General features: G+C 40.0%; 1 long non-coding RNA gene across 1 annotated transcript; it reads right to left on the minus strand.

Moving 5' to 3' along the window:
* Nucleotides 1–6,121: 6,121 nt before the first annotated feature.
* Nucleotides 6,122–47,956, minus strand: LOC118613336. Its single transcript, XR_004955378.1, has 3 exons — nt 47,302–47,956; nt 12,854–13,313; nt 6,122–8,729 (listed from the first exon to the last, which is right to left on the minus strand). It is a non-coding gene; the product is annotated as an uncharacterized LOC118613336 (long non-coding RNA).
* Between the last annotated feature and the right edge of the window lie 10,626 nt (nt 47,957–58,582).

Genomic DNA, 58,582 nt, shown 5'->3' on the forward strand with positions numbered 1-58,582 from the left:
AGGAAAGCTTGTCCCAAGATTAGAGTGTGTGTGTGTGTATATTACATCACACATTTATAGACACATACACCCATAGTCAACTCCCAATTTGTCTACTTATCTACTTAACAAACATTTATTAAACACCCACTATGTACTAAGTACTATACTCTGTTCAGGGAAAGCAAATATGAAAGACACGGACCCAGACCTCCGGGAGCTTGCAGTTTGAAGAGAAATATGATCTACAACCAGGATGCTGTTGGGACGCCAGGGCAGCTCCACTAGGAACCAGACATTTTAACCATCTGCTGAGCCATTATCTGTAGGGGGTCCCAAGGTGCAGGTTTGTACACATTCTTGCTCACTCACATTCACACATGAAAAAAGAAAAAAAAAACAAAAACAAAATCTCATATGTAGAATAATGAATATGATATAAGATAATCTTAGTTAATACATTTGCAGGTAAATAGTTATTAACTAAGGTTATCTTATATCATATTCATTATTCTACATACAGAGCTGCTTATCACTTGCAGATTTCTGCCAGTTGACAAGTCCTTCATTAAAAGCTGTCAGGAATATAAATCTTAGAGGTGTAACATATGGCATGGTGACTATAATAAATAATACTGTATTGTATAGTTGAAAGTTGCTAAGGGAGTAGACCTTAAAGGTTCTCGTCGCAAGAAAAAAATTATTGTGGTGATCATTTCACAAAATATACAAATCTTGAATCATTCTATTGTATACCTGAAACTAATATAACACATGTCAATTGTATTTCAATTTTTAAAAAGTTCTCAGGGGTTTAGGGGGAAAAAGTCAAACTAAAAGTACCTCCTGCCCTGCCTTAATTGCCTAGACATTGTATATACTTTGTATCTATATAATCTTTCTTTCTGTTTCTTGCTTTCACTTTGTTCCATCCAAGCACACTAGCCATGGGCTGTCTTTCAAGTCTGCTGTATTTCATCCTGATGCATTTATTTGTGATAGTAACTGTCAGTTATTGAGTGCCTGTTTTGTACCAGCCATTGTGACAGGCATTTTATGCCAAATATCTCTAATCCTCATAGCAATCCCATAAGACAGGAGTCAGCAGTCTCAATTTATAGATATGAAAACTGAGAACCAGGGGTCAAGGTACTTGATCAGGCTTACTAAGTGTCAAAACCAAGATATCAAGGTAAGAATCACATAAGTGAAAATAGTAAAAGATAAAATGCTATACGAATGTATAGTATTCATATAATTATTACTTATCAAACATAAATTTTTGGGTAGAATGAAGGAAAGTTTTTAATCTACCTATTTCAGACTGAAATTGAAAGGAAACAGTGTTTATTGAAAAGACCTTACAATTTAAGTTCGATGGGTTCCAAATAAACTAGTAGTATTGACCGGGTTAGTAAACTACACATTTTTTGATGGAGTAGTCTGTCTTTTTCCTGATGTAGTAAAATCATATTTAAACAAGTGGCTTGGAGAGTTTTTTTTTTTACTCTTGAAAGTTTATCTGTACACAAGGTTCACAGTCACCATTATTGCCAAGAGAAAAAAGATAACCCAGCGTCCTCTTCAGGTTACATCTGCAGAAGCATTGTTAATTTTGTGAAATTTCTTTTTTTTTTCTTTTTTGGTTCAATCACAACTGAGAAGGCACTAAAACAGAGTATAGTGTTTAAAAATGTGAAGAGAAAGTCAGGAGGGACAGTTTTCTTTTCAGTAATGGCCATGACTTTGCTCTGCTATCCACTGTCATCAGGATTGCTCGATGACCCATGTGTTGACATTAAGGCACTGCTGGCTGACAGCAGCAGAGTGCAGAAGGGAGTTTCACCTTGGAGGTGCTTACCGTATCTCTGTCTTCCCCTCCAGACATTGAACTTCTGCACCTGGCCTTCGTTATATAACTATTCATGTAGCCCAGCAGTCCTAGACAGATGCGTTTGAAGCAAATTCACTCTCAAATTACAATTGATAATATTGCCCAAGCAAGCTAATTAAAGACTTTGTAAACAGAATCTTAATTTACATTTGTCCAGAAGGAACTGAGGGAGTTTGCTTCCCTGCCCTCAGGGAAGACATAAATCAACAAGTTGAAAAAGGGAGGCAGATCATGTTTTAGGGTCACACTTTATATCTTTCTGATATGACTTCTTCCCAATATAGGGGAGGTTTGATGGGCTGCAAAATGGCACTAATTTCCAGTTTTTTCGTTCCTCAGACCTTGAGTCAGGTCATACCATTTTAAAAGGGTATTCCTAGAACAGGAAACATAACTACAGAAAGATTTTGCACTGTAAATGCTAGTGATTTTTCCATCACGGGCGGTTCGAAGTTAGCTGTACTTGCCATCAGCATGATAATAAAATGCTGTAGAGAAGTGGCTCAGTGGCTGGCATTTCACCAGAGTTATCAATCTTTCTAATGTCTGCTTAAAGCTCTTTAGCCGCTACCCACCACCCCAGAAGATAGAGCACGCATTCCTCCCTGGGCCCGGGATGTGGCCGCGGCTGCCGCTCCATTCTTCTCTCAGGTTTCCCTGTGCTTCATGAGCCCTGGGGGACCCATCCGTTCCTGGAGCCTGCCTCAGCCTCCTCCTGCACTGGAAGTTGCCTTAACTAACGAGTGCTGTCAGTGCCAAGTGCCTGCTGCTCCGGGAGCACACAGCAAACATTGGCTCTTCACCCACTGTTACTGGTCTGCTGTGGTCCCTCCTGAGGATGCAGCCTCAGGACGGCAGAGTGCGTCTGTCTCGTTCATTCATTCTGTAACCCAGACCTCCCACAATGAGGAGAATTGGGGTGCATCAATCATGGGAGCTCATTAAATCTTTGTTGAATAAAAGAATCTATACCCATTTGCTGAATAAGGGAATGGGGTGTTACCGTTGAATGGGTACAGAGTTTCCGTCTGGAATGATGAAGAACTTCTGGAGATGGGTGGGCGTGATGCTTGTACAACAATGTGAACGTTTTTAGTACCACTGAATTCCACACATAAAAATGGTTAAATGGAAATTTTATATTACGCGTATTTTGCCATAATAAAAAATTTGTTGAACAAATGCATAAACAGTTTAGTATTTTGAATCAGGCTCTATCCAACTCTACTATTTCAATTCAGTAGATATTCACAGAGTGACTACTCTGGGTCAGACACACATATGAACTCTTGGACTTATGTAATAGTCTATAAAATATAAAATACCCTCAACTCAATGTTCAATCGCAATCACCCTTTGCATATAAAACGTGTTTTAACTAGATAAATAGGTCTTATTTATCTTTATATCCTAAGCCGCTAGCACTTATGTGCTCAATTAATGTTTGCTCAATTGAAATAAGACATTGACAATAATATAGTGTTTGTTTAGGGCTTTTCTCATTACAGAATGCTTCCACAAACCTTACCTCATATTATCACAGAGTCTCCCTCACACTCACCCTTTCTTCTTTCCTTCATAACAGCCATCTCTTCCTGACTTCCTGTTGTCAGAATCGACACGACTTCCTTCATTTCTTTAACCTCATTTTACCAACTATTTTCAACTGTTTGTTTCTAGCTCTTATTCCCACATGTCTAAGCACATGCTGCCATTTTATACCTTTTATACTTTGACAACATCCAGGTCCCACGGAAGAGTTACACTTGACTCTGAGTTGGAAGATGACTGGGGACAGGCCAGCTTAGCAAATGATAGTTGGGGCTACATGCCCTAGAATCCTGAGCACCCATCACCTGTCATGAAACCTTCTGGCATCCTTGACAGTAAGGATTACACATCTCACTTCAAAAGGGGACCACACACCATTTGTTCACTACCTGTAGTTTGAGGGTTGATATTGTTTTCTTGTTTCTTCCTCTACTTTCCACTGAAGAAATGTCAGTCTTTTTATAATGTGAGGGAGTAGATAAGAAGGTACTGTACAATAAAATAATTGGAGGCATTATAAAGAGAGGCAAACATCAAAAGTAGAAGGCTAATCAGAGGATAAAGAATGTTCCGTTTTCAAGGCCTAGCGTCGCACAGTGTTACCAGTGGGAGCAAAAGCTGCTGTAAGTCCTGGCTTTCAATGGCAGACAAAATGGAAAGAAGTAGAGAGGCGACATTAGTTGAGTTAGAAGCTCGCGATCTCATTTGACTTTCGTATATCTGAGGCCTTTGACCTGGAGGCAGAGTTTTCACTCTAATACTCCCAGCAGATGCAACACAGCAGAGTGGGTAAAAGCATGAATGTGCCAGGCTGCTAGAGATGAACCCTTTTCCCTTTACTTACTAGTTATATGAACTGAGGCAAGTTTTCTACCTTTTCCATGCTTCAGTTTCCTCATCTATAAAATAAGAATAATAAGAGCTATTCATAGAGTCTTAATGAGCACTAGATAAATTAATACTCGCGAAGCACTTAAAACAATGCCAGGCTTGTATTGTGTATCATATCAATGTTTGATAAGGAAATAAAATTACAAATATAGTTGATTCACATCTTAACACCCGATAGTTTGCAAAACAATTTCCATGTACATCACCTCATCGAATTCTCACAACTCAGGAGTAGCTGTTATTACCTGCATTTTATGGATGGGGAAATAAGATTTCCTAAGTGTTTTGTTAAGTTAATGGCTTTGAGACAAAATTGATCAAAAAGAAAAATGAGCCTTTGACATCTTTTATTTCTTACCCTTTTTCCAACAGAAAGAATCAACTCTCTCTCTTTTCTTATTTCCACAGTAAACAAAATGGTGGTTCATCACTGAATCATTATGTTTACTATGGTAATAAGTAGAATAACTATCATTTTGCATGTGTGTATTTATGATATGTGGCATAGAGCATTCTAGAAACATTTCTCTATTGGTAAGTCCTTTGTTGTTAGGGGAACAATATTACTTTCATACATATTAGTCATGATGGTGTATATTACGTTTATGCTCTAACTCCTTGGTTGAAATTCAGGCCATCGGCCTGGCCTGTAAAGGGAAGCTCATTGACAACTCTGGGTTGAATGACTCTTCCCCTTCTTCTGCCAATACACACCTCATATCTGGGGTTACATAAGAAGCTTGTTTTCTGCTCTGCAGTTATTGGCATTTCCTATTTTAAATAGGATACTGTGCATACGCAAAGGTTCTCAGGGAAGCAGGATAGAAAGATTACTTTTCTCCTCAGACCCTGGGAGCTCGCAGGCTACATGCAGAGTAGTGTTAAATATACTGTCTTAGGAGCTCGGACCCGGACTGCCTGGTGTTGATTTAGCTGTGTGGCTTTAGACAAGACTCTCAGTCTCTCTTCCTTTCCTTATTCACAACACAGAGATAATGGCAGTATCCACCGTATCAGTAGAGAGATTACATGAGTTAATGAATGTTAAGCATTTAGAACAGGCACTGCTCATGGCAAACATCCAGCAAACGTTGGCTATTAGCATTATGTTCTATTTTGCTCAACACTCTCATCATCTCTTGTCTAAGTCAAGGGCTTTCAAACACTTTGCCCATGACCTTCAGTAAGAAATACATTTCATATCACAATCCAGTACACTAATATGTAAAAAACTAAATTGAAGTTTTACAAAACACTAATACTTAGTAAATGCATTATACCCTATTAATTTATATTTCCCTTTAAAGAAAAATTCACTCATGGGTTGGTTTGAAAAACTCTGCTCTTTGATACCTGTGATAAGCAGAATAACGTCTCCCTAACACGTTCACAGTCTAATTCTTGGAACCTGTGAATATGTTACCCTAGATGGCAAAAAGAACCTTCCAGACATGATTAAGGTTACAGACTTTGAGGTAATAAAATTATATCAAATTATCCAGGTGGATCCAAGTCTAATCACACGAGTCCTTAAAAAGTGGAGAACCGTCTCTGGCTGTGGTCAGAGAAAGAGACGTGACGATGAGAGTCAGAGATGCAGAGCGAGAAGGACTCAGTCTGCCACTGCTGGCTTTGAACGTGGAGGAAGATAACCACAAGCCAGAGAAGGCTGGTATCCTCTATGGTATCCTCTAGAAGCTGGAAAAGGCAAGGAAATAGATGCTTCCTTAGAAGCAAATGCAGCCCTGCAACACCTGGATTTAAGCCAACCGAGACCCACGTCAGCCTTCTGACCTCCAGCACTGTAAGGTGATAAAGTCATGTGAAGAGACTAGATTCGTGACAATTTGTTAATAGCAGCAGCAGGAATCAAACACACGACCTAAGCCAGAAAGCTGGACTGCGTCTGTGGCAACGCTCTCCTCCTGGCCCCACGCATTTCAATAAGTCGCCTGTTCCATCCGCTTATAACTTTGAGGATCTCTGGAATAATTCATGCGCTTTCCCAATTTTCATGGCCACTGTGCTCACTCAGGGCCCATTGATCTCTCTTAGATATAAAACCTCCTAATCGTTTTCCCTACTTTTGGGCCCGACCTGTCCCACATGCCCTTCCTTCGCGCTTTCAGAGTTAACTTCTTAAACTAGCAAGATGATTACCCCCTGGCACTTCTGATGCCTCATCATACTTACAGAATGAAATTCGAGGTCTTTGGAGGGATATTCAAAGCTCTTCTGATGACCCAGTTCAAATCTATAAGGATACATTTCTGCGTTGCAACGTTCCCTATTCTGGCCCCTCAGAATATCCTACTTTTAAAGTTATTTTACCATTTCACTTTATTATAGTCGGTTGGTTTTTTTTTTTAATTTTTGCCTTAAAAAATTGCTTCTTGGGAGCCAAAGAAGGCACAAAGCAGCAGCCTTGCCTGCCAGTCAGCCAGCTCCCCCTGCATGCCAACTAGGACCTCGGGTTTGTCATTTCTATTATGGCTCTCCAATTACAGCGTGTTTTATTTTTTAATTAGGGCATAAGTAGCATAGAAAACTCTCTTTTCCATGCTTGGGAAAAATAAACAAATTCTCCAGGCAGCATATTCTTTATTTGCATCTTTTATTTTAACAAGCCTCATAAAAATTTGTATCAACCTATGCATTTGAGGGGTCCTGTTGGACCTAACATCAAAATGTGAGTGACAGAGAAATGTATGGTGTTTCCTTCCTACCTCTGCAGCCAGGAGTCTCAGGTACGTCTTTGCAGTCCCACAGGTGAGCAGGAAGGTCATTTCTTCAATGAAAACCGAAGTCCTCAGTCTTGACCCTGCCCCCAGGGCTTCTCTGGTACTGTACCTGTTTCTCCAAATCCCATATGTTTAGCCAATGAAGTCTGATCTTACACACAATTAAATTTCACCACAGCCAGAGGAAATTTCAGGTTACAAATTCCATACTGTTATAAAACAGTATATTAGTCTGTTCGAGCTGCCATAACAAAATATCACAGACCAGGTGGTTTAAACCAGCGGTCCCCAATATTTTTGACATCAGGGACCAGTGCTCCTACGAGAATCTAATGTCTGATGATCTGAGGTGGAGCTGAGGTGGTGATGCTGGCTCTGGGGAGCGGCTACAAATACAGATGAAGTTTTGCTCACTGGCCCACCGCTCACCAAGTGCCGTGTGGCCTGGTTCCTAACAAGTCACAGGCCGGTCCTGGTCCATGTCCCAGAGGTTGGGGACCCCTGGCTTAAACAACAGAAATATAGTTTCTTACAGTTTTGGAGGCTCCAGATAGACTGGCTTCTTCTGAGGCCCCTCTCCTCGGCTTGCAGGCGGCCGCCTTCTCACTGTGTCCTCATGGGGTCTTTATCTGTGCACACATATCCCTGGTGTATCTCTGGGTATCCGAACTTTCTCTTCTTAGAAGGACACCACTCTAAGGAGTTATTTTAACTTAATTATGTCTTTAAAGTCCCTATCTCTAAATACAGTCACATTCTAAGGTACTGGGTGGTAGGATTTCAACATACGAGTTTGGGGGGGGGGGCGGCGGGGGTTGGTGCACAGCACAGCCCACAATGAACAGTAAGAATACGAGCACCTGACACTCAGCCTTGCTCGGACTCACTGCTCTGACAGATCCCTCCCAGGTGTCCCTCAGACCCCTGCCGTGGTCCTTCTGCTCAGCATGCTTGGGACTACCTTCCCATCTCATTTACAGCTGGGCTCTGAACTGCAATCCATATTTGCTCTCTAGAGAAATCACATTTCTTTTGTGTGTGGAAAGACCTACGTTCTTTGGTTATAACCGTTCACGCGTCACCGAGTCAGCTTGTCCGGCACTCCTTCATACGCCCTGTTTTCTTTCCCTTCTTTCTGACATTTCTCCTTGGATTCTTTGGAAAACTAGCCTAAACCTTTGTATGAGCAATGGAATATAATTTCTAAGATATCATGTTCCACATTTGCCTGCCATTTTTTCTCTACGCCCTTGTTTTAAGAGCAGGTTTTAGAGTTTTAGAATCTACTCTGCTGTATGCAGTTACTTAAATCCCACTCACCTCCACACGGCTTGACTCCAGAGTCCCAGAAACATTGTCTTTCCGATTAGAAATTCATAAAAGATCACTTTCAATGAAGTAAGCAGCACCGACTTCCAGGAAACATTTCAAGCATATAACTTGGGGGCCCCTCCTCTTCTTCCTCCTGCTTTGATTTATGGCTTATGTTGTTGTTGTTGTTGTTGTTGTCGTTGTTGTTGTCCTTGCGTGTGGCATTCTTGCTTCATAGACCAAGGTCGAACTTAACCAATACACTCTGTCACTGAGGAGCAACGTCTCAGTGCTTCGCCGTGGTCCGTGAGCAGCAGTAACTCCCTAGAAGGAGTGAGTCGGTGGCCTGGTGACGCAATGTCCTAGCGATGGGAGCAGATTTAGGGACAAAGAATTCATGTCTTGAGCAATCACAGGCCCGAATTCAACGTTTTGTCTTGAGAAATTTGGTGGTCTGTGCAGGTGGATGTCTAGAGCACAGACTAGGATAGCATTGCCAATCCAGGCAGAACCTTATTTAAATTTAAAAGACTTTTGTTCTTCTTTTGTGGGTAATTGCGCATGTGTTTTAAGTGGGCATTAAAAAGTCAAAGCACAAGGCAGAATCGCCCCAAAGGACACTAAGTGAAACTTCATTTCCAGGGTCTACCACCTGGAAAACCAAATGCAGTTCTCAGGTGCCCGAAGCATCATCTTAATCAACGTCAGCGTCTTTGCTTTCATCTTTCTTAGTTGAGACAAGATCATTTGCATTCAAAGTTCATATTCATATTCAGGCTAAGAGGGAAGGTGTAAATGTTAAAGTTGGGGAGCCAGCCCATTTGGTAACTGTTTTAATTGAGATAGGCTGCGGTCATTAATATAAATGACGATGACTCTCCTTGGTTACCTGGTTAGCAAGAAAGAGCTCTGACCTAAGAGCAAAGCATCTGGTTCACATTCTAGACCTATCTCAAGCATTCTCTTTGCCTCTCTGAGAACATTTCCCCCATTCGCTAAAGGATAATAAGAGTATTCATAATACTTAAATTGTATTTTTATAAAATATCACAGATGTATTGTTTTAATAGTCAATACTATAAGGCTTATTACACACACACACACACACACACACACACACACACACACACAACCCCAGCAATTCCCTGCTTATGATGGATTATATTTTCCAAAGATGGCCACATCAATATCTCCCCTCCCACAATGCTCTTCTTCTAAGGAGACTGTGACACTCTTCCCATGGAATGAGGGTGTCTATGCTTCCTCTCCTCTAACCTGGGTGGCCCGTGTGACTGCTTAGACTGATAGAGTAGCATGGCAGAAGTGATGATATGTTAGTCAAGGTTCTCCAGAGGAACATACATGTATCTCTCTCTCTCTCTCTGTATGTGTGTGTGTGTGTGTGTGTGTGTGTGCGTGCGCTTGTGTGTTTATGTAGGGAGAGAGAGAGATTTATTATAAGGTATTGGCTCATCCAACTATGGAGTCTGAGAAGTCTCACATCAGCCCTCCACAAACTGGAGATCCAGAAAGGCTGATGGTGTGAGTGCAGTTTGAAAGCCTGAGAATCAGAAACACGGAGGGCAGAAGATTGATCTCTTGGCTCACGCAGTCAGACGGAGAACAAATGCATCCTTCCTCTGCCTTTTGGTTCTATTCCGTCCCTCCATGAACTGGATGATGCCTGCCCACATTGAGAAGGGCAATCTACTTTACATAGCTTACTGAAGCAAATGCATAATCTCTTCTAGAAATCCCTTCACAGACACATGCAGAAATAATGTTTGGCCAGGTATCTGGACATTCTGTGATCTAGTCAAATTGACCCAGAACATCTTGTTCTCTTGGGACACTCGCCTCTGGAACCTTGAGCTGCCATATTAGTCCAAGTGGTTTAATGTCACCGTGCTACAAAAAAGCTCAGATTAACCGACCTGGAGAGACCTGACAGAGAAGCCCTGAGGCTGCATGAAGAGGGAGAGGGGACATGGCTGGCCAAGTCCCGGAAGCTCCCGTCCCCCTCACTGTCTCGGCTCCATCTCCACTTCCTGCTTCCGGGAGCATCAGCTTGAAACGCCTTTATCCAAAACTGCTCCGCAGAGCCCCTTCCTGAAATCCTCACCCACAGAAATCGTGAGAGGTAGTGCATAAAGTGGTTCTTATTGTTTAAAGCCATCAAGTTGTGGAGCGATTTGTTACACAGCAAGAGTGACCAGAACATTTCCTAACCCTTCTCGTCTGTCAGCATCGCTCTTCTGAGAACGACCTCTTTCTGTTCATTTAGCCGTTTCCTCTCACTGTTTATAACTCCTTAAGAATTAACATGCTTATACTGCTCCCCATCTCAGATGCATTACAATCTGACTTCCTGTTTTCGAAGACGAAGGCACCATACACTTGTGACCCCACCTGTTGAGCCATTTTAAGCATAATCATTACGTTCATTTTCCTACACTGCTTAATTTCTCACTCGTTATTTCACATGCCATTATCACTACTTTGTTCCACATTCTCCAACTGCATAAGATTTTCTACACGTCAAGCAGGCTACCTATCGGCGGCTTTTGCCCCTGAACGTCTGGCCCGTGTTCCTGCAGGCGCTGGAACTTCAAGGGCAGCTTCTGTGCTGGGGCTTCCTGCTGCCTCTCTCCGGTGATGGATTCCTTTTTCCCTGACTCTGGCGTCCTATGTTTTTTTTGGGTCATTCCCTCATTTTGGTGGAGCACATCCTCTAGTGGCTTCCTAAGGAAGGATGTTCAGGAAGTGAAAGTGTCGAGCTCTTGCATGGCCGAAAATGTCTTTATTCTGCATTCTCACTTGGCTAATTGTTGGGGGAGGCAGAGAATTCTACTTTGAAAAAACACCTTTTCTCGAGATATCGAAGGCATCGTTCCAGTGTCTTTCAGTATCCAATGCTATTCCTGAGAATTCTACTGACATTCTGATTCCAGAATCTTTATTGTGAGACTTTTCTTTTTGTTATTGTTCTATAGAAACTTTCGGTATTTTCTCTTTATCTTTGGTGTTCTGAAATGTTATGAAAATATGACTAAGTGTAAACCTTTTTTTTTCATTCCTTGTTGTGGACAGGCCCTTTGACTCTAGAGGCCTGCTCTCCTGTTTTGGGAAATCCATGACTTCTTTGATAATTTTCTCCTCTCTATATTCTATTTCTTAAATTCTTATTAGTTGGCCATTGGACTTCCTGGATTAATCCTTTAGTTAAAAATCTTTTGTCTTCTCTTATCACTCCATCTTTCTGCATTATAGAAAATTTCTTCATTTAAAAAAATTTTCTATCATTTTCTCTTACCTCTCTGATCAGTTTCAGAATACCAATCAGTTTCAGAAGGCCGTTTCCCATTTCCTGCATTGCCTTTGTTTTCTGCATTTTTTCCCTCTATTTGTTTATTTTAGTTCCTGTCTTTCATGTGGGAATCTTCACTCAAATGCCCAGTAATTGTTGCATAACCATCCACATTAAATAAATAGTGACGCGCTAAAAAGCTGCAAGAAAACATGACTAAAGCTTGGTAATGTCAAACTTTGCTGTAGGGTGACAGGGACAACCTTATCTGGCCAGAAATTCAGTATTTTAGCTGAACAGCTTCTCCATGGAAGAGTCATTCTTCTACCTGAGGACGGGAGGTGGGCATGGAGTAGGGATGCGCTTTTGCGTAACCCCCTCTTGCCTTCAGCCCGGCGCCTCCCTCCTCCCTCCCAGTATGTCAGCTCTTCCTGAGTCTGGACCTCTGCACTTCAGTTTCTCCAGAAATCAACCTCTGGACTCCTGGGACCGGGGTGGGATAGGGTAAGGAGTAGGAGTTTTCACCTGGCAACACGAAGGAGTGGAGGGGACATAATGGCAAATCTTACGCAGACTTTGGACCAGTTTTTCGGTTCCCAGCCCCGCTCTGCGGTGCTGGCCTCTCACGGCCCGGAGCCTTTCTGGGTTCAGCTGAGCACATCGAAAACCTCCCCTGACCTGGTGCTGCTGCCCCCGTTCTGTGTGAGCCACTCCACGCCTCATCCAATTTCCATACTCACAAAATGCGTTGCTACCGCTCAGTCAGAGTTATAGTCTCTTCTGTTCTCTTTGACTCTATAACTTTGTGCAGTTTTCATTTCTTTTCTGTCATTTAGTAGAGCTTTAGGAGGCAGTGGGGATGAACGCAGTGTTGACTGTGCCATGTTTCACCGACAATCTCTCTACTTACTTTGTAGAGTACCAGACAGGGCGATCTATGCAAAAGTGCTTTGCAAACTCTAAAATGTCACACAAATGTGACTTATTATCACTTGGTTCCTAAGACACCTTGATCGATTTTTCTGTCGTGACTCTTCTCGCTCCTTTTGACAAAATGAGCACTTTAGCAATGGTGGCCATCCATCTAGCAGTAATCCTTAAAATCTTAAGGTGAAAATAAAGCATTCCCAATTATATATGTTATACAAAATGAGTTGCAAGTAAGTACTAGTTTGTTACCTGAAGGAACTGCATCATTCTTGGTGTTCTGGCAAAAGTCTTTTAGACTCAGCCGAAGGCATCTGCTCCCAGATGTCCTGAGCCCACACTAGGTCCACAGGTAGGTGGCCTGCTTCTCTTTGTCCATCCTGGGCCCCTGTGCACAGACTTCTCATAGCTCTTCCTATTCTACTGAAATTGCTTGTTTCCTTGTTTGTTTCAGGCCCCCGGGTGTGGATGGTGTCTCATTCATCTCTTTCCCTCCAGCACCTACACAGTGCCTGGTATACAGTGGTTCCTGTTTGATGAAGTGAGACACTGCAGACAGTTGCCTGCATTCAAATATGATTTAATCTTTGGGGGAAATATTTCCAAAGGGGGTGGCTGGATATAAGGAAAACGAAGATCAGAAATTCTTCCACCCTTGGAGAGGCAAAGAGAAAATTGTGGATCTGTCTGACAGAGACTGCTCCATCTTTTCCTGCAACGGGAAAAGAAAAATAGAGAAATAAAACTCCAGGGCTGGCAGCAGCAGACAGCTCAGACACAAAGCGGGAGGCAGCGTGGATCCTGGCAGCTCTGGTGTTCCATGAAAAACACCTGCTCTCCTGGCAGTCCGGAAAGAAAGACCCAGAATAGCACAGGCACACCCACTCACAAAAACACAGGAACTCCCCTGTACTGTAGGCACGACTAGAAAGTCGAGGGAGGCCTGCTGAAACAGACTTGAGAAATTTACAGAACACAGTTAAATAGACTTGAATTTCCCCTGCAATGGGAAGAAAATGAAATTCAACACCTCCCTTTCTCAGAGGCAGCTAGGCCTGGTCAGCACGCACTGCACGAGGTAGGTATGGCCGGCTTGCAGGAAGTGGATAAGGACGCAAGTTACTCAGGGAGGACTAGCCGCATGTGACGCACGGGGCCAGAAGCCACCGAGACGGGCTCTCTTAGCCACACGGTGATGAAAACAGCTGAGAAATATGCCACCTCTCTGCTGGGGACAGCTCACAGTGAGCACTGCACTCTGAGTTCTAGGGGAATGGGACGAAATTTGGAGAGGATAGTATTAGTGGAAATGAGAGCTATACTCAAAAGAAGCAAGCAAGGGGGCCCACAAATAAGGCGACGAGGGGACAGGGGCAAAACCTGGACCGTGAAGTCATTAACCAACCTGAATGACTCTCCTGTATCTTCCACAATAGTGTCCAAAATGGTCCCTTCAGAAGTTCCTTAAGAAAAGGGTTCTGTGATCACCAAAGTTTGGGGAATGCAGCGGATGGCAAACGATGGACATTGTTTCACAATGAACATTAGCATTTGGAAGGCCCTGAGAGGTTCTTCACAAAAGGAAAAATGAGAAAAACCAAAAACGACTTTACTTGATTTAACCCAGGTTTTCCCAAACACTTCCCTTCAAACGAGGCCTATTACTATGCAATAGTGCTAGCATTCCGGCAGCCACAGAACGGGGGCTGCTGGTCTACCCAGGCCTGCCCACCTGAATCTCGTCTTCAGTAATAACATGCCTTTCAGAATTTTATAATGAAAGATAGGTTTGCTTATAAACATTAGCTGTGAAGTTTTCAATCTCCTTTTCCCAAATAACATGTCAGAGTGAGAAATTCACCAAGTTTCTTAAATTCTGTTTCGTTTTTCCAATTAGCTTTATCAAAACTTATTTATTTATTCATTTTTAGAGCAGTTTGGGTTCACAACAAAACTGAGCAGAAAGTACAGAGAGTTCCCATTTCCGTCCTGTCCTGTCACAGGCTCGGCCTCCCTCATTCACATCCCCCACTCGCCAGAGCGGGACTGTTTGTTACAATTGACACACGTTGACACGTCGTTATCACCCAAGTCCGTAGTTCACACCGGGATTCACTCTTGGTGTGGTACAGTCTACGGGTTTAGAAAATTTTAGAACTCGTTTTAGAATAATGACACGTATCCGCCATTACGGCACCATACGGAGTAGTTTCACTGACCTAAAAATCCTTTCCCCTCCGCCTATTTGTCCCTCTCTCCCCACTAACCTTGACGATCACTGATTTTTTTTGTACTGTCTCCATGGTTTTGCTTTATACCAGAATGTCATATCGTTAGAGTACTTATAATGCTTTGCTGTCGTTATATGTTATCGCGTGTTGATGTAAAAGGACATTGAAAAGGGGTAAGGGGCAAGAAACAGTACCCTTCCCTTCGCCAGCAGATCACTGGCTTGTTCTCTACCAGATAACAGGGTTGGTTGGCACAATTGACATTTTGGACAGATAATTCTTTGTTGTGGGAGGCTGTCCTATGTGTTGTAGAACATTTAGCAGCATTCCTGACCTCTACCCACTAAATTCCAGTAAAATCACCCTCCCCAGGTTGCGATGACCAAAATGTCTCAGATATTGCCTAATGTCCCCGGGTGGGCAAAATCACCCTGAGTAGAACCCCTGGTCTAAAGGGGACAATCACACTTCGGAAAAATTTAAAAGTATTTTGTATCTGATTATTTACCATTGGTAAGCATTGGGTCACGTAAAATGTTTGGTAAGGAGACTCAAGACTAGGTATAAAAACAAAAGAGTTATGAAGATTCCTCAAAAAATTAAAAATAGAACTACCATATGATCTAGTAATCCCACTTTGAGGCACTTAACCTAAGAAAATGAAAACACTAACTTGAAAAGACATCTGTACCCCCATGTCCACTGCAGCATTATTTATAACAGCCAAGACATGAAAACAACCGAAGTGTCCGATGATGGATGAATGAATAAAGAAGGTAGAGAAGATGAATGGATAATAAAATGGAATATTGTTCAGCCATAAAAAAGAATGAAATCCTGCCATTTACAACATAGATGGACCTTACACTAAGTGAAATAAATCAAACGGAGAAAGACAAATACTGTATGATCTCACTTACATGTAAAATCTGAAACGAAAACAAAACAAAACAACCCCTGTTCCTCCCCCTGCTCATTGATACAGAATAGAATTGGTGGTTGACAAAGGTGGGGGGTAGGAGGTGGGTGAAATGGATGAAAGTGGTCAAAAGTTATAAAGCACGTAGGTCCTGGGGATGTAATGTACAGCATGATGAAATGGTCAATGATACTCCATCACGTATTCGAAAGTTGCTAAGAGTAGCTCTTAAAAGTCCTCATCAAAGGAAAAACATTTTTCTGTATATAGTGATGGATGTGACTTAAATGTATTGTAGTGATCATTTTGCAATATATACAAATATTAAATCATGGTATTGTAAACCTGAAACTAATATAACTAATATGTCAATTCTACCTCAATAAAAAGTAAAATAAAATAAAATAAAATAAAATAAAATAAAATAAAATAAAATAAAATAAAATCATGGAGACCAAAGAGTTGCTTCAGGAGCCTACAGCATGGCCACTTCACATAACAAACTGTCCTTGGCCAGGACAGTACACTAGCAAGTTGGGTTATAAGATCAAAGAAGAATAAAGAGGTTGTTTCTTCCTGGAGCTGTTAAAGGAAAATGCTCAAACCCTCCTTTTTAGGTTGTTTGCATGTCTTCTCTTAATGTGAAAACAGCTGAGTTCTGTTCAAGTGTTTTTTTAAATGTCCACGGGGGGAAATTTTCGCCTTCTATAAGAATTAAAAGCCAATTCTTGGCATAACCAGCTTGTACTGTAAAATCGATCTGATAAAATTCTAATTTTAAAAAATCTATTCAGAATTTAGAGTGAAATAATAAACTGTGGTCAAGGATGTAAGACCATATACTAAAAGCTGGGTAAACTTCCCAAAAGGTGCTTTTGGGAACAAGCAGACTTTTACCATGTCGTTCATCTTTATTCATAAATTTTTTTACATTACCAATTATTTTCTCAGGATAAATTTCCAGAAAGAGAACTACTAAGTTAAAGAGTTTGAACTTTTTTAAAAAAAACTAAAGGCATATTTTGTCCAGTTTCGTTCCACTGTGTCAAGCTTTCCTCCCACACTTACTATTCATGTGAGTTTTCCTCCGTATCCATCCTTACTTATTTCTCCATCAGTTCTTTCATTTGCCTGATTTCCTATATTTCTTACCACTTCCCAATGGGCAACTACATCACTTGATCTCCATGTCTCATCACTCTCTTGATTGATTTGTCCACTGAGTAAATATTTACGAAGCCCCTACCAGGTGCTAGAAACTGTGCTTGGCAAAGTGAATTAAACAACTAACCAAATAATAACAGAATGCGATGAGCACTCTGAAGGACATTCACAACATGCTAGAACATAATAACAGTGAGAAGAATAAACTTTCTCTTTCCTAGACAGGTTGTTAGGAAAGTCCTTTCTGAGAAGATGAATCCTGAAGGATGCGAAGGAACCAATTGGTCGGTAAGCACGTGAAAAGTTGCTCCACACCACCAGTCATTAGGGTAATGCAAATCAAAACCACCATAGGAAACCACTTCATAGCCACTAAGATAGTGATAACGAAATAAACGTGGTCAGGGGAGTGGATAACGAGTGTTGGCAAGGATTTAGAGAAACTGGAAACCTCGTTCGCTGTGGGGATACAAAATGATACAGCCGCATGGAAAACTGTCATTTCCTCACAAAGTTAAATCTAGAGTTACCATATGACCCAGTAATCTGACTCTTAGGGATATACCAAAAAGAACCAAAAACACATATTGATGCAAAATTTTGCATGAATGTTCATAGCAGCGTTATCCATAATCACTGAAAAGTAAAAGCAACTCAAATGTTCATCAAGTGATGAACGGGTAAACAAAATGTGATATCTCCATATGGTGAAATAGTATGCAGCCATAAAAAGGGCCGAAGCGCTGATTCATGCTGCAACATGCGTGAACCTTGAAAACACCATGCTAAGTGAAAGAAGCCAGATGAAAAAGGCCACATATTGTGATTCCATTTATATTGAAACGGTCAGAAGAGGCAAATCCAGAAAGACAGAAGGTAGATTAGTGGTTCGTCATAGGTGGATGGAGGAGCAAATTGGAAGTGACTACTTTTAATGGGCATGAGGTTTTTTTGGAGGGTGGTGATGTAATTATTCTGGAATTAGTGGTGATAGTTTTACAACATTGTTAATATGCTTAAAAACACTGAATTGTATACTGTAAGACAGTTAAAATGGTGAATTTTATGTTATGTGACCTATTTTTATTGAGGTGAAATTCATATAACAGGAAATTAACTATTTTAAAGTGTACCATCCAGTGACATTTGGTACATTTACAAGGAATAGAAAGGAAGAAGACGCTCAAGTGTGATCAGCGGAAAGAATGTCAGTCTTCCTGTTGCCATTTTACTCACTTTTAAGAAGAACCTTCCTAAGAAAGGTATATGAAAGATTACCGAAAGGATCTTCATTGTGCTTCAGCTTCATTTTGAGGTAAAAATTGTGAAGCTGCAGTATCGGTCCATTGGGAATGACTTTTAGATACCAAGAATGAAATGATGTTTTAGATACCAGAAGTGCAGGCAGACTCAGCATCGATCAGAAATAGCACAGGAAGTCCAGAGGGTCGAGGAACTTCGTCATCACCGCTGAGCTGAGCCTGGGCAGTGTAAGAGAGGGAAGCGAACGGAAGGAATGGGGGAGCCTATCACAGAATTCACAGAGGCACGTGCTTTGAGGCTGATCCTGCTTTTAAAGTTTCCTAATAAGCTCCACATTCCAATACCACATTTTCCATTATGGTCTATGACGTCAATTTCTTTGTACTCAGAGACCATCTCTGTGGTATAGGCTGATGATCGACTCTTTGCTCAAATTGGGAGAAACACAAAGGAAGATGAGGTTGTTTATTCATCCTTCTAGCCATCCCTGAAATGATCTAGGCAGGAAAGCAACAACGATGCACGAGGCTAGCTAGGTTGATGGCTAGGGAGACAAGTCGCAGCAGCAGCATCTTTGTGGAAATTCAATCTGACCACCAGGCAGAAAGACATTAAAAGCAACTCTTGTATGAGGTTGACACAGAGGCCTCCACTATGAATTATTCGCAAAGATCATTCTCTAGGAGAGAAAAAGAAACCTGACAAGATTTTATATTTGTGTCAAACTCTTCTAATACTTGAAGGGTAATTTGGGGGAATTTGCATACTTCTGGGTGGTTAACCTCTGTCCCACGCAATACATAGATATACTTTTCAGGTTGAATAGGGTCTTAATTTTCAATTGTGTGTTTTTAAAATGCAAAATTAGTCCAGTACTTTGAGTGAATAACAGATCTGAAGAAACTATGCCATCTGCAATGTTCTGCCTTAAATGTATACTGTAGTTAGTATTAACGGCTCCAGTTACAACCTGCAAAGAAGGAGAAAACACATGCTACCATTTAGCAATTATTTTGCTATGGTGGTTCTTGTGTATTTGTTTGCTTTTCATTATAAGCAAGTCATTTTTACCTCTCTGGTCCTCGATTTCTGCATCTGTAATATGGGAATGATCAGTGGCGTCGGGTGATGAGGATCATGATGACATGAGTTTACGTTCATGTGAAGTACTTAGAGACCAATGGCTGGTACATGGCGAATGCTTAGCAACTGCGTACTACTATTTTTATTAAAATACGTGCAAACTGACGCTTAGTTCCTATCTGCCGAGAATATTTAGTGCTTTTGGTAACACGATGTTATTTTTTAAATTATCACATGAGGATATATCATTTTTCTTGGTGATTACCAAATTCTTTGGGGAGAAAGACAAATTTAGATATTTCCATGAGTTAGATTTTTATGGTCAAAACTGAAATAGATGAGAGAATCGAGGTTATTAAATATAGGTAAAGCGCACAGGATCTCTGTAAAAATACCTTCTGATGGGAAAGCTGTATTTTCCTCTAGATCAAGAATAACGTGAAAGAAGTTTGAAATTGCGGTGGATTTTCAGAGAAGTATAAAAATAGGTTGCACATAGAAATAACTGTGACTGGGATAACTACTATCAAAAAAGCAGGTGAGTGAGCATCATCGTGAGACAGATACAGCGGCGATGTTTGGGTGGGACTTTATAATTTCAATGAGATATTCAGGTGCTGAGTCAAAAACTTGGTGAAATAGAAAAAAAAATGAAGATGATGGGCCAAAGAAATCTAAAATCTTTGGAGCGAGGACTGCTCCAGTAGAGAGAGCGTGGCACTCATGGGAGGAGGTCTCGGGGAAGATGGCCTTTTGAAAGTTGGCCTTTCTCTGCCTCAGGTTCCCAACCGTAAGATGAAATACTAAGTGGAGGTGATTTTACTCTACATTACAAAGTTGGAAAAAGAAAAGGAGTTAAGTGTTAAAGTTTTTTATAAGAGATATTTGCTAAATTTAATTCTCACATACGGATGTTGTCATATTCTTGATATTGTCATCACTTCAGATTAATTTTGGAATTACTACCGATTTCTAATGAAATTCTTTTGGAATTTTTGTTGAAAGTGAGTTAAATATATAGGTCAATATGGGGAGAATTGACGGCGTTTTCATTTTAGATCTTTCCCACGAGGAACAGAACATTCCTCTCTGTTTAGTCAAGTCTTCTTTTGTATGCTCCCGAGGAGGGTTCTACTTTTCTTCCTGAAAGCTCCCTACATTTCTTATTTCGTTTATACCTAGACATTTTACATCCTTTGGTTGCTATTTTAAGTTAGACGTTTGACCATTATTTTTGTAACTGGCTTATAGGAAGGCTATTTTTCAATGTTGATTTTTATCACCAATCACTTCCCTGACGTCTCTTAGTCTTTCCAACAGGGCTTCAGTTGGTTTTCTCGGGGTTTCCAACTACACGGACACAGCGACTTCAAAAAGAGACCAAAAAAAAAAAAAAAAAAAGGATAATAATTCTTCTTTTCTGATAATTAAACTCATTTTTTTCATCATCTCTTAGATTGGCTAAAAAGACCAGCATGACGTTGAATAATAGTAGTGAGGGAGTATACTACTCACCTTTCATATTTGCTTCAGATTTTTAAATCAACATCTGCAGTGTTTACCACTAAGTATGTTAGTTGTTGATTTCAAATAGAAAATTTGTATCACATGAAAGATTCTCTTGGTTTTTCTCTACTGCTGGTTTTCTACTTTGTTACCGATTAGAGTTCTTACTCAAAGTACTTTCTATAAGGTCCCACATCTCATCTTGGTCAAAAGCCTTTAGATTCATCCCATTTTAAAATACATTGTTGGATTTATAGATGAGTGGTTATAATTCACATCATTAGGACCTGAAATGTGAAACCCCTTTTAAATTCATGCAGTAAAAATTAAATTACATTCAGAAAAATAAGTATTATATATGTGCGCTACATGTAAGACATTGTATTAGCTGCTCCAGAGGACTTTTTCTCAAAGAAGGTTCCACAGTTCACCTGACGTACCTGTTAGAAGTACAGATTGATGGCCCGTATCCCAGACTCACTGAAGGAGAAGGCATGGGGTTGGAAGCTGGGAAGCTGCATTTTCAGTGAGCCCCCCAAATGAGTCTGATGCACTTTACAGTTTGTGGGTCCTAGGCCTGGCTGGTCCCAGGTCAGGCTGTGATCCAGGCTCACGGCTAGAAATAGGACCCCGGATTTAGAATGTTACATTACTAGGCCACACCACCCTGAATGTGCCAGATCCCGTCTGATCTTGGAAGCTAAGCAGGGTCGGGCGTCGTTAGTACTTGGATGGGAGACCACCTAAGAATACCAGGCACTGTAGACATTAAAAGAAAAGAAAAAAAAAGAAATGTCACATTAATATAGTAGGGTGTCTGCACCCAGGTCATGTAAGCATGGTCCAGCTCACTGTATCACGTGTGTGTGGCAGAATGCCACCATTGCTCTCCGACATATGTGCAGCGTCCCCTAGCACAGGAGAGTGCATTCCCTGCAATGGAGTTGGTGCCTGCCCATTTCATTCTCAAGTCGCCTCCTTGTGCATTCTTCCAACGGGGCGTCTCACCACCGAAACCTTCCCTTCTCCATCAGCACTGTAGCCACTGTTTAAAACCTGACCACGGAGAAACAAAGGGCAAGTGAAACATACAGAGCTTTAAGAGAGAGAGAGAGAGAGAGAGAGAGAGAGAGAGAGAGAGAGAGAGAGAGAGAGAGAGAGAGAGAAGGTGAGCGAATTTGAATTTACCATCCATCACAAGGTGGCTAACTTAACTTTGTCAAGCCAGAGTGACTAACCCGGCTGTCATCACAATGGAATGGCTCAGCCACAGCTCGCTCCTGCCGTTGTTTGTCTAGGCTTCATTCTGATCATTTCTAGAAAGTCTTGTAAGTCGCTGATTTGCTACTGGACTCTTTTTTTCAACGTCAAACAGAACCACTCCACTTTTATCTGTCACAGGTTTTAGGGTTCTGAGCAATATTTTTAAAATAAAAGTTTAGAAGTGTCTGATTTATGGCCTTTAGCAATGTCTTAGTTTTCTTACAGAGTTTAATCATTGATGTTGGTGCACATGATATTTTTAAAAAGGCTTGATTTGAGCAAGTTTGACAAAGTCTCTTTTCTGTTTTTCTTATTTTACATATTTGTCTAAAAAAATAAAATCTCTTCTATATCAGGGACCATGGTTTTGCATAGAACGTGTAAAATGCTTCTACAAATCTGAGGACATTCGATAGCTGTTTATTATAATTCTTATTAGTCAGAAATTCTCTAAAATTTGTATTCTTTGATGTAGGCCCTGCCCCAGTGAACTGCACCCAGGCCGAGGACAGGAGCTGGAGTTCCTGGCTGGAGCTCCCTGATCACCTTCTGTTTGCTTGGTTGATGTCCTCACAGCCCTCGGGGTCTCAATTCCTTCTTCGATAAATTGGAGAGGCTGAAGCATGAGATTTCCACGATTCATTCCAGCTCTGAAAGGGGATGACTCCTTGCACGTCAAAGAATTCAACATAGATGAGTACGCACAGTCGCGAACGAGAACATTTTTCTGGTTAATTATTGGGCACAGAGTAACGTCTCATTCTGTTGTATATTATGACTAATTTATCCTAAAATTAATTCAGCGCAATAAGTATTCACTTATGTATAATTAAAAGCAAATTATTTTAAGGTTTTTGGTAATGATTTAAGCTAATTGTTATTTTTTAAAATATAACATGATAAATTAACTCCTTAGGTTTCATTAAGATAACCAGTTTATTGTGGACAAAGATGTCTCATTAAAGCGAGCGTAGTAACTCATTTCTTTATTTTGGGCTTTAGTTCGCTTTAGATTTAGTTTTCAAAACGAGTTTTGTTTTCCCAGGAAGGATTTTCTCTCTTCTCACAGTCTCTGCCAAGCTGCAATTTCTAATGGTTCCCTTTTAGTTGTGCTCCATAATTTCTCACTAGTGCCTACTGCTTATAACAAAAATGAATTAAATTGAATCATGAACTTTTTATCTATTTAGCAAATACCCTCTGAGTACATCCTGTAGTCCTAGCAGTGTTCTAGGACATTCGAAGGAGAGAAGGCAAGACGACCGTGACCTTAAGAAGCTCACAGCCTTCCTGACGTGTTGGAGAAACAAGAAACCATACTGTGCGTACCGATATCATGATAAGGATGATCCTTAATGAGTGATCATTTTTACCCCTTAAACAAAATTTCTCAGCAACAGTTGCTTATGAAATATACATTTGAAATTTGAACAGTATGATATTGGTCTGCAAGAGAGCTCTAGTAATATCTCTTTGTGGTTGTCAAAACAAATTCAAAGCCAAGATAACGAGTGGGTTGAAGAATTAATAATATTTTGGTATATGCACCACTAACAAAGCAGTAAAGACAAAAGTGTGAAAATGACAGCTGCTATCCATAATAATCATATTTTCCTTCCCTGCTCCCCAAACCCTATTACACCATTTTATAAAAGAGAGCTATTGGGGTAAGGCATCTTAGTGGGAGAAAAAAACTTACAGATAGAACATATAGAAAGGATTTTGTCTTACCTATCCCTCATCCCAGGTTGATCTTTCCCTAGAGCTTGCACAGACACTATTCCCATGAGCTCGGGTCCCACGGGGTTAAGTAAAATATCACACCTGAAAGAATTCTTCACAGACTCTCACTTTGCATTTGGATGTATCCTGCGCTACTAAGCCCATACTTACATATATGGCTCTCTTCGCTTTGCTATTTTTTTTTTTTTCTCATGGGGTAAAGAGATGCTTGATAGGGCAGTGTTTATCCTCACCTCCCTTTCGTGAATTAAAGTTAGACACTGCTGTAAGGTTCTTTGTTTCTTGTGTTGTTGGAGAAGCTTTCAGTGGCAATATCTGTGATCACTGGTGTTTAAATGTCAAGCCTCGAATAATGATTCTGCCCCGGGCTGGTGGTAAACCAGGAGACTGACCCTGTACTTTTCATCCTGCTCAAGAAAACGTCCCTTTGGATTCGACACATATGAATCGAAAAAGCTCAGATTCAGCTCCAATGTGTAGCCCACTCTACCTCCAGAAAAGAAAAAAAAAAAAATTGAATTCACAGAACTGAAACTAAATACTACCTTGAAAGAAAATTGCATTCACCACATTTCCATGATAATGGCAAAGAGAACCAAGATAAATGCGAAGATACATCTTGGATCTTTTCCTACTGATTTGTCAGGTTGTGGCAGAACTTAGAAGAGCAGGAAAAGACGTCACTTCTACTCTTCGGGATCAAATACATTTTTTTTTTTTCAAAGTATTACTGGATAATTTTTTTTTTTTTTGCCTGTTTGAAAAACAAAATGAAAGAATCTAGTAGACTGAAATCTTCCCTTACTTGAAAAATGTTGTAGTCTAATGCAAGAATCTGGGGATTTTTGTACTGTAATTTACTTCCTTGTAATTCATGTTCTTTTCATGGGATCTCAGAAATTAAAAAAAAAAAAGTATCAGTGTTCTTAAGTGGAAAGAAGAGTACTAAGCAACTCCAATTAAATGTGCAATATGCTAGCACTGCCTGCCAGCTGGTAATGTTTGAACGTTGTGGTTTTCAAAATACATGTAATTAAGCTATCTTTTAAAGTGATATCCGAATCAGCATGCCTTTATTCAGGAATTCAGAATTCGATACTAGAGAAGAAATAGGGGAAAGCCTACGGCACTTAGATTTTCGGAGCTAGGATTATCAACATAAACAGGCTTAAGGAAATAATGAAGCAAGCAGGATGCGCAACGGGCCGTGCCCTCCGCGGGAAGCGCACAGCAGGACCCAGGGGACAGGCGCAAACCCACTTGACAACCGCGCGTGCACGGGCCGCTTCTGCAGCTCGGGGCGGGCGCACACCCACACCCACACCCGGGTCACGTGCGCGCGGGGGCCGCTGAGCTGGCCCAGGCGCTGCGGGCTCGGCAGAGCCACCGTTCCAACGTCTCTCTTCTCAGCGACAGAGGATCCTGACGAGGGATTCTGCTGTCAGAGCCAGCTTGCCTGTGGAACGTCATGTTCTTGAACACATGATGTATTTTAAAATACAATATATTTTAAAGGCATGGCATGTGTGAGCAGAAATGCATCTTACATATTAGGGCAAAAAAATAAAAAATAAAAAAAAGACACCCCATGCACATCCCAAAGCCGTAAGCCCTGTCTGCTCTGTCATTTTCACTTGTCATGTGCAGAAGCATTTTCACCTCAGGAATGCAATGGTTTTATGGGGCACGTGGGTGGCGGTGGGGAGGATACATTCATCTACTAGAACTGTTTTACCACACGCGTCCTGAGGGGGTGCCCAGTTTGACATATGCCTAATGATTTTTGGTGGCTTTTCATTTAGTATTTGCTCATTTTGGGGGGGAGGGGGAGGGAAGAATAAATATTAAGAGTACATACTACCCTTCAGCTGGCAGTTACACATAGAGGCTTGATCAGAGTCAGATTTGGTGTTTTTGGCATGAATACTTCATAGGCTGCATATCTCCCGCTGTGTCACATCAAGGGCACTTAATGCCCAGTGGCTTTTCTTTTTATGATGACAGTATCTGTTGACAGAAACTATCGACCTGATATATCCATAGTAAATTTCCCCTCCAGCTCCTCACCTGTGGTTTAGCGGCCCTTGATAATAATTTCTTAGATATTGTATTCATTCGAGGTTGCAAAATGGCAATATTTTAATTGTATTATTCCTTCTTCACTTATTAGCAAGAGCTCTTCTCATTAATTATTTGATTACCCTGAGAAACAGCTACAGGAAAGGCAGACTAAATCCACGACTATTTTTATTTACCCATTTTTGGAATAAAGAGTTGTTTTCTTCCCAGCCTTCAAAGGTGACCAACGAATCTATTTTTGGAGCATTACTGGGAACCCGTGGATACGATCACACTTGATGTATCTCAAAGAGCTGCAGTTTATTTATTTACTTATTCAATGTTCAAAATGTCCCCCTTTCGGCCAGTGCTCCTGTGTCCTTCTGACATGACCCCAGACGTCTTTGACAGCTTCTTTGCTTCTGGTACAACAAAATGTTCCGGGGTCAGAGGAACGTATTAAACGACATCATGAAGAAGCAACCAGCAAAATTTAGAATGTGAGAAATTCTACAGGACAGACTATTCACTCTCTTCAGCAACAAATTGTCTGGGCAGGGGGAAGGATGAGGCTATGAAACCTATGGATTGGAAGAGACTAGAAAGACTTCAGATAAATGCAAAAAAAAAAAAATTCTTGTTTGGATCTCAATTTAAAAAAAATCTGTAGAAAATAATGTATGAGACAAATCAAAGAAATTTGAATGCTGATTGGCTTTTTGATGATCATTAAATTTGTAGATGTGGTGAGATGATTGTGGTATGTTAAAAATACTCTTTATATTCTAGAGATACATTACTGAAATATTTGTGGATGAAGTTATATGGTACCTGAAATTTGCTTCAAAATAATTGAGTTGGGGCGGAGAGAGAAAGTAGATGGGCTACAGATCAAGGGTCCCTGAACCCCTGGGCTGTGGACTGGTACCCATCCATGGCCTGTTAGGAACCGGGCACAGCAGGAAGTGAGTGATGGGTAAACGAGCAAAGCTTCATCTGTATTTGCTGCTCCCCAGCGCTAGCATCACTGCCTCAGCTCCACCTCGGATCATCAGCCATTAGATTCTCATAGGAGCACTGGTCCCTGGTCCCGAAAAGGTTGGGACGGCTGATGTAGATGGAGTGAGATTGGCCATCTGTTGATAATCGTTAAAGCTGAATGGTGAATAAATGGGGGTTCCCCATGTTAATCTCTCTGGTTTTATATATGTTTGAAAATTACATAGCAAAAAGTATAAAATATATTTAAATATCGAAATCACCCTAGAAGGAAGCTGAAGAGGAAATGATTATGGTAGAACTGCGCTATCTCCATAAATAAAGTCTTGCCTAATTCTGAAATGTGCTCACCACCTGCCAGCTGCGGCAGCAGAGTATGAGGAAAGACCCGGTGACTAACGAGGGAGAACGCCACCTTTCGAGGTGTGCCGCTGGGTACACTGCATGCATTGGACTCATTTAATCCTCATGCTAATGTTATGAGATCTGTACTATTATTATAATACCCATTTTACAACAGGAAAACTGAGGTTCAGGGAGACCACTCGCTTGCTAAGCAGCAGAGATAGGCATGGTGTGGCTCTGGAGCCCACGCTATTAATAAGAGCCACATCCACAGCTCTTAACCGATGCCAGCCCTGTTCTAAGTGCTCTACGCTGTCAATGCATTTTATGTTCACAATGATAATCCTCTAAGGAAGAGGCTTTCGGTAGACCCATTTCACAGATGAGAAAGTTGGATACAGACAGGTGAAGTCACTGTGCAAGGTCACATGGCTAGCAGGCGGTAGAGGCTGATGCTAAGTGGGGAGCACTCTGGCCCCACCCCTCTGCCGCTCTCACGCTATTAGCCACTCGGCCCACTGACAGCTGTCAGGGCAGGTCCTTCTTTCTCAGATTAAGAATCTATCGAGCGCATGCAAGAGGCCGTCTTTGTCAGAGGTGCTGGGGTGTGAGGTATGGGGATGAACAAGACACTTTTTTTTTTTTTTTTGCCTTGCATAGCTTAGTTTCCTACGGCATCATGAATCTCTAAGGAGTTATTTAGGAGATGACGGAGCTAAAACTCAGAAGCTCAAGCTACCTGTTGGCGCTTTCTTATCAGAAGTCGAGTTGGAAAGAGGACTGAACCAGCAGCCCCAGGAAGGGCTCTCCTAAACCCTAAAACTTCTGAAGTGAGGCTCTGAAGGAAGGTGCCTGTGGATCGCATCGCTTCATACAACAAACCTCCACCGCTGGGTCCCCCAGGACGCCATGCTCATTCCTTTCTTAGAATCTTCTCTCTCTCTCTCTACTGCTGGGTTCTCTGTCCACCCCTCACATCATCTCAGTGAGCTTCCCTTCTCTGAAATCTCAATGTCCCTATTGGTTTCAATAATCAATTTAGTACTTAATTACGTGCAAACCTCAACCGTTACCTAACAGTTTTACTGAGTATATCTTGCCTCTTCACTTAAATTGTAAATATTTGGAAGACAGAGATTAGGTCTTATACATCACCGATATTCCCCCTACAAGCCCAAACCATGGAATGAGTGCTCACTAGATATTATTTAAGTGAATAAATTATGTTTACAATGGTATGGTGTAAGATGGTAACATGTAGAATGATTAAGAGCACAAATTCTCTCTCTAATTAGTTGTATGTCTTAAGGCTAATTACTCACATCTTTTATGCCTTAAGTTTTCTTATCTATAAAATTGAGATAATCGTTTGTACTTCATGAACGTAAGATGCTCAGCACAGTGCCTGGCACAGCACAAATGTGAGATGTGTTAGCAGCTAGTATTTTTATTATTATTACTAACTGCCTAGACAAGTAAGGTTTTATTGACTGACTAACGCATTTTTTTTTTCTATGTGTGAAGTCAAATTAGTCAGAAGTTTGCCTGATACGCATGATTTAATTGGCTGGGGAGGCTGTGAGCTGTAATGGACCAAGAATGGGCACTAAGCCTGGACCAGAGTTCAAATCTCACCTCTGATTTGACCTTTACTTTCATGAGCCTTAGTTTGTTCATTTGAAAAGTGGAATTACTGATAGGAATCCCACTGAGCTGTTGTATGGTTCAGAAAGGATCAATATAAAGCACGTAGTCAAGAACTTGGCACAAAATGGATCTTAGATAAACCAGTCTCTTAATATCATTTTCTAGAAAGTTCTAGGCCTCTAGACTAACTGTAATACCTTTGTCTCTCTGAATTCTTGGTATTTAACTCTACTGCTTGCTGTTATATACTTCCAGGATACTTGGTACATGGTAGGCACTTAATGAGTTCATTTTGAATGACTCCGTGACTTATGTTTTATAGATGCTTATGGACCATCCCCCTTGTGTTAACACATTCTTTCTCAGCTTCTCAAGCCCTCAGTCTGCTGATGACTGATCATCTATTACATTTTGGTGCTTCTCAATGTCATTCTCAAGACAACCTCTACTCTACAGAGCACCACTTCGTTCCATCTACCAATTAGATTTTAGATCATGTAGGAGAGAGAATGTCTCAGGCTGGGTGAATGATGTTTTTGAGGGGGTTGAGGAAAACAAAATGAATAGTATTCGACTGGAACCAAAAATACAAGAGGGAAAAAAATTCAGAGATAAGATAAGCTATGGAGGGTGGAGACAGATTGTGGAAAGACTTTATGGTCAACTTGAAGAATTTGACTTGCTACATTAGACAACCGGAAAGCCCTATTTCCATTCCCTAGAGGCGATCATGTTCAATTCCTTAAACATTTCTTCTGGTTATTTAAACCTAGTTGCTTTCTTTTGTGGAGGATGGTTCCCGACTCTCGCTCCATCACTTTTCTTCCCTCTTCCTAACATAGTCATATTATAATTTTTTATTAAACCCATATTTACCAAGATGGAATCAGTATAGCTAAGCTGACTTAAAATGGAGTCCGTATAGTCAAGCTGGTAAAACTCGTTCAGACTAGAGTGGGCTGAAACATGAGAAAACAATTTTATTTTACTTTAACCAGCCCGAAGACTTTTAAACTTTTCAGTTGTACATCAATGCCTGGAGATAATATTTATATATACACATCTCTCTCTATATATATACATAAATATATATGTATACATATGTGTGTATATGTATACGTGTATGTATACATATATACATATATATGGGTATATCTATATATACCTATATATACATGTATTATATGTGTTATATATAATAGATAACTCTCTGAAGAACTTTGGAAAGAATGCTCACATGTCCAGACCACCTGACATCCAGTATCCAGATTCCGGGCTTCTGGTAGGTCACCAGAGGCTAAGAATGTAGGAAAGATTCTTTTCAAGAATGTGGCTTTAATTATAAAAACTCTCAACTTTTCTTTCTCTTTAGGGTCACTCTGGGTATCGCCTAGTTGTGTTTTCAATTTGTAAATCCTAAAACCCGTGAATAAAACTTTGTCTCTTAATTCATTTATGCTTGGTCAACAACCGTTTAAATTATTGCGACTGTGTAAAAATAGTTCACAGGTAATTACATTTTCTTTCCTGTACAGTTTTTTTTTTTTTTGCTCTTCCTATGGTTAATTATTGGCTTGCTGTTTCATTTATTTAGATTTCTGCATGCTTACCACTAAATAGGTCACAAATGCTCTAGTAAAGATATAAACTGATCAAATATATTAAATCATCCATTGTTTTTTTCAATCTGCCATATGTAACTCAGACAACGAAAGTTAATATTTTGTAATTTTTTTTCATAGTATTTTGGCAAGGTTATCAACTTCCAATACTGAAATACCAAATTCCAATACCAAAAGGTGAACTGATGTAATGGACTATCACTGAAGAATATTGACCGGAGCAAATGCCCACCTAATTAAGCTGGCAAAGTGGCGAGTGCAGGAGCTCATGGGAGGAGGGCAGGATGTTGCTGGCTGCTGAGTAGCTCCCCAGTTAGGGCTAACATTAAATTATGTCCCCCAAATATAGCAGATTCTTTTCTTCAGCAGACTTATTCGATTCATCTCCATGTCCTCAATACATAGGCCATCAAGTAATTCCTAATAATGGATATAAAGCCCTTGGCAAAAAAAAAAAAGTCCCTGGCACAAAGCAATTGGTAAATATTACCTCTGTATATGTGTGACACATGTCATCTACTTTAAAAGTTTGTTTTAATTTTACTGACTTTCGTTATGGAAAGAATTTGTATGCAGTTGCTAGTTTCTCCAAAAATTTCACATTCACTAATTCTGTTTGATCCCCAAAGTGTCCAAAGAATTAGACTGATTTTGAAGACTGGCTGTAGCGCTGACTCGCTGTGTGTAAGTTACCTAATTTTTTTTTTTCTTCCATTTTTGTCCAAGAAAGTGGGGATTGCCTCATGGGGGTAGTTGTAAGAATTAAATGAGATAATCTGTGTAAAGTACCAAACACGTATATTAGCTACTGTAATTGAGGTAAAGCGTTATTAACCTATTTGATAATTAGAAAAACCAGAACACGGTAGTTAAAATGATTTGTATTGTTTGCACAGCATGTCGGTGGCAGACCTGGATTTAAAAATCGGCCCTGACGGAATCACAGCGTGTCCGGCAGGGCCTGATTTATACTCTTGTCCACTGCTGCGTCCCGGCACTTAAACCAGTATCTGCTAAATAATAGGCACTCATATATGTGGTAAATAAATTCATGAAAACATAAAGTTGTAGGCCTGGAAATGGTCTCAAAGGTCATTTAGTTAAATGAACCGATTTTCAAATAGGAAAATTAAGGCCCAGATACTTTTAAGTGAGTCATGGGTATGTTTTGTATTTGTTTTGTTTTGTTTCTTTGTATCTGCATAGCGTTTTTTTTTTTTTTTTTTAAATTGAAGTACTTGCCAAATTAGGTTTGGCCATGTATGAATAGAAAACCCAAATTAGTAGATCACAGAGTAGGGGTTTATTTCTCTCTCATGTGAAAGAAAAACTAAAGGCAGACAATTCAAGGTGGTGACTCCAGAGTCAGCAGGAACCTAGGCGCCTATCTTCCTGCCCCATCATTCTTAATCCATGGCTTCTATCGCATATATTGTCTTATGATGCAAAGTGGCTGCTCGGGCTCCGGCCATTGGCATTCTGTCAGGAAGGAGGAAGGTGAGGAGGACAAAAGGGACACTTCGCAGCTGAGTTGGCAGGAGACTCCCTGAACATTAAGGAAATAACATTTCACGCGACTTCCTCTTTCATCTTTTTTATCCATCCAAGGTGCAACGGAAGCTGGAAAATGTGTTCTTTTATCTAGGAATCTTGCTGTTCAGGTTAAAAGCAGAGCTCTGTTATAAAGCAAAAGGATGAAGTGGATAGCGGGTAGGCAGTTTCCATCAACAATTTAAAAATAGAAAAATTTAAATAGCTTTTTGGATTTCTCTCCTAAAAATCAGAAGACGGAGCTGAATTTGAGGCCTAGGAGAAGAGACGTTTCAGGCGGATTGGAAGGGAGAGCCATAGGAAACGGAGGAGGCCCACGAAGTAGAGACTGACGAGAAAGGAGGGAACCGAGGTCAGAAGACTTGAGGAGTGATTAGGATTTGGCATTTTGAGCTGATGCAATTTGTGTTTTGAGAGAGTTAATCTAGTAATAATGTGGAGAACAGGTTAAACATTGGAAAGGTAGGAAGAAGAAGTAGGGAGCTAATGCAGAGATCCAGGTATGAAGTGATGAGAATTTGGACCAGTAATATCGATAGAAATATGATGTATTTCTATCTATACGTGTAATTGTATATTTCATAGTAGCCACATTTAAAAAGAAACAGGCGAAATTGAATTTCATAGTCAATTTCACTATCCAGTCTATCTAAAATATTATCACTTGAACATGTAATCAGTATAAAAATTAGCAGTAAAATATTTTACTTTTTTTTTGTTTTTAATACTAAGTCTTTGAAATCCAGTGTATATTTGGCACTTATAGCACGTCTCGATTTAGACACTAAATTTTCGTGAGAAATATTTGGTCTATATTTAGATTCCACGAAATTTATAGCAGAAAAAGTACAGTCACGTATCCAAGTTATTCCAGATCTACTTAACAATTTTTCCAACAGCTGAACTGAGTATCTGTTTTTAAATTTATGCTAGTTAAAATTAAATGAAACTAAAAATTTAGTTCCTTGATCACACTCACTTTTACAGTGGTTATCTCGAATGCTCAATAGCCGCATGTGGCCAATGGCTTCCATATTGGGCAGAAAGAAAGGACCTAATTTGGGACACATGGCTCATAAAAGATGCTCATCAGATGGAACACTTCTGACAAGACCCACATTGTCATTGTCTTGCAAAGTACTAAATTTATCACCATTTCCTACATTTCCGAGACTTGCCAGGTCTTTTACATCTCCAATTCTTTTGCCTGAAATGCTTTTCCCCTTCTTTTTCATCTGAAAAATGCCTGCTTATCTTTCAAGTCTCCATTCACTCCTTTCAAGTCTGTAAAATCCTTCCCATGTTCTTCAAGCCTGGCTAGTTGCCCCATCCTCTTTCACACTTCCATGGATCTGCAGCGTTCCTGAGGTAGAGAACCATGCCTCAACTGTTTCTGAGGCCTAGCATGTGGAAGGGCCTTCTAGGCTCTCAGTAAAAGTTATTGAATGAAGAAGATTTTAAGTTTAGCCTACACCTTTCTTCTCTGTTGCCACTCTCATCAGCAACATTTTAAAAGGATATGTTCGGCCTTCTTAATTCAATTTTTGCTTTATCTATCTGAATATCATTGGACACGTCGCTTCTAAACAGCACAGTTCAAGGATGGCTCCTAACTTTATGCCTCCATACATGAAATCTGCTTGGTGCAGTTTGGTATAAAATGTTTGTCTTTTTTTTTAGGCTTAAATACTTGCTTCGCACAACTATACTAAATATAGTGTGTACTATAACTTGTTTTCTTCATTTGGCAATAAGTTATGGGTATGTTTCCAATTAAAAAAATTCTATCTATCTATCTATCTATCTATCTATCCATCTATCTATCCATCTAGCTATCTATATCTATCCATCCATCTATCATTTATCATCTATTTGTCTATCATCTATCATATGTCGATCAATCTATCATCTATCTGACTGTCTGTCTGTCTGTCTGTCTGTCTATCTATCTATCTATCTATCTATCTATCTATCTATCATCTATATCTATCCATCCATCTATCATTTATCATCTATTTGTCTATCATCTATCATATGTCGATCAATCTATCATCTATCTGACTGTCTGTCTATCTATCTATCTATCTATCTATCTATCCATCTATCTATCCATCTAGCTATCTATATCTATCCATCCATCTATCATTTATCATCTATTTGTCTATCATCTATCATATGTCGATCAATCTGTTATCTATCTATCTGACCGTCTATCTATCTATCTATCTATCTATCATCATCATCATCATCATCATCACCATCATCTATCTACTCTTATTCTTTCCGACAGCTGCATTGTATTCCTTTGTATGGATATACCATCTGTTACTTAACCAATCTGATACTAATGGCTATTGAGGCTATTTTAGATTTTCAAAATAGCAACTAACAATACAAATACAAAGGACACACATGTTTATGTATTTATGTAAATGCTTTTGTAAAATAGATTCCTGAAAGTAGAATTTGGAGGGTCAAAGGGAACGTGCATTTAAAGTGTTAATAGATTTTGTCAAACTGCCTCCCTATCCGTTGAGGTCATCTAAGCCTACGCTATTAAGACAAATATATCACACCAAGACTTTTACGGAGGTTATCTTTGGGGTATTAAAATAGGGGGAAGCATGGGCTTTCATTTATACCAACATAAGTTTTTTTGTTGTTTGAAGTTTGTTCAATGTATTTCATATTTATAATTTTAAAAGGTATTTTTAAATATATAAGAATACCACAAAAGTAAAGAAACAAGAAAATGTCTCAGTAGTAGAAAATTCAGGCTTCCCAGAAAACAGCAATTCCAAGCCATGCCTCACAGGAAATAATGGCACGTATAATGCCAGGTCTTATTTTCTTCTCTGAAGCAGAAGTCTCTGCATCTTGCTTTAGTGACCTGTTCTTACTACTAACTCATTTTCTCAGATTCAATTTCTAATGTCTTCTCTCTGGTTCGTATCAAAATTCACCAAGATGAAGGATCTAGTTAAGCTGGTGAATCACTATTCAATCTGGATTACTCCTATTGAGTAGGGTCCTATGTCAGACCACCTCATGGGCCTATATTCTCCCTTTAGTGTTCACCGGCTTTGGCTAGAGCTGTTTTGTAGTGTACTCGCTTGTGGCCAAGGTTACAGAGTTATGTGACACGAAGCAAGGTAACATGCACAAGGAACACTCACATCTTAGAAGAAGAATATAGGCAAGACGTACATGTAGCATTTCATGGACCTTCCTCTATACTCTCTCTTTGGTTTTATATAACTAACCAGAGAGAGGTTGAGCACAGTCAATAGTCAACTAACAGTCGTCATTATTCATTAAGAAAGCTAGCCAAGAATCCTTTTTAAAGATGTCCTTGTCACTGAAGAGGAAGTTCTCCTCATTGTGTTTTCCAGGTGGGTCTGTCTGTATTCCCCTGACCTCCGGATTTCACTGTTCATGCTCAAGATCAACAGAGTAGATTCCAGAAGCAACCTTTTTGTACTACTCAGAGTTATCTTTTCATGCAAAGATTAATTGGTTGATGAAAGATAAGAAAATAATCAGTGTCATTGTTTTTGAAAGCAGGACAAAAGTCAGTGTTTGTAGAGATGAAAATGCAGGTAAAATTTTTACAAAAACTTGGATCCCTGGGATGCTGTATTCTTAAAATATTTCAAAGCCCAGTCTGGGCACTTATATTTAAACCTTAAAAAGAAGGTCATTCATTCAAACCCTTCAGAATAAGGGAAAGAAAGCAAAAATGGGCATGTCCCAAAAGACTGTAGGGACAAATACTTCCTTTATCACATTCAATTTAAAAGTAGACATCTTCAGGCCACCAGGAAGGGCCATCTGTCTTTGAAACCTATACAAGATGTGTATGTGACTACAAAACTTTCAAACAAGGCAAGGCTCCTATTTCCTGTGAAAGGTAGTGACAATATGAAAGGCAACCTATAACATCGTTCATTTTTCTATGCTTCAAAGTAGGAAGACAACGTGTCAAAGTACATCTGGTTGAACTTTTGGGTCGATGAAGTTTTGTTACGTTACGTCTGTCGCATAACGTTCATTCTCACTGTACCCCTCACAGTATCTAATGCGATCACGTATGAGGATTTCAATTTATATTAAGCACATGGGTATTGAACATCTATCTACCTTGTACCAAGCCCAGTCTTAGGCACTGGGATGCCAAAGTAAGTAAGATGTATCTCCTACTCGAAAGCTTCTCACGTCCCGTAGGGAAAGCAGCCCTGCTAACAACCAACTGCAATGCGATTTTGCTAGAGATGCGCACAGGCTGCCACCTAAACCCAGTTAAGGGGAAGTTTATTTTATTTCACTGACTCCAAGGCGCACATTAACACCTCTGAAATTAAGATATGGCTTATAATTGATGGTGTCTCACAGTTGTATTGGCAGGCTTTGTTTTTAATGACATAGAAAATAATGACACATCTTAAAATCGATGGCATCATCAATGAAGTACATTGGTTGTATCTTAGGGTCACGCAGAGATGAGAGATGAGATTCTTGAGCTGGGTCTCCAAGGAAGAAGCAGGATTTTTGCTAGGTGGAAAAGCAATGTGCTAGGGTCAGAGTCAGAAGACCTAAGTCTTAACTTGAGAGACTTTGGGCTATTTGTTGCTAACAGTGGGAATGCTGTGAGGACAAAAATTAGCAGCTAAACCTCATTTAGTAAACTGTGTGTCCAGCAATGTTCTAAAGGTTTTACATGTATACATTTGCGTAGTGTTCAAAACAAACCTAACTAAGATACTATGATTACCTCCTTTTTAAAGATGAGGAGTCTGTAAGAGGTTAAATACATTGCCCATGATGCTGTAGTAAATAATTATGACTCAGGCTGCTTGGCATGGCTTTCAAACAATGAGATGATGCTCTCAGGTGAGTATTTAGCAGAAATCCTCTCTTTGTGGACTACAACATATGGCACAAATGTTGGTTATTGTTTGATGCAAGGAAGAGGGATTTTCAGCTTAAGGGGATAGCATGAGCAAAAAGTCACAAGATGTTAAAACATTCAGGAATTCCTGTGGGCTAAGGATTTTGGGGAGAGAAAGAGTTGAGACAGGGTAGGATGGGGGCTAAAGTATCACCAGGCAGGAAGCTGGAAAGTCATATTGATGTGCGATTATAGGAGTGCATTGTAGACCACTTTAGCTCGTGGACTTTTTCTGTATAAGCTATAGAGAACTGCTAAGTATTTTTGAGTTGGGAAGTGACTCAATCATATCTGTCATTTAGAGAGATGATGACAGGCAGCAGTGGGGAAGATGGATTCAAGTGCAGTGTGACTGAAAGCGGGGAAGGCAATTAGGGGCCTGACTTTTTAGTGTGGGCCAGACGACAGAGGCCTGAACCTGGGATGCGGCAGTGAGGGTAAAGCGTTGATGGTCAGATTGATGGACATTTTGGATGGAGATCCAAGCCAGTCACGTGAAGACGAGGATGCCTGACTTAAGAGCTCATAGGAGGAACGTATGCATGACATCAGAGGGCCGGCCAAGCAGCCGGTGCGGGCTTCAGGATCTGTGCACCGCAGGCAAATTGGGCTTGTTCACCATGACGCCCCATAGACATTGTCTTTTGTTTGTTTGCTTGTTTTGTTTTGTTCGTAATCCGATATATATCAAGCAACACTTTAATCATGACTGTATATTGCCTTCTGTCTTTCACAAGCTAGCTATAGTGGTCATCACTGTGAGCTTCTGGTTATTAGGTGACGTGAACGTTATGGAGTGGAGTGGTCTACACTGGTGGCAAGGACCTCAACTTCCAGAAGAGTCTGGGAAGACAAAATCCTACTGATAGAGTAATTGAGTGCCCAGAACACTAGATATTAAAGATATTAAAGAACTAAAGAAGAAGGTGAGCTCCTTGGTCTACCAGGAGGTCAGAAAAGGAACACTTGGAAAAGTAGTTTAAATAGCATTTCAAACAATCGGATGAAAAAATGAACAAGGCCGTGCAAACTGAGCGTGGAAAGCAGCTGTATCTGCCACGTGTGGGTGCAGTGTGTACTCTGTCCACCTAAGCCAGGCGAGCCCGAGCGGCCTGCAAGCACTGGACATGCCAGGTGGGCGGCTGCAGCGGTGGACTGGAGTGGACACAGATTTCCGCAGCTACCTGCGGCCAGAGAAAAGGAAAAGAAAATCTCACCAAGAATCTGTGAATTAGGGGGTGTGATCTTCACAGCTCTATGACTCTACTCGTTAAGCTCTATTCCACCACCCCAGGAGCCACAGCTGGTCCCTCCCTGAACTAGAGTCCTTCCTCCACCATCTGACCCCATGGGGCGGTGAGATAGAGTCATTCTGTGTCACCCTGACCATGTTCTCGCCCTGGGATTGCCCCCAAGATCTTAGCCAAGGTTGGAGGGATACTCCATCAGAAGTGGGCCATGCCTCAGTAAGGGAAGGGTACCAGCCGGGTAGGGTGGGAGCTGGTGGTACCGGGACCCTGGGTCGTGCCCGGCAGACTCCCAGGTAGGGGACCGACCTGTCAGCACTTGAGGGAGTGGGGACAGGCAGTTTCTCTTCCCCCACAACTCAGTTTTCCAAAAAGCTCTAAGGGATTCCAGAAGCTATCAGAGCAGAGGGGGAGGGGGCGTGGCATTTTCCAGGAACCTTGGTCTGCCTAGCCCAAGCTGTCCAATAGAAATGTAGGACAGCCACATGTCATTAAACAAATTTAGCAGCCATGTAATAAGAAGTTAAAAGAAACAGTTGAAAATAGCATTCTTTTAACATATTATGTAACTAATATATACCTTTATTAACAAGGGATTTTGCTTAGCGCTTTTCTACTAGTCTTCATACTCCGGCGTGTCGTTTATACAAACATCAGCATTGGGAATAGCTGTGTTTCAGGTGTTCAGCAGCCACGCGTGGACACGCACAGGTGAGACACCTGCACTGGGGGCAGCTGAGTGAAACAACCAGCAATCCCTCCTTCCGGCCTCCCAGGGCGGAGGCCGGAGTTTTCTCTTCCGTCCCAGGTGGCGGGGGTGGGGAGGTGGGGGGGTGGGGTTGGGGGGACAGACATCCTTTGTCCCGAGCACGGCACTGCATCCCTCTCCCATGATTCCCCTCTGCTCCGTATTTACCAAATTCTGAACACTTTCTTAAGTGACTAAAAGTGGGGGAAATGTTCTTGCATCTCCCTATCTGTGACACCCAGGCCCCTCAGCACAGGGTTCGGGATGGGCCCCTCCTGCTCTGGTCCAACAGTGGTCCTGGAGCCCAGCAATATGATTTCAACTCCTGGACCAGCCAAAGCCAAAGCCCATTTCTACCTGTGGACAGTTCAGTTATGTGTGTCTTTTCTACTTGAGGCAGCTCATGAAGGGTTTTCTGTCAAGTACAACTAGAAGAGTCCTAATTGATAGCAGGGCCTGGTACCTCCTTTTGGGGATCTGGGGCTGTGCAACCACAAAGGTCCCCATCAAAACCCTTCTGCGCTTGTGTGCTAACAAGTTACTATCCGACTGTCAATTATCCTCTGGATTTCTCTAATTGTCGGTAAGCAGGTACTCACAAGTTGTTTCTTAAACAAATGTAATGTGTACATTACAAACATTCTGATTTCCACAATATTCTTTACTCATTCCAAATGTGTGTCAAGCCCTTAAAACAATTCGTCTATAGTATCAGTGAAGAGCAAAATATCAGGAATATGGAAATACTTGAATAGAAAAATACATTCCTTTTTTTTTCTTTAAATGAGATGTTTCTATACGCTAATGGTAAATAATCAGAAAAGAAAATTAAGACAACAATTCCATTTGTATGGTGTCAAAAAGATTAAAATACTTAGAAATAAACCTAAGGACTTATATACCAAAAAACTACAAAACATTTCTAAAAGAAATTAATGAAGACACAAATAAATGGAAAGAGATCTGTGTTCATGGATTGGAAGAGTTAATATTGTTAAGATGTCAATACTACCCAAAGTAATCTACAGATTCACTGCAATCCCTATGAAAATCTCAATGGCATTTTTCCCCGATATAGAAGAAAAATCCTAAAATTCATATAGAATCTCAAGGGATTCTGGGTAGACAAAATAATTTTGAAAAAAGAACAAAAGTAAAAGGCTCACACTTTCTGATTTTAAAAAATGTATTACACATCTAAATATTGCAAATCAAAACAGTGTGGTTTTGACGCAAAGACAAACATATAGACAAGAGGAATAGCCCAGAAAGCCCAGAAATAAACCCTCATGCATATGGTCAAATATTCAATAAGGTGCCAATATCACCGATGGTCTCTTCACCAAATGGTGCTGGGAAAACTGGATATCCAACTGCAAAAGAATGAACTTGGAACCTTACCTTATACCACATTCAAAACACTAGCTCAAAATGGGTTAAAGACCCAAAACTAAGGTCTTCAAAGAAAACATAAGGGAAAACTTCATGACATCAGATTTAACAATGATTTCTTGAATATGGCAAAAGTATAGGCAGCAAAAGCAAAACTGGACAATTTGGATGACATCAAACTTAAAAACTTTTGTGCATCAAAGGATACAATCAACAAAGTAAAAAGGCAACCTACGCAATGGGAGAAAACGTTTGCAAATCATATATCAGATAAAGGGTTAATATCCAAAATATATAAATAACTCCTACAAATCAATGACAAAAAATTAAATAACTCAATTAAAAAATAAGCAAAGGGCTTGAATAGGCATTTCTCCAAAGATGATACACAAATGACCAACAAGCATATGAAAAGATTGTCAACAGCACTAATCAACAGAGAAAAGGAACTCAAAATCAGAATGAGATGACACCTCACACCCACTATGATGGCTACCGTCAACAAAATCCCAGAAAACTGTAAGGTTGGCGGGGACGTGGAGAAGCTGGATCCCTGTGCAGTGTCTAAACTGGTTGCAATCGCTATGGAAAAATTACAGTTAAAAGTACCACATGATCCAGCAATCCCACTTCCGAGTATGTACCCCGAACAATTGAAAGCAGAGTGAAGATATTTGCACACTCATATTCGTAGCAGCATTATTCACAACAGCCAAGAGGTGGAAGCAGCCCAAATGTCTATTGACAGATGAACGGATAAACAAAACATAGTATTTACGTACAACGGAATATTATTCAGCTTTAAAAAGGTAGGAAATCCAGTCGTATAGTATAACATGGACAGACCTTGAGGACATTATGCTAAATGAAATGAGCCAGGCATAGAAAGACAAATGTTATATGACTCCACTTACATGAGGTATCTAAAGTAGTTAAATTTGTAGGGATGAAAAGTAGAATGATGATTGCCAGGGGCTGGGGGAGGGAGCAAACGAGAAGCTGCCGGTTAATGCGCGTGGAGTTTCGGTTCTGCGAGATGCAGTCCTGGAGATCTGTTTCACGACAATGTGGATGTTCTTAATACTATTGGACTGTATACGTAAAAATGGTGAAGATGGTCCATTTTTTTTTTTAAAGGGATGCAGTCTGGCTCTTTTCCTTTCTTCATGCACCTGTGGTTCATTAAGACACACATTTGCCATGCGCAACATCATCTTCTGTTCAGGCAGTGGAGCTACACAGAAGCATCGATTCGTAATCGTGATCCGAAACTTTTAAGGAAAAATCTATTTACAGGTAGGAAGACAGGCTGATGCCTTCTTTTTATTATTTATTATACAGCTGGCGTCTTCCTTGTAACCTAATCTGTGCAGTGACATCACGCTCAAAGGAAAGGGATTACACAGGATGTGAAAACAGGGGGAGGAGACCACCGAGGGCCATATTAGAGGCTGTGCGACACACTACTGGACCGTTACCGTAAAGTTATAGCTCCGTAGCTCTATGTGTACCGTATTCCTCACCATAGCGTTTATTAGGTACTCTAAATAACCATTTCATGAAGTTCTTCCCATTTTACAGCTGAGCGTATTATGTAATTTGTATTATGTAATCATAATTAGATCTCGCAGGTCTTAAACGATTAGGTGTTTTATCCCACAGAGTACCTTTTTATTACTATTACATGCAAATTATCATCTTTTTCCTTAATATTGGTGGAAAATGTGTGTCCTTTATGCCACTATGTAAATATTGGATTTGGGAGAAATATTTTTTAGATCGTTACTTGTAAATTTACTTCCTACTGATTTTTAAATGCCACTGACTTATGGAAGATACTGGTTTAGTTGTCTTATATGATGTCTCGTAGTTTGGATTTGCCCATTTGCATCCTCCTGGAGTCATTTAACTTATTCTTGCATCATCTCCCTCACAGCCCACCTGTAAATGAAAGGTAGCTCTAGAAGAGTGATTGGATTCAGGTTTAATTTCTTTAGTGAAATTATTTTAATAGTGGTATAGCTATTGGTAATTTAATATAAATTCCTACAAAATCAAGCAATGTTGGATTATTTCAGGAAGCATTGGGGATCTCTTAAAGATTCAAGGTAATAAGGCATAAAAATAGGCTCAAAGTCCAACCACTAGCCTCAACGATTTTTTCTGCTTTTTGTTAATGTTGGCCAACATTTGCTATCTATTTTTTGTCATTTTGTAAAGCAGAGATAGTAATCTGAGGTCTAACTGAATACAGAATGTGCAGCAAAGAATGAATAAATATGTATCCTTCAGGTTCTTGGTTGCAAGCAACAGAAACAAACTCTGCCTAACTAAATGAAAGCACTATACTAAAAAGATGTAGGATGGATTATAGAATCTGTAGGTAGGCTGGAGAACCAGGTTCAGAAAAGGAACAGAAACCTCAGGAAGCTAGGCAGAAACACCCAAAACCAAGGCTCCCCACCCCCAACCCAGGAACTTACTGGGTGGGAAGCTGTTTCTCTGCTTCCACCATCAGCACCAGATACTCCTGCAGGCTGCTGCGCCAACCCCTGCTTGATTAATGAATTCTAAACCATCCCTTTGTGTCACTTGCTGGAGGTTCAGACGTCCAGGGAGGAGCAACTAATTTACCAGCCTGGCTTGTGTGTCCACCCCCTGCTCCCAGAGGGCTAGAAAAAAGGGTATCTGGACACTTTGCTATACCTAGTGAGGCACTTGGTCTTTCCTTAAGACTCACAAAATGGTAAGCCTGATCCTGTCTGATCTCAGAAGTTAAGCAGGGTCAGACCTGGTAAGTACTTGGATGAGAGACCACCAAGAAAGACCAAGTGTTGTAGGTGTAAAAAATAAAAAATAAGGGATTATAAGCTGACAAAGTCCTTGCAATCCGTGAGGTCAATCAAGAGTTGCCTCGCCTAAAAAAAAAAAAAAAAAAAAAAAAAAGAAAGGACTCACAAAATGGGAGATCATTCCTAATAGGAAGTGGGTTTGGAAGCCGTGTAGCCAAAAATCTGACAAATATCTATCACATAGGATGAATTAGAGTAATGGGTGGACCTCTTAGAAGAAGAGGTGAACAGGAATTACTGAGGAGAAGGCAGATTTTCAAACATTTTTGTAAGGAAGATTGTAGGCTAGCCATCTACATCTGATGACCTTTAATGGTTCTCATGGTCCAAGAATTTTATACTTCTGACAAAAGCCCCGATAATTCTGGTGTCAATGGTCCTGGGTTTATACTCCGGGAATCGCGAATTTAGGTTCTAGATCAACAGCTCTAGGTTATGTGCTTGTTGAGATATGTGTAAAATTTATTACATGTGATTCGAGTTGCAGATGAATAAATGGCCGAAATAACCTTCGAGGAGTCTTCCAATGCTGTGAATCTATAATCCAGTAATTTCCTGTAAATATAATTTCTTTTCCATATATCATTCAAGTTCTCAAAGATAGCCATAATGCTTCCTTAAATTATGTTTCTCTGGACTAAAATCCCTAGGACCATCACTATCCTTTGTGTGTCACAGACTTAATGCTCATCACCCTACTCTTAAGGTTGCTTTTGATTGTCATTGCTTCTATTAGGAGATTGTTATTGTTCCTATTTACACGAGGGACCCAGAGTTTGAAACCTATTCCAGATAGAGTCTGACCATTGTAGGGCAAACACACACACGTAAACCTTTCCTTATTTTGTTCCTTAGTTGTCTATCAATTTCATTCGGTAGCTGTATCATATTAGTAGCCTCATTTTGAGTTTCTTATCCATGAAAGTATAAACCTTTTATTCCTCCCTCCTTGCTCTCCACCCTTCTGTCTTTTTCTTATCTTTCTTCTTTTCCTTCATACTTCAATCCTTAATGTCTGTATGTTCTTATTGTAAAACTGATTTTGAAAGCTTGAATTTAGGATTTAACATCTATCCTTGTTAGATTTCATTGATTTAGCCTTGATCTATCATATTTACCTATTACGATATTTTCGTCTTAAATTTCCTGTTTGATATTGACTTGAGACTTCGTAACAGGTAAAGATATAATCAGCACAATACAAATATTCTTATTCATTCATTCGTTTCTTCAATAGATATTTACATGTCTTACTGTATTATAGTCATCACTCTGGTCCTAAGTATAAATAAAACGTTGATCAGAACAGGGCCAAGGACAGACTCCTATTACATCTACTCCCAAGAATACATTGGCTGCTAATCAACACTTTGATGGATATGGTTATTTTATCCATTATCACTCCACCTAAATCTATTTTCACCTAGTTTCCCTAATTATATTTTGTTCACAAATGTGTCTTCAGGCTTCTGGCATATGCCTTGATGAAATGAGATCCACACTGTCAAGCATCCATCCCACCCTTTCCTAGACTAGGAAATTCTGTGTTTCAACCAACATCGCGGGCCATGACTCGAATAATTAGAGTGAGGCGCACATCTCTGCTTTGCACTTACTACTGTGAGCCTGTGGCAAGTCACTTCAGGTCCCAGAGCTTCATTTTCCTCATCTCCAAAGAGGGCAACAAACCCAATCTTGGAAGGTCTGCGAGGATTAGACATGATATACCTAACATGTCCAGAACATACTATTTTTTGAATATGGCATACGCAAAAATTAGTAGGAAGAGAAAGATTTCCAATGACAGGAAATTAGATTTTTTTTCAAGTCCTATGGATATTTATGAAAAGATTTGATTCAGGGATCTGCCAATTAGAAAACTAAGCAGTATATACAAAAATGGTTATCAGATAATTTAAAATATTTAATTATCATCTTTAACTTCAATGAAACTAATTTTATACTTAGTTAAAATCCACAATGTGGTCATTTTGGTTATGTCCTTCATAATCTGTAGCAGAGTTTACTTTATAGCTCTTATTGTATTAATACGCAATTGAAGATTTTCCCAAGGCTCTGGGAAAATAAGCAAATGTTATTTCATCTGGACTTCATATGTAGAATAAAGAATTTGTATAAGTTTCTGAAAGGCTAATGGGCAATGACATTTACCTGGTTTGTCTAAGAGGAAGGTAACGAGATATTAATCAAAGAATATACATATTTGCATCTGCTTTTTTTTTTTAAAAAAAAAAAAGTAGAGAAAAACAACAAAAGCTGGTAATTGTATTAAGAGAGAAATGTTAGGTGGGTGGAGAGCAGAGGAGGAGGGAGAAATTCTGCCTTCTCACTAGACAGCCTTTGTACCTTTTGAATTTTGTACCATGTGGATATATTACTGATTCAAAAAATAGTTAATCCTTTTTAAGTAGTGGAAAAAGAATTTTAAATAACACTATCCTTTTCACTGAGAGCTTCTTTTTATAAAATTTCAAAGCTTTGATAACAAAGAAGCCAAACTAAATTCCTTGAAAAGTCCCATTCAGGTTCGATAACGTATATGAGTTAAATCACTTCAATGAACCACGTTGAAATAGATTTACTTTATAACAACTTCTAAACCCTCCCTGCTGGGCATCCAAATGAACACTAAATTGTTTCTACAAAGATGTGTGTGATCCATTGCAAAAACTTTACTGAGAACACCAAATTTTTAAACAGGGACATTTAAAAAATATAATATGTAGGATAGTGAGCTTGATTTAGATGTTAAAACATCAAAAACTGGTTTTTCAAAATATGTCGAGCAACTGTAGAACTTCCACATATAAAACATTTTTTTTGTGGTTATGTATTTGATTTTTGCTACCGAAATTGTATCATGTGAACAATCAACAATTTACATAAATCCTGACTGCCTGTTTAAGACAAATAAAGCAACAGTTTTCCAAATAAGATTGTACACAAGAGAGATATATTAAAAATATAAATATCGACCATCTCCGTGGACCACTTAGATCATTTACTTTTATGACACAAGATGAGGGTCTTTCGGTCTATAAAATTTCATGCAAAAACAGTTGTTTAGAAAATGTTTAAGTCTTGAGGTATTATTAGACAGCATCGTTGCAATTTTCATTGTCCCAGCAACTGCTATGAAGCAGAAATCTGTCTTAGGTAATTTGGGAAATACCAGGAAAAGGAAAGCCAACATCCTTGTGCTTGAAGATTGAATAAATCCTTGAGGCTACAACTGCTTGAGAAACTCCATAAGAATCTACAAAACACCAGAATCAGATGATCGAAATTACGTTCTGCAAATATTTCTTATAAGTATATTGTATAGCAGAAGACGTGGAATATTATGGGATATCCACCGAAAATCCACTGATAATCCAGTCTTCTGCATCCACTACAAGGTGACTCATAATTTCTTTTTCAATTTGCTCAGATAACCAGAAGGAAATGATTTGATTCTCGTGATAGTCATATAAAACTGTTTTTTAAAAAAACTGTATATGAAATTTAATGCTAAGCACACATAGTGGGGGGTGTGGAATCTTCCTATAATTTACCCTGTGCAATGAGTGGTATTATCTCCGTTGTGAAGTTCCCGGCACAATAATCAGTACTCAGTAATAATAAGACCTCTTACCTCCCTCCTCTCCAACCTCGGCAGCCCAGGTCTCTAAACTCCTGCCCCAAACAAAAGGAACGAATGAGTGTTAACATCTCCTAACAGGAGAGTCCAATAGCAGATAGTAGTGAAGACCTTACTTAAGGAGCGGCTTGAGCACAAGTAGGGGGACCGAATCTGTTATCTCTGTTGGCTTTGAGGGAAAAGTCAGTCACAAGGTGTAACCTCAGACTACCCAGAAATCTCCACTGTCTCTTGATCCAGAAAGCAGCTAGTTGGTCTCTGAGAGAACCTGACCGGGATTCTGAAATCTTCACCAGGTGGTTTTAACCCAGACCCGTTGGGATCAGGCCTGAGAGCGCAGAGTTCCCCTGCAGGTGTGTGTATGCATTGCTGCTTCGTCGTGAGCTTTGCGGGGACCCAGCAGGCAAAGGCACACCCTCCCAAAGCTAATACTCGGTTAAACAATTACTAGGACTCACCCATGAGGTTCCGGCCGACATCTGAGGGTTTCTGGGGCAAAAGGCCCCAACGGAAAGGGGTTGTTCAAATGCCACGTGCGGTATCGTAGCGCTGTCTAGCTACCCGAATTGAAATCGCCCGGGTCAAAGAGTTCTAGGAGCAGCGCGGAGATCCTTTACCTAACACGTTTCTTCCGAGCTCTTCGATCTTTTCTTTTCCAGGACGTGAAGAAACGCAGAGCGAAAAAAACCGAAACGAAACGAAACAAAAAAACAGTAACTACATTGTCCCATGCTGCTGCTTTGTGCCAGATGTTGTAGAAGTGACTAATATTCTGCGCCGGCCCAGTGGTTCTCCACAATGCCTTGCAAGGAAGTAGCGTTCCTATTTTGTAGATGGAAAAGCTGAGGCTCGGGGAGGTTTGGTAATTTGCCCGAGTTCATAGAGCATAATGCCCGTTCTCATTCCACTCCGTACACAGCTCGCTACTTCTATATGCAGTTACAATGTGCTCGGTAAGGCCAGGAGTCTCTAGCGACACAGAATTTTTTGGGGTATTGAATGAGGAAGCATACAAAAGCATACAGCCTGCTGCCTGACATACGGCAGGAACTCAGTACATGTGTATTTATGTCTTTTTAAAAAATTATTACCTAACATCTTGGAACACATGCAGGGGCATGGGATAGGCACACAACGGAACTTCTATAGGACTTACATGGGGACAACTATTATATTTTTTAAAATAGCAACACTCAACATGGTTTCATAGTAAGTCAGTTGGCCCAATCGAAAATAGATTCTAAACATAGCAAGGGCAGAAATTCAATCTAAGATACCAAGTCATGGAAAGCAATGACAGGGCTTGCGATAGAAAAAAAAAAAAAAAAAAAAAAAGAGCATGCATAAACCGTTTAGGCATTTGTATAAAATCATTTACCTCCATTTCAGAGTCTGCCTATCCCTTCTCTGCGGCAGAAAACACATATATACACATGCAAATAAATAAACTAGAATGACATCGTTTTATTTATTTGTCTGCAATAGCACCATTTAGAAACTTATTGATTTTGAGGCCTCAGCACTTATTAACACATGCTAGATATACTACAGCAATATGCGTGTCCTTCACATCTTTAGGTGGAGGAGAGAGAATAATGTTTCAAATGTTTGGGGTGCTGATACACACACGGCTAGAATGTAGATAACTAGAAAGGGTAGGGAACAGAAGCCACATTTATAACTATTCCTGATGCGTGTGCTAAATTTACAGTGGCAGACTTAGAAAGTTGGGTTAACACTCTGTCCTTCTGTCATTTGAAACCCTGGGAGCTGGTCTGCCAGATAAAAACTTCCATCACTGTGCCAAGAACTCAGTCCCCAGAACGACAGTGGCTTTCGGGGGGAGGGGATGGAGATTAGCTGCTTCTTTAGTCCCTTACTTTAAAAATGTTGTCTGGAGCACAGGCTTAGTTTTCTCTCAGTTGCTAAGATTCTCCAGCTGCGGGCATGATTACTTAGGGAGGTGGCCGTGAAATCTGTGTCCTTACATCACATAATCTTGTTCCATGAGCACGAAGACGCGAATGACAGATGGGTCGTATTATAACTTGAAGCAATGGCTCATCGCATCAAGTGAAATTTTCTGTAAAAAAAACAAACGCGAAAACAGATACATTTGAGGAATCACTTTTGGGGGTAACGCATAAAAGATTTTTAAAACCTTACAGAAGGACTCACCATAAAATCGATTTATAAATTTAGGAGCAATAACCTTTCTCCTCAAAATAAAGTTCAAAAGAAGTTTATTTGTAAAACATGAGCAAAACAGGAGAATTAGGGACAAAAAGACATAGGGGAGGCTCCCCAAGTTCATAACTCGGTTTGGTGGATTTAAACTGTGAACAAGGGATTTTACTTCTCCAGGCCACAGTTTCCTAACATGTCAAGTGGGCATAATCACAGCAAATCTCATGGAATCATTGCGTTAAAGTCATAGATGCTAACTATGTGCCTAGCACAGCAAGATTCTAAATATTAGCCATTATCATTTTATAAAAGTCACAGAGGCAATAGATATTACTAAGTACCTGGGATAAGCAGATTACTATCATCGAGAACCGATTTTTCCCGAGAGCAAAGAAAAAAATGGTTTTAGTTTCTGGCAAAGAAACAAAAAACCATCAATAAAGACTATCCAAACTTAAACAGGAGTTTATTAAATGAACCTTTGAACACAGGACATTGTGTGGAATAGCAGATATCTTCAATGGCAGCTTTGCACACTGCCGAAATAATTGTTCAAGTGAGGTGCCTTTGGAAGAAACTTCATCTGTAGTGGAACTGGATCATGGTTTATTCATAACTAACTTATCTCAATTTTTGGTTCAACAGTATTTCAGGCATCGGGCAAAGGTATATGGATTACTCCTTTTGACCTTGTATGTTACACATGTGGATTAAAGAAAGAGGCACATGTGTTAGATACTTGATGTGAGGGTAGGAAACTTATGTGAAAACGAGAGTCAAATGTCGCCTCTCCTCCCAAATGGAAGGCCGGGTCACTTGGTCCATGGGGAACGGGGTTGCTTGGCAGCACAATCATGACAGCATTTTACTTGAGAAAGAGTTTTGAATTAACTCAAATGCTAGGATAAGATGTCAAGTTCCATGCCGTGTAACATGAGGAAATTGTTACAGCCTGGAAGACTTTAAGGTGGGTTTAATCATCCCTTCTCTTTACTCTTAAATTGAAGATATTTTGGAATTATATTTAATTGTTCTTGCTCTGTGCATCCTAACCTCTGGGGATGCCTCAAATATATAATACTTGCCTTATTGTACTGTCTTCTCCCTGTAAATTCTAAGGTACCTGTTCATTAACTGAGCCAAGTTACTTAGGAAATATAGATTAAAAAGGAGAGCTCTGGGAGTTAGCTATTTGACACAATTTCTTGAATGGATTAGTACATTAATTAATGTAGTGTTTTCCAAACTTTATCCAGTTACCCTTTACTTCTGGTTTTTGTCATATCCACATGCTTGCACAATTAGATACTTAATATATTCTCTAATTTGACATGTCAACTTATTTTTAGAATTTAATCTCATCTTAAGCAATGATATTTGTGAAGTCATAGGTTTGAGTTACTAAATTTTTAAAAATACATATTAAAATAAAATTAAAAACAGAACCCTCTACATAAAAACAAAATCGTGACCCTCCCCCCTCCCCCCCCCAAAAAAAAATAGTTTCTTGCTCACTCTGGGAACAAGGGATCAATAAATCAGTGAAAATTTGGATTTGAAAGCCTTCTTTTTTCTACTCCAACCCAGAATTCCACAGTGGGTTAAGAGTTAGGGGTACAACCTTGGTCTATAGTTGAGTGTTTTCTTTACCATGTTCGGTTGCAAAATATGCCCCCGAAAGTGGAAGAGCTATTTAAATATGAGAATTCCTACCAAATAAAAGAATTTTTGTCTGGTTGTAAATGGTGCCAAAGTCTTTCTGTCAGTAGCTAATAGAGCCAACTGCTTAAGATCACCAGAATATTTATTTTCTTATTTGCTAAAGCAAAAGCTGTCTCCGATTATTTAAATATAATAGCATAAAAAGAATAGGATTACATTAATGTAAGATGTCAATAACAGGGGAAGCCGTGTGTGGGGTGAGGAGCTGGAAAGAAGTTTATGGGAATAATTTTTGCTTAATTTTTTTGGTAAATATCAAACTGCTCTAAAAATAGTCTGTTAATAAAAATCATAATGCTATTGAGGCATAGTCCTGTTTAAAACTTGGATTGTATCTGCCAGGTATCTTGTTTCAGTAGCAGTGTTTGGCTATGGATTATGGAGAAGCATGAATTGTCAGGATAGCACAAAGCTGGGAGGAAATGAGAGTATGACCGACTCGGGTGGCGTATAGATAGACAGACCCTAGATGGGGTATGAAACTTGCCTTTAACATTATAATGACAATGAACCTGTTTAACATGCGCGATCCTCAAATTCTATTTCTATTGTTACTAGGTAAGTAATACTTAATGGAAAAGATCATAATTATCATTCTAAGATTTCAAAGCATAAACATTATCAAGTGGTAAAAATGTTTCACTCATTTTAAAGGAAGGGAGACATATCGATCTAATAAATTCTGGCAATAGATATTTCTAGATAACATCCAAGCAAAAATAGACATAAAATTCAGGATTCCAGGGCCCTGGCTCTCCCATCATGCTGTTCATTGTTAAATTGATCATTCTTTTAAAAATAATATAAAGAAACACAGGGTCACGATCTTTAGAGCACTCACATTTTAAAGAGAAGGGAATTCAAAAGAAGATACACATAAGCTTTCATTCTGTATAGGCATAATTATTTAAGATCATTGGGGAGCATTGTGTCTGTGGGCATTAATTTAAAAAGTAATCATTAAACTCTTGATTATACCTTTTTTTTTCCTTCCCATGAAAAACACTGTTGTATCATTAGGACAAATACAATATGGCTCTCTCCCCTTAGAGATTAGCTATAATTAGCACTAAATTTCTAGTTCGCAGTCTGCTCGAAGGTCTTAAAAGTCTTTGAGGCCTACTTGAAGCATCAAAATAAAACAACCTAGTGAATAGATTTAGGTAAAATATTGAAATCTGCAATCTCTTGCTCCTTACAAACAAGTAGAATCTCCCACTTACCTGTTGGAGAAAGATACTCCCTGCTCTAATGACATACTTCTGTGGTGTTCTGGATAACTGATAATCCATCATGTGTTGTAGGCACAAACCATTGTCGGGCGTGCTGTGGCCATGGTGAGGGTATAGTATGTAGACACCATTTGAAGGACAAAGTAGCCTTGGTGGGTGGGTTTTTTTTTATTTTTGTGGGTCAATAATTTAGTAAACTTTGGAACAACGACAACAACAAACTGCTGGCTTTAAAGTACCAGCTCTAAAAATATCTTAGCAAATAGAGAACAGCTATCAGCTATCATGTGCGCCTCCCTATTGTGCCTAACAGACTGTCCTTCATATATACTTCATACATACTCCATAAATATTTTCCGAATACCGAGAATGTTCTTCCTCCAAGGATGGAGAGGGAGGCTACAAGGAGCAAGACCCCTCCCCCAGAGCCCCCCGGGGGTCTGCAGCTACCTTCGCTTTTTTGCATTGGTGAGGAACGACTCTGAATACGTAAGAAGAAATGAGAGAGACTAGAGAGCTAGTGAAACTCTTCCCCAGTTAGCTGGCTTTTCCTCGCCTCCCCCTCCGCACCCCCATTCCCCGTGCATAACTGACTCTCTCTTCCCATCCAAGCCTTCCTAAAAATAACTTCCTTTCTAACCTCTCTTCCCTGTCACCACCATTCACTCCCAGTCTCACACCTTCCCTTCCCTTGAAAATATAGCTGACCTGAAAAAAAAAAAAAACCAAAAAAAAACAATGTATAACAAAAACGCCAGCGAAACCTGCGAAGATTTTTTTTCTCTGTATAGTTGTGTTGTTTGCTTGGTGATGTTCTCTGTTGGGGAAGGAGTTACAGATCCCTGTTGCTGGGCGGTTCCTGGGTAATGTGGAACTTTATTAATATCAAGGAGGTAGCTTCCAAGTCACATGAATATTTAGTCTCAGCTTACTGTTATTCACGGGCATTTTATTAAGTGTAAATGGACATGATCACGGGTCAGGCCAACAACATCAAGGTGAGGAGAACACTGAGTCATTTTCCCCTCAATTCTAAAGCTGCAGATGGTGTTGGAATTGTCTATAACACAAAATAATAGTACAAATGTACCTTTTAGTATCTGGTGATTATAGATAGCAATTTAAAAATCCATATGTAATATACCTGTAACTATTTTTTTAACCCCTAGGTGATTTTTCTTTTGCCCTGTAGGACCATCATTAATCTGTGTAAATTATTGGCAGTACTACCAGTATTGGAACAGTACGGTGAAGGAAGAGTTACATGTGCCAGACGCATTCTCTTACCATCTTAGAGAGAGTCAAGAACTTTATGAATCAGGAATAACATCTGTAAAAATTTTCTAATATTCCAGGGTGTTTAGAACATCTCCATTTGTTAATTTTCTTCTCCTTTAAGTCGGCGGTGAAACTCTTAAAGTTTGTTAAAGGCCCACATGGTTGGATTCCGAAGGCAGCAAGGAAGGTGGAGCTAGAGTTCGGGATGTTCCAGCCCCCTTCGCGGTCTCCCTCCTCAGCCCACTGAATGGACAATGCCTCCCGCCAGAGCCAGGAGGACCCGCCAAGCCCCTGGGGCTCGATACAGAGAGGAAACGGAAAATCCAGAATAAGATTCTGAGGCAGAACTTCAGGAGAGGCTTTGGGGCTAAAAAGAGAAAAGCTGCTTTTCTTCTCAGAGAAGAATTTTGAGGGTGCTAGCTCTCATTTTCTTCTTCTTCAATACCGGCATCGTATTAGTATCTTTCTTCTAGGATTATTGTGATGATGAAGTAAGATAGTCCATGGGAAACGCTGGGCATCGTTCCTGGAACATGGGAGATGCTCCGAATAGTATCACTTACGGTGCTAGAGCTGTTAGAGAGTCACACGGCCATGGTCCAAAGAAATTAAATCAGGCCGGAAGTCAAGGGAGAAGTACAGCTTGCTTCCACGTCCCAATTGGCTGATCGTCTCTTTAACTCCATGGAACCTCGGATGGGGAAACTGAGGTTACAGGGAAGCAATAACATGTCCAAAGTCATATAGCTAATGAGCAGTGGACCAAGATTCAATCCGGGGTCCCTTTATCTCCTAAGACTATTTGTCGGATTCTTCCATACAGCATTATCTCCTATGTCAACGTTAACATAAGCAGCACTTAACTTCATAGATTTCTTTTGGGAGCTACACTTTTCCTCTTTTTCGCCACTTAAGGAGGAAGAGATTACACAAGGAATCGTAAACATTCTTTGACTCTGGGTCAGCCTCCACCTTTCACCTTTTCAGTGAATAAAGAACAGAGACTCACCAAAAGCTGCTTAGCAGTGAGTGGCCCTGAGTAGTGCTCCTTAGAACAAGACATGTTTAAGTAATGAACTAAATAGCGACTTTGTTGTGGCGATATGTGTTTTTAAGGGAAACAGAAATGTGTTTTCGAGAGAAATAGGGCCAGCAGTGTAATTTTTCCAAATGTTTTTAAGACTTGTGGTTTCACGTAAGATTTACTTGCAAGCTGCCCACAGTGTTACAGTTCTAGCTTCCTGCTCTGTATCTCCCGGAAAAGCCCAGAGAAGCTCTGGCCCCAACAATGCTCTCATCCGGACCAAGAACTTAACGTGACTGATCCCATTACGAGAGGCTTGAGCCTCAAAGTGCAGGAAGATGGGAAGGAAAAAGAAGAAGGTGAGCAGACCACTGGGCCTGGTAGACGAGTGAGTTTTGCCTCTTCTCCTGCCCTCCAAAAGCCAGGCTTCTAACTCTGGTCAGCCAAGGACAACGTGTTTGCCATTATCTTGTTCCCTTAAAGTCCCTGAGAGTCTCTCTGCCAGTTGTTGTTTTGAAGAGGTAGAAAAATTAGAGGGGGAAGGTGACTAGAATGCCCAGAATTTTTTGTCCTTAACATTCTTCTAGCAATATTTAGTTCACTCAATAGGATAGAACAATGTTATCTTACATTTACAAAGAAGAGATACAGCGTTAAAAGCGGTTACTAGTATCGACCTTCTAAGAATTCAAAGAGGTAATTATACAAAGAACTAAGAAGAGTTATTTTTATTATTACAACTAACTGTAATGAAACCAAACCGTTTTTTTCTGTTGTGTTCTGATAAGGTTTTCCTTTAGAGATCACAGGGTGGGCGGTAGTGTCTTCCTTAAGGGCTGGACAGTCTTGATGTTAATTATCCTGGATGTACCCCGGATGTACCCTCAGTTAGGAAACTGGAGCTAGACCAAAAAAATTATTTCCTCCCTCTTATTTTACTGGGTCTAGAGCTTGAGGAATCTAGATTTGCTTAAGGTCTCTTTTGCTTGGTTAGGTTAAAAATGGCGACGTGGAAACCAGGAAGGGGACACAAACTGCAGATGGCGAGCTCTGTCGTGTAAACTGGATCGCATTGTGCAGGCAGCAGATTCTAGCAGTGAAGTGTGAGGCCTGGACTCAGACCACCGTGTAGCTGGAGCATTGGAAAAGCAAACTCTCCAAGTGGCATCTGATTCTCGGGAAAGAAGTTGGGGTGTGACCTCTAAGTGCTCCTTCCCATGTGGAAGTGGGGGTTTATTTTTCACTTAAGGAGAGTGGATTTCCTCACGGGTTCTTTAAACTTTCCAATCTATTGAGTCTCATGAAAACTCTAAGTTTGGACGTTGGACAAACTCTAAGTTTGGTGGTTTGGACATTGCTATGTCTATTTTTTTTTTTTTTTTTGAGTTGACTAAGTTATAAAGAGATGAAATGACTTCCTAGGGTCACGAGGTCAGTACATGACAACGAATGAGAAAAATCCAGTTTTGTTTTTTCATCTATTTCTGGTCCAAAGAGATTTCAATGATTTCCAAACCAGGAAAATAAACAAGACTTTTTAAACTATCATTTTGCATTATTATTCACACCAGTTACCCTTTCTACTTCACCTATATCTTAGGTAACTCGACCACTTGTATTCAGAAGAAACAAGTTCTGTGTCTCTCGTGGGCATGGATCTGACACCTATGTGAAGAGATTTAATTCACAATACATTCAAACGTGCAAAAGAACATAACTTGCTCGCATCCATCTGGCCCCTCTGAATAATCAATCAGCTAAGCATCATTGTCTAAAACTATGCTCTTGCTTTTCTGATTTAGCCTTAAGGTGATATAGTATCCATGAATGAGATCAAAAACACTTTTCCAATTGTGAGATTCTGACAAAATCACTGAGATTCACAAGTGAGAGAACCCTTTAGCAGTATATAATATTATAAAGTCAATCTATAGCTCAGAAACAAAATATATTTTAAGAAAATGGTTGGAGTTAGTTTGCCATTGTCCTAGGCAACCTAGTAATATTTAAAAAGAAGTGAAAGTGTAATATAACTGAGGTTAGGTTTCTACAACCAGGGAAAAGCGGAAAGTTGAGTCAAATAGCATAATGCAGACAATCACTCTCTGGCATTGTGGGCCTTTGTCATTTCAGATGACCATTTGTTTTTTCACTTTGTGGAAAGTTTTCCAGAATAATTACTTTTATGTCCAATTACCTAATGAATCAATTGAAAAGTATGAATTAAGATCCTAATATGTGCTCTAAATTAGGCTAGGTACTGTGGATATATAAAAAGTGCATAAGGTTAGGCTCTTGTCTTTAAACCTAATTGGGGGTGAGGAGTTAAGAACATAAATAATTAAGTATTTTTTCACTCATTCAAACTTAGACACAGTATTGCCTTAAATATGCTGTCGGAGTTCAAAGAGGCAGAGATTAATGTGGTTTGCGATAATCTAAATAATAGTAATAATCTCAATAAATCATTGACAAGACTAATTCCTGTTTTAAATTTTAAAGTATGTATTATTTCACACACAAAAATTGAAAAATTATTCTAGGCACTGAGGATGTATGCACAAATAAAGCATACATCTTGTCCTCAAGATCTTAGTTTGGTAGAAGGAAACAAATTAATAATCTGTTAAGCAAACAAACACACACAAAAGACCAAAATAGAGTCACTTTTGCTAAGCCATGTAACCAAATCAAGACTTAACTAACTTAAGTTTCAGCCTTTCCCAGTAGTGAAATTTTAAACCCATCAGTCTGGAATTTTTCTGACAACAGTAGTAGTCAGGTGACATGCATGATAAGACTCCCTGCCTTCCCTTAGGGATGTTGTTATCTGAAATAATCCGCTCTTCTCAGTCCCACCTTCTTTCTGCCTATAAAACATCCCATTTTGTACTACTCAGAGCTCCCTTCTAGTTGCTAGATGGGGTGCTGCCGCATTCATGAAACGCTTCATAAAGCAAATCAGATCTTTAAACTGGTTGAATTTTTTAACAAAATAAAGTCATTGCAAATGAACATGAGAGGCTCTATAGTTATGAGTACAGGACCAGAGGAAGAGGATGACAGGGAAAGCTTCAAAGGAGGTCACAACCCGGAGGGAACAAATATGTTTGTGGGAGGAGAGACGTTGGGGCAGGAAGAGAGACGGGAAAAGCATTCCAGAAGGGAAATGCAAACGGCATATGAAATGACACGGTGAGTGGGTAATAAACCTAACTTGACCCAAGTTGAGGTTCCCCACGTTTATTTCAAAGCACTTCATACTATTTGGCAAGAAGGAGTCTTTAAAAACAAATAACTAGACTATAATGACTAGGAAATTTAAACAAATAAATGCTAATGATTACTTTCCATATTTTTGGGTGTTAAGAATTTATTGTACACAATAGTAATCATTTTACATAAGTACCTTCTAATATGAGCCATTTTGTGATGATGCCAGTTTATATTTAGTTTCAAAGAGAATGCTGATAGCACCACATGAATATCTTCTATAGAAAATATTTATTTTAAGAATAGTTTGCTTTAGGGTTTATTGAGAGGTTAGACCCTGAATTAATGAAAGGAGCATAACCACTTAATAAAATCATTAAATACTGATACTTTGTATTTTGAAGGCTTCTTAAAATTTCGTTGTTTATAAACTGTTTTTACATGTCATTTAAGTTGGAACGCACAGGCACTTAAAAATCATGTGATTAGTTTTAAAAATACATATTCGTTTGACCCTCACCATTACATAATTATTCAAAAATCATTTCGAAAAGATTCTTGTAAACTTATCCTTAAAATGAGACCAAAATTTAAAACCATGCTCCACCTGCAGTTTCAGAAAAACGGGATGTAGAACTTATCCGTGGTCACTCAACCTACATAGTAACTGAAGGTCACGTCCAATTTCACGAATGAGAACATCTTAACGTATGTAACAATAAGCACAACTTGGGCACGTGTTTGTTGCCAGGAGAACCTATTTTGTGTCAGAAATTGCGGCCTTGACGCAACGTTTGCGCCTGTTTGGCTCGTTTTTCTCCAGCAATCATTCCTTTCCTCTACTAGCAAGGCCAATGGCTCTGGTTTCCCCTCGCACCGGCCCGTTTGGCTGGGCTGTCGTCGTCCCCGGGAGCGGGCGGCACCCTGGCCCCGAGCAAGGGCGGAGGGCAGGGGCTGGGCCGCGTCGGCCTCCCCGCCGCTTCCCGGCGCGACGCGGGCTGGGGGTGCGAAGGGGACTGCGGGTGGGTCCCGTCACCCCCCCGGAGCCGGGCGCTTCACCCGGGTCTCCAGCTGCGATTTAAA

The sequence above is a fragment of the Rousettus aegyptiacus genome, unplaced genomic scaffold, assembly GCF_014176215.1.
Source record: "Rousettus aegyptiacus isolate mRouAeg1 unplaced genomic scaffold, mRouAeg1.p scaffold_m13_p_18, whole genome shotgun sequence".
Lineage (NCBI taxonomy): Eukaryota > Metazoa > Chordata > Mammalia > Chiroptera > Pteropodidae > Rousettus > Rousettus aegyptiacus.